At 41.1% G+C, this 72089-nt stretch overlaps 1 long non-coding RNA gene across 1 annotated transcript; it reads right to left on the reverse strand.

Annotated features, from left to right (window-relative positions):
- Window positions 1-22207: 22207 nt before the first annotated feature.
- LOC110208419 (uncharacterized) lies at window positions 22208-26158 on the reverse strand. The gene is made up of 2 exons (XR_002324493.2): window positions 26087-26158; window positions 22208-23099 (listed from the first exon to the last, which is right to left on the reverse strand). It is a non-coding gene; the product is annotated as an uncharacterized LOC110208419 (long non-coding RNA).
- Window positions 26159-72089: the final 45931 nt, after the last annotated feature.

Below are 72089 nucleotides of genomic sequence, written 5' to 3' on the forward strand. Positions count from 1 at the left end.
ATTGACTTTACTGGTGCCTCAGTTTCTCTATCTGTAAAATGAATGCAGGAGTTGGATGAGGTGATCTCTAAATTCCCTTCTGGCTCACTGATTCTTTGATCCTATGTTTCCAGGCAGCTCTACTCCCAAATCTGTGGTATTTGTGCCCCACATCTGCACTGCTGCATTGCCATTCAGCAATTGAAAAAAGCAGAAGCTATGGAAAATGTGATTCCTGACATCAATTTCTCTTGTGCTAAGTGAACCCAGGGATCCTGGGCCACTTAGGGAAGGGAGAACACCGAACCAAGAAATGCTCCCATGACAACACATTCTGTCCCTTTCTCAGACATAACACATCTTGTCTGGAGTTCTGTCCTTGACTTTCAAGTTCAAAGATAATCTTCACTATTTACTCACTGTCTCCTGACAGGGCTGTGGGTGTCACCACAGTGAAAGGAGCTCTGTAGGCTGTCTGGAAAAATCAACCAGGTTTCAGACATAACAATTTGGTTACTGAAAGAGAAAATCTTTGAATGCTACCTTTGCGGAAAGCAAGGGGACCCAGTCTTTGGAACTATTATTAGCGTTTACAGATGTTAAAGCTTGTATTAAAGAAATCTTTGGTTTTGAGTGGTTTCCCAGAAGGATCAATGTAGCCAGCAATGAAACTTTATAAAGTTCTCCTCTCTCCAAGAGAAGATGGTTTCTCTCCCTGATTCCATGAGAACCAGTGGGCCCAGGCAGAAATTGGGTTAGAGGTACAGCCAATTCAACAGATATTTATTAAGTAATGACTATATATGTACAATGCATTGTACTAGGCTCTGGGAATATAAAAAATCCATCCTTGCCCTCAAGGAGCTTACATTCAGGTAGGATGATATGACAGTTAAACAGATAAGTAAATAAAATAGAATTTGAGGAGAAAGGGAGTACTAAAAGCTGTTCAAGGCTTTCTGTAGGAGGTAGGACATGAGCTAATTGATTCTTGGAGGAAGCTAAAGATTCTAAGAAGTAGAGGTAAGGAAAGGAGGGAATGCATCCTGCAGATGAGGGGAGACCTGGGCAAAGACATGGAGTCAGGAGGTGGAACATGGAATTTGGGGCCCAGGAAGTCACTGGTTTGGCTTCAAAGGAGATTACTAGAGGGGGAATAATGTATGAGCATGAAAAGTGAGGCAGAATCAAGACTGTGAATGCTTTCAATGATGAGCAAAGGAAATCGTATTTTTTTTCCTAGAGGGAATGAGGAGTCCACTAAAGATTTTAGATGAAATAACGTGCTCAGATCAACGCTTTAGGAAAGCTATTTTGGCAGTTCTGTGGAGGATGGATAGAAGTGGGGAGAGAATAGAAAGGGCCAATCTAGTTGTGAAGCTCTTATGATAATCTAGGTGAGAAGTGATGAGGGTGAAGGCCATGTGAGTGGAGAGGAGGGGATTCATTTAAGACATGTGGCAGAGGCTGAGCCAACAAGATTTGGCAACTGATTGGATGTGGGGGTTGAGGACGAAGGAAGAGTTAAGGATGATGTTAAGATGGTGAATCTGGGTGACCAGGAAGATGTTGTTAGTCGTGAGGTGCCAGATAATTGTGTGTGTGTGTGTGTGTGTGTGTGTGTGTGTGTGTGTGTGTGTGTGTGTGGGGGGAGGGGAACAATACTTTAACAGTCTGATGGAGTATCTTTTAAGATGGAGTAAGCAAACCCACCAGCTTTCTGCAGTGGGAAGACAGGGCTGCTGGAATGCTGAATCCACCCTCTAAGCAGCAAATAATTAATAACAACAACAGCTAATAATAATAATAATAATAACAGCATGTATATGGTGTTTTAAGGTTTGCAAAGCACTTTACAAATATTAACTCATTTGATCCTCACAATAATCCTGGTGGTAGGTGGCATTGTTATCCCCATTCTGCTGATGGCAGAAACTGAGGCAGGCAGAGGGTAAGTAACTTGCCACAGTTAGGAAGTATCTGAGGCTGGATTTGTGCTCAGGTCCTCCTGACTCCAGGGCTGATGTTCTGTCCATTGCACCACCTAGCTGCTCCTTGAATACCGTCTTGAAATTATACTTAATTCTTTGGATCTCTGTAATTTCTTCTCCCTTTGCTACTTGCTTCCTAGGTGACCTTGGGAAAGTCACTTATGGGCCTCAGTTTCCCCATCTGTAAAACAGAAAGGAGCAGTCAGACTAAATGATCTCCATGGTTCTTTCCAGCTCTAAACCTGGATCCTGTGTTATCTTAATACACTATATTCTTACATGGGGAGAGCCTGGGAAGTGGCCACTTTTCTGAACTTGTAGTACAGAAGTTCTTAAACTGTTTTATGTAATGAGTCCCTCTGGCAGTGTTCTGGCGAAGCCTATGGACTCCTTAGAACACAGTCTTTAAATGCATGAAATAAAAACAGGACATTACAAAGGAAGCCAGTTGCATGGAAATATAGTTATCTATGATTGTGATAGAATGCCTTTGTTCTATAAGAAATAACAAGCAGGATGCTCTCAGAAAAACCTGGAAAGATTTACATGAACAGATGCAAAGTGAAGTGAGCAGAACCAGAACAGTGTACACAGTAACAACAATGTCATGTTTTGCATGACCACACATGTATAACCTATATCAAATTGCTTGCCTTCTTAATCAGGGTCAGGGCAGGGAGGAAGGAAGAGAATTTGGAACTCAAAATGAAAAAAAAGAATGTTAAAATTGTTTTTATGTGTAATTGGGGAAAAATTAAAAAGTAAAAAAAAAACAGTAGAAAAAGAGAAATATGGTCATCAACATTTTTTAAAAGGTTCTTGGACCCTAGGTTAGGAACTCCTGCATATAGAAGCCCTTCTAGCTCCCAGACTTATGATCCTATGATCCCTGGGTCTGATACCTGAGATACCTAATTTCATCCTAGAATGGCCTGGGCTGTGGATCTTTATTAGAGTCAATTACCCTATTATGAGTTTCTTCCAGTAATTCAGCAACTAAACTTCCTTGGGTTGAGTCCAAGATGGACTGGTCTTAGACCAAATTCTGCTCCATAAAGAACAATTATGGCAAGGTTCCATTATATAGTGTTTCACCTCAGCTAAGTGACTTGGAAACTAGGTTACTGGAAGTGTTTTCTCACCTCTTTAGGAGTGGACTCATAGAATCATAGATTTAGAGTTGGAAGGGGCTTTGAAGGTCAATGAATTCAATCCTGTCATTTTACATATGAGAAAACTGAGGCCCAGAGAGATTAAATTACTTGACCAGTGCTACAGAGCTGGCAATTGTCTGAGTCAGAATTTAAACTCAGCTCTTTCAGTCTACAAGTCTAGCACCCTATCCTCTATCATATTGCTTAATTATAAGAAAACCTATCTAACTTTCTTTTGATCAGTGCCAGTCCAAGAGACCTAGAACGTTAGAGGCAGGAACGACCTTAGTCCCAGTCCCCTCTTTCTGTAGAGAAGAGCAGTGTCTTGACAACGGTGGAACAATTAATTAGAGGCAAAGGTAAAACTGAAATTTACATCTCTTCACTGCTGTTCCAGTGTTCTTTCTGTATACCTCCACCAACTTTGTTTTAGCTTCAAGGAAACAACAGTGGTTTGGACCCCTAAATATAGCAGGACATCTGAAATATTGGCTCAAGTCTCAACTCTCCATCTGGATTTCAAGGAACTCCATAATATGATCACAGAGTCTCAGAGAGGTCTTCCAAACTGCCTGTGTTTATCATGGTCCTCTTCGAGAATGAAGGACAAATAACAACAACTGTTTTTACAGGCAGACCTTGGTGAGAATTGTTTTCAAGAGAGAATGGAGGGACACTAATGTAGTTGCATCCATTTTCAGACTGTGTCTAGGGAGGAAGCGAGAGGGTTTGCATGAGGGATCGTGATGGCAAAAAAAAAAAAAAGACATTCTGACCTCTCCAATCCTTCTGAGTTTGGACAAAGGATGGGAACTTCCACCATCTTTTAAACATCTGCTAATTTATGGGTGTTAAAGCATTGCAAATATTTGCTTTAACAAAAACAGAACCTGGGTTTGGGGAGTTGGGGTGAGTTTGCAAATATCCTAAAACAAATGTTACAGCTGAAACATTAACTTTAAGGTTAGAGTTACAGGCACAGCTGGGTTGTTGGAACAAGCCACGAGGGACATAGGGTGAGGCTCTTTAAAGATTCCCTTCCTCATAGGGCAGTGTGAGAGAGGGGGAGTCAGCTTCGCTGTCTGAACCTTGCCTCTAACCCTGGCCAGTATTTGTCCAATAGAAAGCAAGTTTCTTGAACTTGGAGACACACTTTTGTCTTTGTATTCTGACACCTATAGTGTAGTCACTGGCACATAGAAGGTGCTTAATAAGTACTTATTAATGGATTAATTGAATACCAGTATGAGTCATTCACACCGAATGAGAGAGTATGAATGGTTCATAAAAAATCCATCTCTCCTACTGACAAAACAATTCAAAGGATGTGGCTGTGTGACATATGTCACTATATGTGACATATGGGATTGTGTCAGTCCATATGGATGCGCCTCCTTCAGTTTACTCAACAGTAAAATAAGGAAGGGATTGTAAGCCTTTCCGAATCTAAATCTGTTGGTCTTATGATCTTGGTAAGCTGGTGGAGAAGGGAAGTGGGGTGGGGGGGAGGGAAAGGTAGGGAGAGCACCTGGGCGCTAGACAGCATGAGGTCACTAGGTGCCTGGATTCAGGGGATGTAGAGCTTCCAAAAGAGCACTGAAGGAGGCCCAGAAATGGGAAATCCACGGGCATCCGAGGCGAATTTTTCTTATTACACAATTTTATTCCAGTACAGCCCACAGTTCAGACTCTGTTTAAAGCAGTGCCAGAGTGTGCCTCACAGAATGTTTCTTTCCATATTATGCTTATCAGTGAAGCATTTTGAAAGTTGACCTTCTTTAAACAATTTCATTCCTTTGAAAAACTGGAAATCTCTTTCCAAGGTAAATCTCTTTATTGTCTCAATTTTTCATAGAATCTTTAAGTTCAGAGAAGTCAGGGGTTTTGTCCTCAGGGAGGTAAAAGGTCAGGGCTTAGCTCACCCAATCATAATTTTCTTGAGACAGAAGGGGCCCCAAGGAGCCCATGTTTCTGCTTTCAGGCAGAGCTATCCTTAAACCAGACTCGTAGAATATTTGATAGATCTAGGAGAGACCCTAGTCATCTAGTCCCAGGGATTCTTAACCTTGTGTGTGTCATAGACCCTTTTTGGACCTCTGCTCAGAATAATTTTTTTTTTAATTCATAATTGGAGAAAATGATAAATTTCAGTGAGAAGTTAGTAGAAACAATGACGAAATTTTTTTCCTCCATTCAAATTCATGGATGTTCTGAAATCTATCCACAATCCCCGTGTGTGTGTGTGTGTGTGTGTGTGTGTGTGTGTGTGTGTGTGTGTGTTTCTGTGAACCCCAGATTAAGAACTTCTGATCTAGTTGAGCCCTTCATTTTACTTATGAGAACAATGAAGTATGGGAAGGTGAAGCATGTTGGCTATTTCTACACAGCTAGAGAGAGGGGGAAACTGGTTCTTTTGGAAATGGAAAGATAATTTCAAAAATAACTCAAGGATTTCCACTCTGGTCTAGATCGCAGGCAGTTCTGGACCGTGTTCCAAAGAGGTGCCAATGACATAGGTGGACAAGCTTTGAATGGTGAGTTAGGAGACAAGAATTTGAGTTGATTCTGAAATTTAGAGGCAATGTGACCTAGGTGCTGGCTTTAAAGCAAGAATTCCACCCTCTGATACAACTACTTTTGTGACTATGAACATTCTACTTAACTTCTCTGAACCTCAGTTTCATCATCTGTAAAATGAGGTTAATAATACCTATAGTTTCTACCTTTCAAAGGACTCTTCATACATTCTCTTACTGAGAGGCTTAGAGGAGAATGTATGTAGAGCCCTTTGCAAACTTCCTTTTCCTTAAAAATGTTTGACTGTGCCCCCACCCCCCAATGTCATATTCCACTGACTCTTTTGTCCCACAGAGTTTTGCAACAAGTAAGTATAGTGAAGCAATACAAATTACTACATTTACCCCAACTGAAAAATGTATTCCTCATTCTGCACCTTTAGTCTACCATCTCTCGCTCTTTTTTTTTTTTTTTGGCAATTGGGGTTAAGTGACTTGCCCAGGGTTACACAGCTAGCAAGTGTCAAGTGTTTGGTCTGAGGCCAGATTTGAACTCAGGTCCTCCTGACTTCAGGGCTGGTGCTCTATCCACTGAGCCACCTAGCTGCCCCACAGTTTACCACCTCTTCCCCAGGAGATAGGACGCACTCTTCACCATCAGTCTCCTAAAATCGTGAGTGGTTACTGAAATGATCAGACTTCTGGAGTTTTCCTGGGTTGCTTGTGTTTACATTATAGTGGTCATTGTGTAAATTATTCTCTTGCTTCTGCTTACTTTGTTCTGCATCAGTTCATACAAGTCTGCCCAAATTTCTCTGACTTCTTCATGTTTGCCATTTTTAACAGTATAATAGTATTCCATTATGTTCACATGCCACAGCTTGTTGAACCATCCCTCGACTGATGGCCGCTTCCTTTCCAGTTCTTTGTTATATGAAAGTGTCACTCTAAATATTTTTGTATATATGGGACCTTTCACTGTCTTTGACCTCTATGAGATATATACCTAGTTAGTGGTATTCCAAGGGCAGCTAGGTGGCACAGTGGATAGAGTGCTGGGCCTGGAGTCAGGAAGACTCATCTTCTTGAGTCTTCTTGAGTTCAAATCTAGTCTTAGACACTTACTAGCTGTGTGATCCTGGGCAGGTCACATGACCCTATTTGCCTCAGTTCCTCATCTGCAAAAAAGAGCTGAAGAAAATGGCGAACTACTCTAGTATCTTTGCCAAGAGCACCCTAAATGGGAACACAAAGAGTCAGATATGACTGAAACAACTGAACAATACCAACAAGGTAATATTACAGGATGGCAAGATATTTTCTGTTTAGTGATGAATTTTTAATAATGATAGTGTTTATTTACATAGTGCTTTAAGGTTTGCAAAGAGCTTAATGAATATTATCTCATTTTATTCTCACAACAACCCTAGGATGAAGGTGCTATTCTTATTCCCATTTTACAGATGAGGAAGGTAGGCAGACAGAGACCAAGGGCCTTGCCCAGAGCTACACATGTATTAAATGTCTGAGACAGGTTTTGAACTCAGGTCTTCCTGACTCCAGGTGTAGCATCCTATCAATTGTACTGTCTAGCTGCCTTTTCGGTCAATTCCAAATTATCTTCCAGATGGGCTGGACGAACTCATAGTTCCACTAATGCTGGATTAGTGTTAATATATAGCCCCCCGCAACACTTGCCATTTTTGTCTTTTGTTATCTTTGCCAATTTGGTGGGTATGAGGTGAAATCTGAGTTGTTTTAATTTGCATTTCTTTTATTTTTTAACCACTTCTTTCAAATAGCTGCTGATAGTTTGCATTTTTTTAAATCTTTGCAAATTTCAAAGAGCTGTATATGTGTCAGCTTTTATTATTACACACGCTATGACCTTGGGTATCTTAAGTGACCTTATTTAACCACTATGAGCCTTAGTTTCTTTATCTGAGATCGAAGTAAGTAATACTTGTATTCCTTACCTGATAGTGTTGTTGTGAGGAAATCCTTGCCACGATCTATGCTATAGAAGTATCAACTATTGCTATTATTCTTAGCTCTCCCTTTGACTCACTTCACTGTCTTGGATAATTTAATTCAATTCATTTCAATTCCACAAAGACACCTTACCCCTGCAGGCCTCCCTCTGATATAGCTACATCTAATGCATTACTACCTCCCAGAGACGGCCTGTATCATATCAACATTTATAAAGTACATTGAGATTATAGGAAGAAAAGAAAGGCTAGATTTTTTTTTTTCCATTTTGTTTAAGAAAGGGTGGGATGGGACTTGGCCTGGTTTAGGTGCTTGTTAGATAATGAAGGTGTTGCTGCTTTTACTTTAGGTTGTACCATCTTTGTGTACATGAAGATGGTGTTAGGTCACTGGCAGGAAGATGGGTGGGCAGTTTGAGTTTGTCTTTTCCTAGTGGTGGAGATGAATCCCACTTCATTGTCCATGTTCTTTATGCTTTGTACCCCTGGTGACCTTTGGAATCCATTTGGAATCCATTTTGAGTTACCTGGCTGCAGCAAAGCGTGCAACCATGGGACAGAGTTTTTCTGCATACAAATCTGGCCAGAATAGAATTGAACTCATGCATTTTGGTAGGGAGCATCCCAAACTATAGCTCTGGCTTTCAACCTTATTGATACCACATTAAAAAAAAAATTAACCCTATTAACCCAGAGGGCATATTTGTTGTAGTCATTGGGTTTCCATGGCCGTACTTAGGTGTTTACCTTCTTTTTTATTTTTTCCCTTCCTCACCTAGCTCTTCTTATTTCCAAGTGGGTTAGACTGAAAAAACTTTCTGATTATAAAGTCAAGAGACACTGGCATAGGGTTAGGGGGAGGCAGTTTTGAATGACTCAAGTGTTGTCCTTCCTGGGGACAGAGAGGGACTTGATGACCTCCCAAAGTCTCCTGCTTCTATGACTCTGCAAGCACGTTTCTCTAAGTTGCTCATTCTTACATGGGAAAATATGCAGCTGTTTTGATTAAGGATCTCCCTTCAGGGGGAAAAGAAAGCCAGCTTTGTCCTTAGACCCAGACGTGAGCTCTGAGTCCAGATGCCTGCATTCCTAGACATTGTCCTGCTTTTCCCCGTAGAAGGACTACATGACTCACTCAAGCATTTGGGCTTTTGCTTTCCCCTGTGGCTTCTCCTTTTGGAAGCTCCACGGCCTCCTTACTGATCCTCCCTCTCCTTCCTTCTCAGGGATTGAGCAGTCAGGACAGGAGCAGGGTAGTCTCCATACAGCTGCGGGAATGGGTTTTCTTAGGTGTTGCCCTCAGCTCTAGCCTTGCCTCCTCCCACCCTGGCTCACGCTGGATTGCAAGCATTCTTGGCTTTCTTTCTCAGCTGCTGGAACCACTTCGGAGCAGCTTGGAGAGTTTCTTGTGCCCAGCTGGATTGCTCTTCTCTATTCCTATAGGCACCATTTTGCTCTCACTCTCTATTTTTCTGGGATGAGATGTTTGCTTTTGGCATCCCAAACCATATTTCTGGGCCAACTGAAGATGTAGCAGCCAATAACTCATTATTATGAGGAATGTTGTGGGGGAAGAGAAAGGGTGGAGAAATGGATTTGAAGAGAAAATGATGATAAAACAAATGACCTTTCTTTTTCTCCTTTTTCTTCCTTTCTCCTTTTATTCTATCCTTTAACTCCTGTCCTTCTTCCTTCTTCTACCTCTTCTTCCTCCTCTCCCCATCTACTCATTCCCTCTTGCCTTTTTTATCTATCCCTCATTTCCACTCCCTTCCAACCTACCCACCCCTATTCACCCATCATTCCCTCCCCAACCATCCTTTCCCTCCTTTCTTCCCATTTCTCTTTCTCACTTTCTCACTTGAATAGCTTCCAGTTTTATTGAGAATACATTTTATCCACTCCTTGCCTCTTTCTAGTGTAGTTAACAATACATCCCCTCCCTTCACTCCTCTTGGGCAGAGTTGCTTTACCATCATTGAATGATAAAGGATATACAAAAATTGTCTAGTCTAACATACTGCTTCTAGGCTACAATATGCTGAAGCCAACCCAGCAAATTCTTGATTGTGCTTTTAAATAGCTCCCTTGAATGTGGAAAGAACATTGGACTGAGAATTAGGAGAATTGGTGTCTAATTCTGGTCTCCAACTGGTCAGCTATACAACTTAAAAAATATAAAATAATGGATTTGGACTGCTTCCTTCCTGATAGTCTTTAAGTAAACCCTGGATGATCAGCTCTAAAATGGTGTTCTTCCCTGGCCCCCCCCCCCCCAACTTGGTCCTTCTTCTTGCCTCTTGACTCCATCCTAGTGGACTGGTGGAAAGATCAACATGGCTGCCCACACCACTAGTTTGAGCTGGGAGTCACCAATTCCAGTCCTCCTGGTGAGACCTCCCCAGGTCTGACTCTACATGCTAAAGTTCTCCAGGTCATTCCATTTGACCTGCCATTATACTCTGCCTTTATGACACTGCCATCTGACCTGCTGATGCACCTATAGATCCCTATGCATTGCCTTCCTCCCTGCCACTTAACCCTTAAGATTTCCTTCAGGCCTTTTCATCTACCCTGTAGCTGACCCCTCTTCCATTTGCTATTTCCCCCTTTAGAGTGTGAGTTTTTTGACAGCATGCTTTTTCTTTTTGTATCTTTAGCACTTAGCTTGGGGTGCTTGACAGATGGTAAGTGCTTAGTCAAGAGGGATAGCGGGAAATAGCGTTAGAGGGAGGTAACAATTTAGTAAGCACCTACTGTGTGTCGAGTACTGTGTTTTACAAATATTATCTCATTCGATCCTCAGAACAATCTTGTGAGATATTATTATCCTTATTTTACAGTTGAGGAAACTGAGGCAGAGAGAAGGGAAATGATTTACCCAGGGATACACAGCCAGTAAATGTCTGAGGCTAGATTTAAACTCAGGTCATTTTGATTCCAGGCCTGGGATAGGCCTATAATTTGTATGAGCCTGTAATTTCATTGGTATAGGGAACTCCCAAGTGAGGAAACTCTTCTTATTAATGCAGGAAGCACCTTGTCTCTAATTTATAATCTTAGAGAGTTGCCTAAAATACTGATGTGTTAAATGACTTGCCCAAGGTCATAGAGCCAGCATGTATTGATGAGACTAGAGGTTAGGGGTCCTGGAATCCCAAAATCACAACATGGGGGTCCTGTCTGAAAGAATTTGACCCAAGCCTTCTTTCACCCAAAAGCATGATTTATTGAAGATTTGCCATGTTAGCCAGACTCTTAAGGAATCTGAGCATCTATGGGCTATTGGCTAGATTGTGAAAATCTGAGCATCTTAATGGAGACAAGATGGACCTTATATACAGAAAGACTGTGGGAGGGATCTAGGAGTGGCCAAGTAGCCTATGAGGTAATAGAATTCCAGGGAAATGAAGCCTAGATAAGACCAAGAGTGGGAAGTGGCCTGGGGCCATAGGAGGCAAGACAATGGAGGGCCAGGCTAGGTCAAGGATAACAGAATTGGGGGATTGGGTATAGCCAAGGGACGGAATCATGGCCTCAGGGGAACACCAAAGATCTCCTTGATCAAGTGGGAGAATTCAAGGACAGTCCAAAGGTTTTCTAGGGCCCATAGACAAATGGGGCCCAAACTGGTACAAAGGTCCCACTTTGAGCCCATACCGCATCAGCAGGACTTAAACCCAAGTTTTCCTGGTTTCAAGATCACCTTTCTGTCCAGTACCCTACTGCATTCATTCATTTATGATTCTCCAGACTTTGGTTTCCCCATAAATAAAACAGGGTTGACTGGAACTGATAATTAGAATCATAATATCAGAGCTCAAAGGGAGCTTAGAGGTTGACTAGTCCAACGACCTCATTTTATGTGAACCAAATGGTCGATTAGAATTTTTAGAGTTGAAAAGTATCTTGGGAGGAAACCAAGGTCAAGTAACTTGTCCAGAGTCACATAACCAACCAGTCTCAGAGTCAAGCTAGAACATGAGGCTCTCAGATTCTTCTGGTTCTCTAGCTAAGACTTTCATCCTGAAGCCAGCAGGCACCTCTTCCTCAGCTCAGTGGGCTGTTACACATTCTACTGCCTCCTCACTCCAAAACTACTATGGTCTTCTACTAAACTGATGGTATCTTGGTCTCCCCAATGATAGGGATGGGTTCTGAACTGAAAATACCATGTCTTTGGGATCTGAACTCTAGAAAGGGTAAAACCCTGGACTTTCCCACATGGCCAAATCTCTGGTGTTCCCCCTGAGGCTATAATCCTATCAACTGGCCTTTCATTATGGCCTATGCTCAATCACCATATTTTTGTTACTCTTAACCTTGCCCAGCCCTCCATTGTCTATTACCTCCCAGGGCTCCTGGCTACTTTACCCTCTCTAGACTCTATTCTCAACCTCCCAGTAACTGCCATCAAGATCCTCCCTAGATCCCTCCCACAGTCTTTCTGTATATAAGGTCCATCTTGTCTTCATTAAAGGGCTCAGAGTCTTTAAGAGTCTAGCCTAGGCTTAGATTTTTATAATCTAGCCAATAGGTCACAAATATTCAGATTCCTTAAGAGTCTGGCCAATGTGGCGGATAATAAACCTTGCCTTTGGCTGAAATAAGGCTTGAGTCAAATTCATTTGAGCAGGACCCATGTGTTGTGATTTTGGGGTCCCAGCACCCTAAACCTCAGCACCAATATCCCACTACAGTGAATCCTGCAGGTTGTTACTAGATCGATCTTCCTCAAATTATTTCCAGCGTGTCATACCCCAGTTCAAAACTCTTAAAAGGTTACTCATCTTTTACAGGATTAAAGTTCAGGCTTCTCAGTCTGGAATTCTGGCCTTCTACAATCTTGAGGAATTTGTCATTCCTCCAAAAACACCTGTTCAAACTCAATCTAACAAGCATTTTATTAAATGGCATATAAGACAGCGTATTGGATTTGGAGTTTGGAAGACCTGAGTTCAAATTCTCCCTCAGATGCTGATTGGATGTATGACTTTGGATAAGCCACATCTCTCAGCCTCAGTTTCCTCATCTGTAAAATGGGGAAATTATAGTACTTATCTTGGGATTGTTGTGAAGATCAAATGAGAAAACAAAGTATTATAGAAATGATAGCTGTTATTATTATTATGACAATGAGTAAGGCACTGTGCTGGGTACTAGAGTTACAAAGACCACATGAAACAGTCCCTGCCTTCAAGGAGTTTATGTTCTAGCGAGGGATAAAAAATATACAAATGGGCAACACAAGTGTGTAGTGCTGAGGCTGTCAGGGCTGTCGCTCTTACCTCTGTCTATGTGGGTTGGGGCTATTTCTCCCCATTCTCAGCTCTCCCTGAGGGAGAGTTTTCTACTAGAATCAAGCCTAAGACTATGGGAAGGGAAAATGGTGGAAGGCCCCACCTTCAGCTTAACTGGTCATGGCCTATCCTATAGCTGGACTGCTGACTCATTCATGGCCAAGCTGAGGAATCGGCTCCAGCCAGACAGGTTTACTCAGGGTCGTTCAAATGTTCCCTGCCCCTTCCAGCCTCTGCATCTTTTTTTTTTTAACAATAAATTTATTTATTTTTAGTTTTCAACATTCACTTCCATAAGATTGTGAATTCCAAATTTTTTCCCCATCTCTCCCCTCCCCACACTACAAGACAGCATGTAAATTGATACAGGCTCAACATATACATTCATATTAAACCTATTTTCACATTAGTCATGTTGTAAAGAAGAATTAGAACCAATGGGAGGAACCACAAGAAAGAAGAAACAAAAAAAAAAGAGAAAGAGCAAATAATATGCTTCGATCTGCATTCAGACTCCATGGTTCTTTTTCTGGATGTGGACAGTATTTCCTATCATGAGTCTTTTGGAGTTGTCTTAAATCCTTGCATTGCTAAGAAGAATGGCCTCCCCCTTCCTCCCACCTAGAAGGCCCTCTCTGTCTTCTCCCCTTATTTAAATACATATTAGCCATAAGCCCTACTTCCACTTTGAAGCCTTCCCTCACCATTTCTGACCCACTGTGATCTCTCTTGTCTCAGATCACTCAGAGAACACTTAGTCTGTCACTCATAAGGCCTATATCACTGAATCAGGAAACTAATTAGGAAACATCTCATGAAACTTTACAGTTGGGAAAACTGAAGCTAGGAGAGGTGTGGAAGCATATTAACAACCTCCTTTTGTTATAATTGAAACTATTAAGAATTAGTATTTTCTCCAGACAAAAACCCTGAAAGTTCCCTAAGGGAAACTGTCAAAGAGAATATTGCTTTAGAGGGACTGTAGGAAGATGGTTGTGTGCTAAGAACTAGAGGAGCCCAGATCCTCTGTAAATATCCTTACAGCTTAGAACGCACTAATCTAAAAAGAAATAAGAATCACATGTAGATTTCTCCACTTAGCCAGGGATCCGTGAAAGATCCTCAGAATTGTGTAGATCCCATGGGACAGTCCTGTCTAAATGGAGAGCTTCATCTGCTTGCTGACTGATGTGGGAGCTAATGTAGCTTATGATCCCCACATCAACCCCCACCCAGTGGAATCCTTCCTGAAAAATTACTATGAATAACCCTGATCCAGGTCATTAAAATGTACTTATTTCCCTGTAACAGAGTCTGATTGAGGATGTGTGTAGTTGGTGTGTCACTGAAATTTTCAGCAGGATTGCCATTTGGATTCTTAGCGAACTGCTTGTCTTCAGTGTTCCAATTGTCTATGAAAAGTATGACACAGATTGGCTACCATGCTGGCACTGTTCACAATCAGACCAAGTCAGTGCAGAGAACCAAGCAAAACTCCCTGGCATCACAGAAGAAGATAGAATAATAGCCCAGAACATGCAAATCCAACAATTACTACAACACCCTTTAATAATTATAACCACTGTTACTTGGACCTATGAATGACTATGCTCCTTGTCAGCTTGAACCTTTATTCCAAGCCTTTTTATGTGGTTGGACTAAATGCCCTCCAAGGTTCCCTCCAATCTCTAGGAGTACATTGTTATAACTTTTAGCCAACCAGTCATTTTTCATGTTATTTTTAAACCAAAATCAGACTCTAAAAATGGGGATAACATTTTAGCTCAGCTTATTATTTTTGTAGATGGTAAAATAAAGACAATAAAAAGAATTTGAAATCTCAAAAACCTGTGTAAGAGATCAAGAACAAAGGCTGAGGTAGGAGAAATATCTCTTGCCTAGTTAAGATCATTGCCTTCCCCATCCTTTGACGCAACATAGATGCTATGATCCACAGTTAATAATTTGGAAAGAATTAAGATGTCAATCGTAGGGAGGAAGCCCTTTCAGCCCTTGAGGGGAGTGGTCAAAGAAGGAATCAAGCAGTTCTAGTTAAAGATTGGGGGCAGCTAAGTGGTACAGTGGGTAGAAAACAGGACCTAGAGCCAGAAAGACTCATGTTCCTGAGTTCAAATCTGGCCTCAGACACTTACTGTCTGTATGACCCTGGGCAAGTCACTTTGCTCATCTGTAAGATGAGTTGGAGAAGGAAATGGCAGACTGCTCTATTATCTTTGCCAAGAAAACCCCAAATAGTCACAAAGAGTTGGACACAACTGAAATAATTGAAGAACAATATAACAACAGTTGAAGATTGAGTGACTACTGTTGTTCTATAATGTTAACCCCAAATAATATTTTAACACATTATGACATTTCCCTTATTCAAGATTCTTATAAATATTGCCTTACCTCAAATTGTCTTGGGGCAGAGATATGTCAGAAGTCATGAAGGGACATGATACTATACCAGTTTGTATATATCTCTCTGATAGAAATGCCTGAATATAAAATAATGTTAAATTGATAAAAATTGTTTCTAATGGACGTATTTTAAACACAGAATATATAGTATTAATATTTTTTCCTTGACATAAATAAAGTCCAAGGCCACAGAGATAGTGAGCTAAAATGTGTCTAGAACCCATTCCAGTATTCCTTCAACTATTTAGAAGAGCAGTGAGATATAATGAAAAGAGGACTGGAGGTAGAGTTCAGAAAGGGATCTGGGTTTGAATACCTCCTATTTAACTCTCTGAGCTTCAGTTTGCTCATCTGTAAAATGGACATATAATGCTCATGATAATGTGTCTCAAAGAAGCATTGTGAGGGAGGTAATCTGTAAACTTTAAAGTTCTATAGAAATGGCAGGTATTATTATAATACCAGTTTTGTTTCTTTGCAGCTGAGTCCTTAGCATCTGATTGGCTGATAAAGTGAACTCCTAGTTGAAAAGTAAGCTCCTAAAAGGCAGAAGCTTTTATTTTTGTCTTTATAATTCTAGTAACTAGCTCAGTATTTTTTTGCAAGTAGATGCTTAATAAATGCTTATTGAGTTAATCTGAATGGAATTAAACCTGGTAATTGAAGCGAGCTAAGCATTGAAAATCTTGTCCTCAATTCCATCTCTACTCCAGTTTGGGGGGGGGGTCTAGCTTGGTGCTTCCATTCTCAATAAGTAGTCAATAAACATTTATTAAGTGCCTACTATTTGTCAAGCACTGTGCTCAGCACTGGGGATACAAATATGAAGGAAGACAGCCCTTGTCCTCAGCAAGCTTACAATCTAATGGGGAAAGATGACATACACAATGAACCGTAAGGAGGGGAAGGTCCCCAATGTGAGCATATGGTGGGGAAATCAGAGACGTCTCAGTCTTGAAGTAGTGAAGGTGGGGATTGAGGAGACAGATGTCTGCGCTGAGCTCTTCCTTAAATAGAGATTTTGAAATTCATGGCTTTGCTCTTTAATTAGAGGGGCAAAGTGTAGTGATGAGGTGTGAATACTGAGGCTGATGGGACCTTGCAGAATGATGAGCTTTTCCCAATGTTGAGCTTCCAAGGCTTGGTGGAATAGTTGTCATTGTTTGTCCTTTCTTGAAGAGGACCCATGACATCAAAGAGGTGATGCCATGACTTGCAAGTGAATTGGATTTAAGAGAGGGAGGGCTGTGCAAAGTCATCAGCCTTACTTTCTCCTCCAGAGCCGTCTGAGTCCAGTGGCCAGATATCGATCAAGATGACTGGAGAAGGCCCAGGATGCAGTGGGAGACCTTGGACTTTTCAAGCTAAGGTCTTTAACAGGTCTCAGTTTGACTGAGGCAACCTTAATTACTGAATGGATAGAAAGTAGTTTGGCCAGGTGGGGAATGAGGCAGCATGGTGTACGCAGAATGCTGACACTGGAATTAGGAAGACCTGTGTTCATTTCTTGCCTTTGACATTAGCTGTGTGGGCAAGTCATTTAAGCAATCAGAGCTTCATCTAGAAAATGGCAATAATAATGTCACTCAAAGGGTCATTGTGAGAATTGAGTGACTGCAAAGAAATAGATAAATTGGCTATTATTTTTATCTCCTAAATCAGAAGTGTCATAAGCATGGCCTGCATTGGCTAGCAGCATTCCTGAGTGTGACCCAAACCAGATTAAAATGAAACACAATTGGAAAATATTTAACAAAATAAATAAAAATACAATAGAACATAGATTGGGCCAGCTGGGTGGTACAGTGGATAGAGTACCAGGCTGGAATCAGGAAGACCTGAGTTCAAATCTGGCCTTGGACACTTGCTAGCTGTGTGACCCTGGAGAGGTCACTTACCCCTGTTTGGCCTAGTTTCTACATCTGTAAAATGAGCTGGAGAAGGAAATGGTAAACCACTCTGGTATTTTTTGCCGAGAAAACTCCAAATGTGGTCACAAAGAGTCAGACATGACTAAAATGACTGAACAACAAAGAACATAGATAATATTAATATATTTTTCTAAGTCAATATGTGACTTGCAGGGAGCCTTGTATATGGTTTAGACGTCTTATTAGCCTGTTTCCATATTCAAATAGACCAAACAGTTCCAAGTACATCTCTTTGCATCAGTCCCATGCTCTTCACTCACATGGCCTCTAGTCTAGTTCAGGCCTTTATTGCCTCTCACAGGGATTATTTCAATAGCCTCTGAATTGTTCTCTTGGCTTTTAGTCTGTCCCCTCCATAGATCTCCCAAATGATGTTCCTAAAACACAATTGTGACTATGTCAATCCTCTTCTTGAAAAACCTTCATTGGCTTCCGGTTACCTTTATGATCAAATACAAAATTCTTGATCTAGCATATGAAGCCCTACATAATTTGACTTTCACCTACCATTGCTATCTTATTTGCATTACTCCCCTTCGCACTCTCTCTAATCCAGTCAAACTGGCCCTGTAGGCGGCATTCCATTTCCTCCCCTTTATACAAATGGTTGCCCCCAAGCCTAGAATACACCCACCTCTTACAATTCCTAGTTTTCTTCTAGACAGCTCAGGTGCTACTTCCTATACAAAGCCTTTACTGATTTTTCCTGATTATCTCTCTCTCTCTCTCTCTTTCAAGGTTTACAAACTGCTTTATAAACATTAACTAATTTTCTTTACAACAACCCTGGGAAGGGTAGGTGTTATTTTTATTCCCGTTTTATAGGGGAGGAAACTGAAATAGATACCCAGCTTCACATAGCTAATAAGTGACTGAGGCCAGATTTGAACTCAGGTCTTCCTGACTCTTAAATACAGCATTCTATCCACTGTACCACCTAGCTGCCTCATATATATGTATGTGTGTGTATGTGTGTGTGTGTGTGTGTTGATATATATGTATACATATATGTACATAGATTTATATCTATTGTGTACGGATAGGGAGGTGGAACTGTGCTAGTGAAAAGGGGGGAATAGTTACTCCTCTCTAGCTGCACCTTAGTGTGAGTGGCACTAATCTCCCTCAGTTACTCCCTCTGGCCTCCCTTTGGGTGTGATCCCTTGAGGAAGGGTTTCTTTTCAAACCTGACTTGGGAAAAAACCGTGGAAAAGGGGAAATGACTGAACTAAATCATCTCAGTGAAGCTAATTATCAGCTTAACACTTAGAAACCTTTCCCCACCAATACTGATAAGCTCATTTTGTCTAACTGGTCTAGAGCTCTCTTTGGGAAGCTATAAAAATATGAATCAATCATTTTCTCTTCTGTATAATTCCCATGCTGGGAAGGTCCTAGAAATTATTTAAAAAAACAACCCAAAAACCAAAAACCTCTCTCCTGGGTACTTTACTACTATTACCTCTCCCTTGGCCAACATTTAGCAAACACACAGAGAAATCAGCAATTCAGTGGCTGACCATTTTATCCCAGAGAAACCTCAAAATTGAAAGCAAAACAGACTCTTAAGAAAAAGCAATTGGGAAACGAGCTCATTCCCCACCCCCTCCACCCCCCACCCCCATGCAGATTCATCAGTTCTGTTCACGGTCAGCACAAACAGTTCCAGCCACGTTGTATCTGTTCACGTGGCTTACTTACATTTTGTGTTAGTGACCCAGGTTTTGCTCCCCTGACAATTTTCTCCCAATGGTTGTCCTAGTGGCTGGGGTGGCAGCCGTCCCTTGACCGGGCACCATCTTGCTTATAACCCATCTCTTAGCCTCACTCCTGTCTCACGTAGTTGTCACCTCTGATATGATCATCTCTATTCTACTCTATCAGGTCATGTTCCTGCCTAAAGATTATTTTTTCATCTATCCTTGCGACAGCCTAGAAGCTAATCTTTCAGTCACAATTTCAAGACTCTTTAAGGGTTTGAGCAGAGAGTAACACATTGGGGATTGTGTCTGCCAGCAGACAGTAATATCTTTATCCTTTATAACCTGGCCCTTTCCCACCTTCCATCTTAAAGTAATTCTTACACTTACTCTTACATAGCGACCATTCCTTCTTACACCTACTCTGTGATACAATGACCTTGTCTTCCTTGCTGCTCCTCACACAAGACACTCCCTCTTTTGACTCTATGCATTTTCACTGGCTGTCCAGTCTCCCATGCCTGGAATTCTCTCCCTCCTCATCTCTGCCTTCCTTGGTTTCAGTTAAAGTCCCACTTTCTGCAAGAAGCCTTTCTCAGTCCTCCTTAATCTTGGTGCCTTCCCTCTGAGATAGCCCCCAATTTATCCTGTATGCATCTTGTATAAGTATTCTTGTTTGCATGTTACCTCCCCCCATTAGACTGTGAGCTCCTTGAGAGGAGGAATTGTTTCTTTCTTTTTTGGTTGCCTTTCTTGGTGCTTAGCATAGTGCCTGGAACATGGGAGGTGCTCAATAAATATTTGTTGATTGACATTCATCTGTATTTACTTATGTTATACTGGTTGTATCCTCTTATTAAAAGGAGAGCACCTTGAGGAACTATTTCATTTTTGTCCCTTTTTTGTTTCTACATATCCACTGCTTAGCAGAGGAAGTGTTTGTTGAATTTTATTGAGTTAAAAGAGGAATTCCAAAGGGATTTTGAAGGTCAAATGCAGGGCTCCAAACAGCTATTTATTGGTGACAGCTGGGGAAGAGCAAAGGAATTTAATTCAATAAATATTTGCCAAGTTCTTATAATGCACAAAGCACATTTTTATGGACACACAACTGGCTGAGGATAGGGAATAGAAGATCCCAATGTGTCTTTTTTTGTTGAGTTTTTAAGGAACAATTTGGCTCAATAGAACTAACTGCTGCTTTGAAGGCTCTCCTTAGACAAAATGTTTCCCACTTGCACGTTAAAATTGTGCCAGACTCTGACTCTATTACTGAACGGACTATAGAGATGACTTTGTTCAACAATTTGGAGCATCAGGTGAGGTATAGACATGGCGCGAATGCTGGACTAAGGTGTTTGTCAGTGGCATAGAACTGGGCCTAGAGAAGGCCCCAAAGAAGGATTCTTTATTGATGGAAAGGTTTAGCACATACCTCCATTTACAACTGACATTGTATTGAATACACTGAGCCTCAGGAAAGTCTCTTCTGTATAATCCACAGCAATGCAAAAGAGATTGTACTAACTATTGTAGAAAAACAAAGTGGACGAAAAATATACATTACTCAGACTATGATGTGCAGTTTGATGGATGGCTGCTTGAGTTAGTCCATGAGATACAAATATCTTGTGCAGACATAGGACACAGACCATGAGCTAGTGCCAGAAATGAGTAGTAGGAGAACATCAGGCTGAATTGTTTTTGTGTAGAGCTTTCAATTATCCCTTCATAAAAGCCTATCTCTTTAACAACAAAATTTTCTTAGAAATGGTATGTGGTTATGAATTATGGAACACTACAATCCTGGAAGAATCAAAATTACAGGTGACTGAAATGGCAAATGAAATATGCATGATGAGATCAAATGAGATAATACATGTAAAGTGTTTTGAAAATCATAGAACTCTATATAAATGTCAACTATAATAATAATTATTATTATGGTGGGTATAAATAGTCTGAAGCATATTACCAATCACCATTTGTGTATAAGAAATAAAGTAAAATATAAACTATTTGAGAATGGGAATTGTTTTTGTATCCCCATGACCTTTCACATAGTAAGCACTTAAGCAATGTTTGTTGAATAAAACTAAGCAGTATAAAAGACATCATTAAAGATACATTGACAATAAAGCAAAAAGAACAATAGATAGATAGTCCAGGTACTACATTAGTAGCCCCACCTTTCTGCCATTTTTTATTTATTGTTATTGATATCTTTTATATCACCTTCAAATCCAAATAAATCTCTCTCCTTCCCCCTACCCACAAGTCATACTTTGTAATAAAGATTTAAAAAGAAAGAATTGAACAAACTAGCTGACAGTTCAACAAAACTAACCAACAAATTAGCCATGTTTATTAGTGTATGCAATATTTCAAGACTCATATTCCTCTCTATCTGTGTAGAATTAGTAAAAGGACTAGAGGAAGGAACGAGTTTGTTGTATTGATCCTCTAATGAAATGGTATCAGACTAAAATAGAAACAGAGCCACTAAACCATACATGAGGATTACTGCAGTCTTTATGTTGACTTAGCAAACCACATATTAACATTATCTATATTCTGTTATATTTGGATTTATTTTGTTAAATATTTCCCCTTTATATTTTGATCTGGTTCAGGCCATACTCTGGAGGGTTGTGGGTGGTATTTTTGACACCACTGTTCTAATGCATTTATAAAGCATTTTATGGTTTATAAAGTACTTTTCCTCACAACCACACAGTGAAATAAGTAGTATAGGTATTACTATTTCAGTTTTACAAATGGAGAAACTGAGGCTGGAAGAGAACTTGGATATCATTAAGCCCACATCCCCTCATTTTACACTGGCTTTTTTTTTTTTTTACAGATAACAAATCTGAGGCCAGAGACATTAAGAGACTTGCACAGGGTCACACAGTAAGTGTCTGAAGTCAGATTCTAACCCCTAGGTCTTCCTGATATGAAATCAGGTACTCTGTCCACATTGCTTCTAAGTTACTTTTCTGTAATCACATAGGAAATAAACATTTCAGGCAGGATCTTTCTTGGCTCTGAGTACAACATCTATCTGTTATGTCATTGCTGTCTATGGAGGAATTTTTAAATGGAATGGATAACAACAGCCTAGAACAGGATGTGTGTGTGTGTGTGTGTGTGTGTGTGTGTGTGTAGATAGTGTGTGATAGATAGACTTAGAGCTAGAGGGGAACTTAGAGGCCATCAAGTCCAACTCTCTCATTTTATTTTCCTTTTTCGCATAAGTAGGTTTTTATTGTAGGTCCTTATAAAACATTCACTTGATTTGATTTTTCTTTCAACAATTAAACTTTCATCTGACTACATGCTTCTTTCTGTACACAGAGGAGAGGCCTATATAGTTTTAAAATATAGAGATGTTTCTAAGAGGGACTATTACAAGATCTCCTCTCATTTTTAGTGGAAGTTGCCAGGTCTTGTGTGATCCTGACTATAGTGTCTTGGTACTTGAACTGCCTCTTTCTGGATGCTTGTAGTGTTTTTTTCTTTCATGTGGGAGCTCTGGATTTTGGCTAAGACATTCCTAGGACTTTTCCTTTGGGGATTCCTTTTAGAAGGTGATGATTAGATTCTTTAGGTTCTTTCTATCTTTGCTTTGCCCTGTTGTTCATTTTTGATTTCTTGAAATGTGGTGTCCAGCCTTATTTTTTTAAAAATCATACTTTTTCAGGAGGTCTAATTATTCTTAAATTAGCTCTCTTTGACTTGTTTTGCAGATCGTTGTTTTTGATAACATATAGCTTACATTTTCTTCTACTTCTTCAATGTTTTGATTTTGTTCTAATATGAAATTGCTCTTACTGTCTCATGGAGTCATTGATTTGTGTTTGGTCTATTCTAGTTTTTAGGCAGTCCATTTGTGAGAAAGGTTTGCTACTTTTTCTTATGAATGTCATTTTCCTTCCAATTCTTTCCTCAAAAGCTTTTATTTCTTTTTTTTTCCCTTTTTCATTCATTCATTCTTTTTTCTTTCTTTTTTAGCTGTCTTTTCATTTCTTCTAGGTATTCATGTAGTCCTTATGGAGAATCCATTTTTTTTTCCTCTTTGAGTCTCTGCCTGTAGTTGTTACAGAGTTAGATCTGAAAAAAAAAATTGATCCCGGTCAGTGTTTTCTATATTTATTTGTCCTTCCAGCTTTAGCTCCTGAACTGCGGCTTTGTTCCAGGGCCAGTTTCCATCCCCTGCAGTACTTTTGGGTCAAGCAATCAACCCTGCTAGGGGATGCTCTTGCATCTGGGCTCTTGCACTGATTTCTACCTCCTGGGTTAGGTCCCACTTGATCACTGAGGTTCAGAGTAGTGCATTAGCAAGGCCTATGCTGGCATCTCAGGATACATTGTTAGGGACCTCAGATCCCCTTTGCCTGACATGATCTGAGCTCTGTGGTACACATTGGCTGCTGCCCACTGCTGCTCCCCATGGCTTCCAAGGTCCCCACCCTCAGGCTTTCTGAATGCCCTGGGAATTTCTCAGGGGACTCTTCCATTCTTGCTGCCCCCAGACACTAAGAGTTGCAGATTATACAGGTGTGCCACATCTGATCATTCTGGTGTTCCCTTTGCTGGAAGGGGCTTCATTTCCTATTTCCTATGGACTTCTTTGCTGACTTTTAAAACAATTCTGGGGCAAGAAGAAACTTACTGTAATTTCTTATTGCATTTCTTATTATTTGGGTTGGCGCAAACTTCAGGGGTTTGGGGGAGATGGCCAGTTTGCCTCTGTTCGGATAGCCATTTTGACAGAAAGTCCAACTTCTTCATTTAACAGATGAGAAAATTCAGCCTGAGAAGGATTAAGAGACTTGTCTAGGGTTACACAGTCATTAAGTGTCTGAGGCAAGATTTGGACTTAGGTCTTCCTGACTCTAAACTCAGGAGTCTTATCTACTTGTTAGACCTAGCTATAGAGTGGAGGCAGAGGAGTTGGGGTGGGAGAGGGATATGTGATTTGCATCAAGGAAGAACCACTTGTATGGATGAAGTGTATAATCCTTTGAAGTATAAAAAAATACATGCAGAGCACTGTGCTCAGCACTGGGTGGTGGTGATGATGGCAGAGAGATAGACAGGTATCTTTGTTGACTGAGTTCACCATCTACTAGAAGGAAGGAAAAAAGCCGGAGTAGAAAGAAACACAAGTAATTCTAAACCAAGATAGAGCGTGGTAAGAGCCTAAGAAAGGATTGGGAGTTTCCTATGTGAGGTGTAAGGAAGGAAATTGAAGGAGGTTTCATGGAGAAGAGAACATTTGTACTGGGTCTTGAAGAGGACCAGGCAGGAATTCGAAAGACAAAGTATGATGGTGGCAGGGAGCATTCCAAGAATGGACTGAGCCAACTTTCTTTGCCTTGTTGACCTTCCCCCTTGTTCCTTTGAGATCTGTTGTGATGCCAAGTGAAACTGTGGCATTCTGAACAGTTATCAGCTGGTGGTGGCAGCCCAGTGATTAAAAAGGAGATTTAGAAAACAAAAATATGGCCAAATCTATTTTTTTTCTTTGTAGAGGTGTGGAATCTATGGGTGTGGAATATTGTATGTGCTTTCAATTCTGGAAGATATACTGGTTGGCTTTAATGAACTGTTGTTATTCTCTTTTTTAAAAAAAAAATCCTTATTAAAAGGGATGACTCACTGGGTTGGGTAGGGAAAGGGATATATTCTGAAATGAAAGTGACGTAAAAAAGCTATTAATAAAAATAAGGTTGAAAATAGAGAAGACAAGGGATGAGAGGAATCATAGGGCATTTTTGTGGTGCAGGGCAGGGCAGGGGAAGATAAAAATTTATGAAATACAGATCTAGGTATGAGAGGCCATATTCTGACAACCTAGAATAGTAGTAAGTAACACTGAATTAAATTCAAGACATCGGGATTCCAGTCCCACTTCTGTCACTTACTGGTTACTTGACCTTGGATAAATCAATTAACCTTGCTCAGTTTTCTCATCTATAAAATCAGGGTGATAATACCTGCCCTGACTACTTCAGAAGGTTGCTGAGAAGACCCTGGAAATGAGTTTTCTATGAGTCATCTATTACTGTATATATTATTTGAGGCCCCTTTTCTCTCACTGAGCCCAAACCACCAAGATCAGGCTGAGGCCAAGTTTGTGGATAAGGAGAGGCAGAGGAAATATGCTCAGTTCCCTTTCACCTGGGCTAGAATCCTGCAGCCCCTGTCTGAGCCCCAGTCTCCAGCACCTTCAATCCTCCCTAAGATGCTTTAGGAGGAATGGAATAATTTTCTGTTGGCACTGGGAAGGCTGTTCATTTTCAGGATGGCTGAGGTTGCCAAGATGGGGAATAAAAAAATAAAGAGCTGAGCTTTATAACGGCCGGCCGCTCAGGAAATAACAAGGGATCCAGCAGATAAGCCCAGTCCGGTCTGGATATTTGTCCCTTCTGAAACTTCCTGCCTGGCTATAGATGCCAGCTCTCCCCATGCCTGCAAGAGGCTGGCCTGGCCAGGGACTCAAGCTCTGAGTGTTGACTCTGGTGTCCTGGAAAGGATGAATTCACAAGTAAATTGGCAGAGGTAGAAATCAACAGGAACCAATAACAGCCCTGATGGCTGGAAGCATGCTTTGTCTTGCCTGTGTCTGTGATTCTGTGTGCACTAGCATCCTAAGGCCTCTATAGCTCTGCTGACTCCTCTCTCTCCCTCCCTCCCTCCCTCCCTCCCTCCCTCTCTCTGTCTCTCTGTCTCTCTGTCTCTCTCTCCTCTCTCTCTTCTCTCTCACTCTGTCTCTCTCTGTCTCTCTGTCTGTCTCTGTCTCTGTCTCTCTCTGTCTCTGTCTCTCTGTCTCTGTCTCTCTCTGTCTCTCTCTCCTCTCTCTCTCTCTGTCTCTCTCTGTCTCTCTCTCTCTCTCTTTCTCTCCGTCTCAGTCTCTCTCTCTCTCTCTCTCTGTCTCTCTCTCTCTCTCTCTCTTTCTCTCCCTCTCTGTCTCTGTCTCTTTCTCTTTCTCTTTCTCTCCCCCTCTCCTTCTCCCAGATAACTATCCCAGTTATGAGAGGCAGAAAGTAGGGATAGTGGAAATAGAGCACTGGACTTAGAGTTAAAAGACTCACGCGTCAGCTGTGTGACTATGGACAAGCCACATTACCCCCTCTTGGTCCTGGTTTCTTCATCTGTAAAATGAGGGAAAGGAATAAAATTTGTACTACCTGACTTGGGTTCTGAGGCAAGTAATTAATAAACTATATTAAATGCTATGAAGTCATGAATTATTGTTACTAGATAGCCAAGCAAATGGTCCGCTTGGAGTTTGGAAGACCAAGGTTCAAATCTCTACCTGTCTCAGCAAGTCTTTTCTCTGTACCTTAGGCACCAACCTTGGACCCATCTCTTAAGTCATCACAGTCAAGTGGAAAGAACACTTACTTTGGATTCATTCACAGGACCTAGGTTGAAGTCCCAGCTCTGACACTTGCTCCCTATGTGATCTTGGGCACATCACTGAGACACACTGGCTCTGCTTCCTTGCCTAAAAAGTGAGGGGCTTAGACAAAATGGTTGCTGGAATTCTTTCCAACTCTAGATCTAAGGTCATAACTGGCGCTGCTATCTGTTGGTGAAGGGAGTTTCCCCTATGCTAAGGGATTGGTTGAAAGTTCTTGCCCATACTGATGGATGCATCTAGTCACCTACTTTGTTGAATGACTATAACTATGTCTTATGTGTATGAGGGGATAGGTATGAGTCTTTGTGTGTCTAGGTCCAGCTCAACAGGTTACAATCAAATGCTTATGAAACCAAGTTTCTGGGCTCTGTTACTACTTTGAATCATTTGCTTCACAAAGTAAAACAAGCTGTTCTCTGAGCAAACACTGAATGCCTAGTTCCAAACTAGCTGTTTCATTATTATCTGCTTGTGGCTCTAGGAAGAACCAAACTAGAGCGCAGGGATGGCTCCATGAAGCCCAGCACCACTACTGGAAAACCAACAACTCAAGGCATTTGCCCTATTAATTCACACAATATCTTCTTTTGTTAAGGGCACTATGTTTCCCATGTATGTGTATGTCGAGTAGGACAAGTGAGAGAGAATAGCTGTACTTAATAGAATCACAAAACGAGCCTTGCTCGATTAGTCCAGGGCCTAGAAGAAATCAAGAGTGGAATGAGAATCATTCAGGCATCTAAACAGCATGGGAGAAACACTGCCTCTCTTTTCTAAGTCCATTTTGGTTTGGTTTTCACAGACAATTCTGTTGGTGCTCACACTGGATTTTTGTTATTAAGCTCATTCAGTAGGGAAGAGGCAGTGTGGTATCATAGGTGACACCGGAGACAGGAAGGACAATTCTTGCCCCTGGCTCAAATAGCTAGGTGGCCCTCTGAGCAAGCATCTAATTCTTCAAGCCTCAATTTTCTCGTTTGTTAAATGGGGATAATAATATCTCCAACTTTGACTTAACGTGGTTGTTACGAGGCTGAAATGGCATGATGCTTATAAAGTGTACTGGAAACTTTAAAGTGCTATATAAATGTCATTACTATTATTGTTATTATTATTTTTATTTAATGGAAAGTCAAGAGTGTCAGAGACATCGTTCATAAATGTGGGTGGGGCCAGTGCAGATTTTTTAGAAAACTGTGCAGAGCTTCAGCCTAGGCTTCCATTCTGAAGTAAGCTTCACAGCTTAGGGTTCAGTCCCTACGGTAAGAATGAATTTGTGTCCAAATTAATTTTTAAGCCCTGAAGAATGTTAGGCTAGGAGTCAAGAGACCCTGGCTTCGGTGTTTGCTCTGATACTGTCTGGATGTGTGGCTGAACAATTGATTACCATCTCCAAGCCTCAATTTCCTCACCTGTAAAGTGAGGGTAGGATCCTAGTTTTGGAGCTTGAAGGGACCTTAGAAGCCTTCCAGCTTCCCTAAGTAATTGTTCCTTGGGCTAATGAGTTCTTAAATTGCCATTGGGTTTGACAAAGGTTTTGTTTTGCTTTTCTTTTTGTTTTTCCACCTGGGATTATTTGTTTTCTATGCTTATCCCTTTTTCTGTCTGGGATTGTAAACCAGAAACTAGAGGTGTGTTGAAGCTGACTCTTACCTGCTATTAAGAGCTGGTTTTTGAATTTTCAGCGTAAGCACCTACATCTTTGAAACTGGCAAATATTATACATTAGGGCTTGAATTATTGAATTGTTTTGCTGATTGTCTAGACTTAATAGAGTGATGGAGAAAATGTTAATAATGTAGATTAAGTGTAAGAGTGTGTGACGTCATTTCTGGAGAGCAAGTTGTTAGACATTTACCAGGACACCCCTGCTAAAACCCTGAGTACATCCTAGAGCAGAGCTTTTAAATGGATCTTCCCTTAGTGCAGCCAGTCAGTCAATACCATGAATTATAAACTATTAAATCTTGAAGGGGCACTCGGGCTTTTGGGATACCTTGCATGGCGTCTGGGGAGCCTTAGGCTGCAGATCTTTGTTACAATGACGACATTTTTAGCTGGGAGCGGGGGTGGGGGGGGTACTTTTCCAGCCTGTGATCCACCGGCTGACCCCTCCGGACTCCTTCAGCCTTCGGTTCTCTAAGACTTACCCGGGCTGTCTTAGGTGGTAGCTACCTTGCTTATAGCGACGAGGGCTGATGAACTTTTGTTGCTTTTGGACTGGAACCCGACTCACAGAGGTGGAGTAGAACTGAGGGGTCATGTTGTTGAACACCCTCGCTTCTGCCTGAGGCGAAACTGTGAACCTGTTAAAAACCTCGTGTCTCCATTCTGAACCCTCATTCTCTCTCCTCTGTTTCCCTGATGGAATCTGACCCCCTTCTCCCCATCCCCCACTCCCAAGATCTGATAAACTAATTCACTCCAAGTTGTGGATGACTGGCAGTACCTTAAGATTTTATGTTTCCAATTCAATTAAATTCAACAAACATTTAACCTTTATTTGGGAAGGGAGCCTTAAGCCCAAGGGCTGAAGCTGGGCATTTTAGTGAACAGCCAGATGGCAGAGGAGGATTTGGGAGATGTATCTGGGCCTGCCCCAGACCTTGAAATCACACCCCATAGACTGCCTGCTCTACTCATCATATGTATGACCAGCCCCGCTAAGGCACCACTGTGAGTAATGTAGGTTGTGTTTTAAGACCTCAGCTGAGCTATAGTTTTCCCAGTCATCATCATTGTGTAAAGGATTTTCATAGCATCCTGGTGTTCGGTGGGAATGACTGGCACCAGATTCTTACTGTCTTGGAACTTAGTCACTACAGCAAGGTAGAAGAGGAAAACGGTGGCAGAAATAACCAGTTAGGGCTACTATCCCTATGCCTGGATTGCACTCTTTCCTCAATCCATCTCTACTTCCTTGCTCCAAGGCTCATCTCAGGTACCACCTCCTCCAGGAAGCTTTCTCTGATATTCATGGGTGTTAATGTTTCTCCACCCTCAAATCACCTTCTCTGTCCACATGTCACATCCCCTAAGAGAATATAAGCTCTCTAAGGACAATTCTCTTTTTCTTCTTGCATTCCCCAGAATCTAGCACAATGCCTTACACATAGTAGGGACTTGATAACTGTTTATTAATTGACTGAATGAATGAGCACTAACTGGGGACACCAAGTCAGGAACTCGTCCAACTGAGGAGCAGTGCATTTTGCTCAGGGATCAACTAGTTCCCTGAGTTCAAATTTTAGTTTTCTCATGTGTAAAATGGGAGCAAGGCCAACCTAGTTTTCAGGGTCATTGTGAAAATGAACAAATTGAAAACCACAGAGCTTCTCGACAAGTGAACCATGTATTTAATTAAATAAACAGTTATGGAATATCTACCATATATCAGACATAGTGCTAGGAGCTAGGGATACAAAAATTTTTAAAAAAACACAAAAATCGACCCTATTCCTTCCCTTAAGGAATTTGAAATCTAATGGGGAGGGAGGAGAGATGAATAAAATAATAAAATATATAAATAATAATAAATAATGAAATAATAAAAAAATATACAGAAATAAACATGGCACAAGGTTTTGTGTGAGAAGTACTATACAAACTTAAGGAGAGAGAAATCCCTTTTAGCTGCAGGGTAGGGGGAAATGGGGAAAGGAGTGTCAGGGAAGGTTGTATGGAAAGTCATGCCTGAGTCAGGTCCTGAGGGAAGAGGAGGAGTTCAGTGGGCAGGGATATGGAAGGAGTACATCCTAACTCTGGGTGACAGTTATTTGGGATGCAAAGGGAAGGAAAAGTTAAGAGAGGGCAGAAAGAGATTGGGCAGAGTTTCAGTTGGGATGGAACATGGAATGCATGAATGGGAGAAATCTGAAAAAATGCTGGACACTGAAGTTGCAACTAGAATGAATAAATGAATGAATTAAAAACATTCATTGAGGGCTATGTGCCAGGCATTGCACTACCGTGCTGGGGGGTGGGGAGTGGGGAGGTGCAAAATACAAAAAGGAACGCAGTTCCTACCATGAAGCTTTCTTTGTAATAGAGACAACACATAGGGTGATCAATTGATGGGAGTATCTACTAGATTACTGGGCTCAGAGAGAAGTTGAAAGGAGTGTGTATGCACATACAGTGTGGTAGGGCACATGGCAGAATGACCTAAGTATGTGTAGATGGCTAGATGGGATGTGAAGCATGATTTGGTGGCCCAGAATTGTCTATGTTGGAAATAACCTCTGGTGCCCAAATAGGCAGAGTAAGTTAGACAGACTCAGGATGAGTGAAGTAATGAAATCTTTAATAGCTTCCCACAGGAAGTGGGTGTGGAACTTGAGATGAGTACACACACATCCTACAGAAGTGAGAACAAACTTTATATCCCTATTCCCAGCTGCAAGTCCCTCCTAGCTGACTTTCATTGGTAGAAGTCAGCACAGGTCACAGACTTCCCGAAAGGCCCACTACATGTTCCCCTAGGTAAGTTTCAAGCATGTAAAGCTTAAACTTTGTCCTTCTTTTAGCCTCTTTAATCAAACAGCCAGTTTCAGCTGGTTTCTGACCCAAAGCTACTTTCCTCTCAATTTCCTTATATGGAAATATAATAGTTTCTTACTTCTCACTGCTATAATATTGCAGGTCTAGTTAAGTTTGCACTTACTTTACTGCCAATTAGGACAGCTCAGCCCCAGAGCAGGAGTTCTAAAGCCGAGTGGGTTAAATACAAAGCTAAAAAGATCTGGAGGTCTTAGTGGATCACAAGCCCTAGGAGTCTCAATGATGGGGTTGGGATCTGGAGCCCAGAAAGGAAAAATCCTGGACTTTGCCACAGAGCCAAATCTCTGGTTTTCCTGGGGTCATAATCCCATCAACTGGCCCTTCACTGAGGCTAAAACCAATCTCACAATTCTCTGTTACCCTTAACCTAGCCTAGCCCTGCATTTTCTTACCTCCCTGTGGCCCCTGGCCATTTCCCACCCTTAATCCTAGCTAGGCTTCATTCTCCCTTGGCTGTGTGGTCCAGGTCCTAAGTGTTCTGTTCATCCCAGTTTACTGGCCACTCCCACCCAAATCCTCCTTAGACCCCTCCTCGAGTCACCCCAAACTACTTGGCCACTCCTAGATCCCTCCCACAGTCTTTCTGTATATAAGGTCCATCTTGTCTCTATTAAGGTGCTCAAATTCTTACAATCTAGACAATAGCTCACTAATGTTCAGACTCCTTAAGAGTCTGCCCAATATGACAGATGTTCTGATAAACCTCGTTTTTGGCTGAAAGAAGGCTTGGGTCAAATTCTTTCGGACAGGACCCGCATGCTGTGATTTTGGGGTCCCAGCACCCCTAAAACACCTAAACCTCAACATCAACAGTGTAATATGGTTGCCCCCCAAAGCTGATTTGATCTTAGACATGTTTGAGAGAGGCATAGGATCCCAGACTAGAAAGGAAGCTGGCCATTAGCATCTTTCTTATGGTTTGCAGATGCCTATACCCCTAATGAAAATGGATCCAAAGGGCTTCCTGCTACGTCTAAGTGGAACATCGTCCTGGTCTGTGTTTCTAACACAGGCAACCTTTACACAATTGTACTATTGTTTATGCGGTTGTTAGGGCCAGCCCAAACCACACTGGTGAAGTAGTTGGAGTTTTTTTTTTTTTTATCGACTCCCACACTGCTTATCTCCCTCATTTCTTTCTTTTGCCTCTGGACTCAGGGCAGCCTCCTATCTGGGGGTGGGGAGCTGATAATTCATTGACAGCTAGGTATTGGTTGGAGTGTTTCCCTTTGAAAAGAGAGCAGAGGAGAGGAACCCTAAGGAAAATGTGTTGTCAAACAGTTAAAAGAGCCTTAGTGACTTCTGGAGGGAAATGACAGTGGAGACTTTGGCAATAAAGATGACATTTCCTACCTTGGAGCACTATGGGTGGGAAGATACTAAAATGTGTGTGGGGGGGTAGGGAGTGTGTGTGTGGAAGTGTTGTTAGCATCCTTCAAATCCCCTCAGAGTGAGCCAGCTGGGGCCATACCTGATCACTACAAATGTATGGAAAGATGGGGGAAAATGGACAAGAGTTCATTAGCCTCTGCCCGGCCCCATGGCCCTCCACCATTGTTGAAACCATGTGAAAAACTCCTTATTCTCCCAAATGTTCCCTCTTTGAAGTTCCATTCAGTTGCTTGAATTTGCCTGATTTTGTGGGCAGTTGTTATCTGACCTTGCCACCGTATTGCCCCAAAAGTTGTTTCTTTCTAGCCTCACCCCACTTCCCCACACTACCAAGTTGAGGCCACCATGCCTGATTGTCCTTTGTGCTGGTTTCACTCTTTTGTTATTCTGTCAGGTGAAATAGAAACCATCCAGTGGAGGAAGTCACGGAATGAGTCATTCGAGGGCCAGCAGGTGTTCCAGTGTCCAGGGAGTGACAAATAATATACTTACCTGTTTGACTTTATGTAGGGCCACTCCCCCTCCTCCCCAGTGCTAATGCACAGGCCTGTATTCCTAGTAATATTGCCTCTAGAAAGGAGGCTTAATCAGGGTCACATATGGAAATCAGTGGTCCAGACCAGAACACAGGTCTCTCAATACTTCTCTTCCCTCCAGTCTCCCTTTCTGCTTGATTGCTTCTCTGTCATGGTTTACCAGATAAGAGGTCAAAGCTTACTGTGGATGTTGATACAAGTGTCTTACTCCCTGTGAGGTTTCAGACACCACTCCCTGCAAATAGGGAGGGTGGGGAATTGGAGGATTTCTCCTCTGGCCAGAACAGTAAATAATGGAGGTAGAGGAAAGGCCAGAATGCAGACCTACCAATGGATTGTGCATCTATTATCTGAGGACTAGCATGCCTCTCTAAGTCTGGAGAAGTTCATCATAAGAAAGTCGGACCAGCTGCTTCAGAAATGTGGTAGGGCATCATTAAGAGATGAATAAAAGGACTGAACAAAGGATGAATAAAAATAAATAAAACAGCAATATTATTTTAAGAACAACTTTGAACAAATAAGTAATTTTGACTATTATAAATACCCAAATTAGCTACAAAGGACGTATGAAGGAAGACACTATCTGAGAAAGAACTGATAAATAAAAGTACGTGTAGAGTGATTTATGTGTAATGGTAGCCATCTCTAGGGCAGGGGAGAGGGAGGGAACAAAAGAAAGAAAAAAAATGTACATGATAACATTATTATATATTTAAAAGGAACAGCAAGTTGTATATAATAGATTTACAGTTTCATGTACAATAATATTTTTTTAAATTATACTATGTTATGGAAGTGCTTTTCCATAAATTAAAAATAAAATAAACAAAAATTTAAAAAAATAAAAAGACTGGGTAAGGAGAGATCCTAGTCAAAGCTAGATGGTGTAAATTTATTGCGTAATTAACTAGTTAGCATAGTTCTTTCATTTCCTTCAGGGGCTCCAGTGGAGGAACAGAGATTGGCAAACGGCAGCACTTACTCAGGGTTGGGGTTTAACAACAGTTTCTAACTCACATTTATATAGTTTTATAGAGCATTTTCTTCACAAACACCCTGTAAGGCAAGTAACATAGTTACTTTAGCGTCACCTTTTTCTAGATAAAGAAACACAGGTAGAGAGAGCACAAGTGATTTGCCTGGGGACACCCAGCTAGCAAGTCCTGTGGCTGGGATTTGAACCTGTGTCTCCTACTTCAAAATCCAGCACTCTTTACCCTACACCAGGCTGCCTCCCGCTAGAGCCACTGCATGGCGTGGCTACTTATGGCGTTTCCTCGTACTTAAGGAAATAGATACCAAAGTTTAAAAAAAAAATGCCTGAGCTGGATGCTGTAAAAATGTGATCCCTGCTAAAGATTATTTTGAGCTCTGCCAGAGGAGTGAGAAGTATCCCCAGTGACAGTCCCAAAGCACTTCCTGTTGAAAGGAACATGAATGGAGCGCCTTAATAGCGAGAATATAAACCAGACACTTCCAGGAAGGCTGAGAGGCAGGGCTCCCTGTGAACCAGACTCCCAGTTTTTAGACTTAACACAAATATGATGTTTGTTTTTGGGATTGAAGGACAGACCCAAGCCAGGAAAGTGGCATTTCCCAGAAATCAAGGGACTGGCTGTGCTGCCAGGCTGTGTCACTGCTTTTAATAAACTAGTCCCAGGAATGGTTGTACATGGATGCTGTTTAGGAGGGACTTCCCTACATGGTGTGATAGAGGAGGAAATGGGCATCAATTTAGCTTTCTTGATTTGCCCTCTAGTTAGTTCTGTTAAAGAAAAAATTGTTTGTAAGTTCCCCTGTGTGACCTTGGCCTACCTCTCTGAGCCTCAGTTTAACTAATCTGTAAAGTAAGGGGGTTAACCTAGATGGTTTTGGCTTTGAAGATGCCATGAGTGTGTTGAACTGGATTTGAATTGGAACTCCAAAACTTATTAACTGTATGACCATGGCCAAATCATCTCACGTCTCTGAATACCAGCTTCTTTGTTTGTAAAGCAGAACTAGTTATACCTGCATTATTAAGTACTAAAAGATTGTTGTAAGGAAAGTGCTTTGTAAACCTTAAAGCACCATCCAGATGAGATCTCTTCTTCTCCTTCTCCTCCTTCTCCATCTCCTCCTCTTCCTTCATCTCTTCCTGCTCCTTTTCCTTTCACTCCTGTATTTCCTCCTCCTTCTCTTCCTCCTTCTCTTCCTTTTCTTCCTCCTCTTCCTTCTCCTCTGTCTCCTTCTCCTCCTTCTCTATGTCCTCCTCCTCCTTCTCATCACCATCATCACTCATATGGGGAAAAAAGCATTAGCTTGGGTGGCAGGAGATGTGGGTTCTAAATTCTTGCTCTTTAACTTGCTGGCTTATCTGGGACAAGTCACCTAACTTCTCTGAGGGCCAGTTTCCTCTTCTGTTAAATCAGGATTTCCGAACCTTTTTTTGTACCTGGACCCATTCAACAGTCTACTGAAGCCCATGGACCCTTTCTCAGAATAATGTTTTTAAATGTATAACATAAAATATGTGGGATTACAAAAGAAACCAAATATGTTGAAATATATTTAACAATTTTTTTTCAAACCAAGTTCATGGATCCCCTAGAATCAATCCATAGACCTGGACCCCAGGTTAAGAGCCCTTGTGTTATATGAATGGGTAACTCCCATCTGTAGATTTCTCCCCAGAGTTTTAGCCCTCTTATTCCAGCTGCCCTGTGGATACATCCTCTTGGATGTCCTGCCAGAACCTCAGATTCAAAATGTCCCTAACTGCGCTTTCCCTAGCTAAGTGATTATTATTCTCAGTTCTAAAGATCCTTTGATTCCCAGAGTGCCCCTGGGTGCTGCTAAAACAGCTAAGTCATAGAAAGGAAGAAGGAAAAAATGGAGAGAAAAAAGTGGAGGATGGAAGAGCATGGGATCATAGATTTGGAACTAGAAGGGACCTTCAGGGCCATCCTCCTAATTGTATAGATGAGGAAAGTGAGGCTCAGAGAGTGAAGGCAACTTGCCTGTGACTAAGTATCAGAAGCTGAACCCAGACCTTTCAGACTTCAAGTCCAGCGCTGCCTCCCATATAAGAGAAAAATAAGGGAAGGGAGAAGTAAAAGGAGGGGGCGAAAAAAAGGCAAAAGGATGAGGAATGGCACTGGCAGGGTGACCCAAACCATTGCCTCAGGGGCCATTCAAAGGCTCCTGTTGCATATACCCCTCCCCTGTCCTGGGAACTTGCATGCACAAGTCCATAGTGCATCTACCCTGGTGTCAATGGGGCAACACCCAATGAATCAGAGACCCTGGCTCTTCTACTCACCACCTGTGTTCCTCTCTCTGGGCCTCAGTTGACTCATCTGTCAAGTGAGGGGGTGGTCAATTCTAGCTCTAAATCTTGTGATCCTATCATTCTACCCTTCCTCAGACTGTCTGCATTCCCAGACAGGCATCCAGAATAGACGCTGTGCCACCTTTCCTTAGCTTGATGCTGCATGGTCTGGAAGTTTTGCTCTGTTCCATGGCAAGATACCTATTGCCTCCAAACGCTAGGTTACAGCTACTAATGATCCAGAAAAGAAAATTCTTGGCACCGAAGCCTTTGGCCCTATGAAATAATTCAACATCAGAAACTGATATTTTATCAGTGGAAATGACATTGAAGAAGATGCACTGCCATCTGCCATGGGGCCTTTCCAGCTGACTTGGAACTGAAATCTTCCATATGTGTTATCTCCCCCGTTAGAATGTGAGCTCCGTGAGAGCAAGGGCTGTCTGACTTTTCTATCTGTATCTCCAGTGCTTTGTACATAGTAACCACTTAATAAATGGTTTAGTCGTTCATTCATTCATTCATAAGCTGCAGATGACTTGCCAATCTGCATTGGTAGAAGGAGTTCCCTACACTGATTAAATCATTGACATAAGAAAAATCACTAGATTGACTTGGAAATGAGCCACCCCTTGTAAGGCAACAGACCTACATTTAATTTTGCACAAATCTCCTGGCAGGGCTGGCTTTGGACAAAACAGTGAAGGAGTTGATGGCACCGAACCAGGCCTTTTTGTGACTGCCTTCTTTTCCCAGATGCATCAGATGCAAGACTATCGTTTGCTGAGCCCTAACATGAGTTTGCTTTCCCTGGGCAGATCCTCTATCACAACACAGAAGACTCTAATGGGTTGTTGAGTTTCTTTCTCCTCAGGGCTTTTGCAGGAGGCAGGTAGATAAATGTGTCCAGAAAGAGGGAGCAGAGCCTAGAGAAAAACTAGGATTTGGAGTCAGAAGACCTGGGTCCAAATTCGGATTCTGATATTTTTACTACCTATGTGGCTATGCATAGGTCACTTAGTTTCCCTTCCCTTCAGGTTCCTTATCTAGGGCCTATTGGAGGAGCTGCAGGAATACAGGCACACTAATGCTCTATTGGTGGAACTGGGAAGTAGTTCAACCATCCTGAGAAAGAATTTGAAATTTTACTCCCCAAAATCACTAAATTGAATGTGCCCTTTGACCCAATGTTACTACTCCTAGACATATGCCCCAGGGAGGTTAAAGACAGAGGGAAAGTTCCCATGTATACAAAAATATTTTTTGTAGTAGCAAAGAACTGGGAAAAATCTGGATGCCCATCAGTTGGGGAATGGCTAAATAAATTATGCTATATTAATGTAATGGAATATTATGTGGAATGTAAGAAATGATGAACATAAAGGATTCAGAGAAATTTGGAAAGCTTTCATGAATTCATGCAGAGTAAAGAACAGGACCAAAAGAACAATTCACATGATAACCAAAATAATGTAAAGGAAAACAACATTGAAAGACTTTAGAATTCTCATCAATGCAATGGCGTGATTTTAAGGCTAATGGTAAAACTCATGTTTTACCTCTTATTGGGAGAGAAGTGGTTGCCTAGAGGTATAGGATGAGATGCAAATTTTCAGATATGAACAATGTGTTGATTTGTTTTACTTGATTGTACTTATAATAAGAGACATATTTATGGTAGAAATAGGGAAGAGTGTCAGTCAATGGAAGATAAGAACACATAAAAAGAGAGTATCAATGAGATATTTTAAAAGAAAATTATTTATATATTTGATACAAAATATCCCTACTATAGTCCATGTATATTTTAATTCTGTATGAATAAAATATTTGCACTCCTGTTTTCTAAGGAAAAAACATCAAATCAATAAGCATTTATTAAATGTTTACTATGTTCCAGGCACTGTGCTAAGAGGTGGTTATGTAAATACAAGCAAAAAGAAAGACAATTCCCCTCTCCAGGAGCTCACATTCAAATGGGGGAAGACAAAACATAAAAGGGAGCTGAAAAGCCAGGGGAGACAGGAGGAAGGTATCTACGTGGGGGCAAGGTGAAAGAGTCCAGAGAGCCACATTATTGTTGTTGTTTGTCCTTCGTTCTCAAAGAGGACGGTGACATCAGGGAGGTGATGCTGTGACATGCAAGTGAATTGGATTTAAGTGAGGGAGGGCTCTGCAAAGTCACCAGCCTCACTTTTATCTCTGGAGCCATCTGGGTCCAGCGGCAAGATATAGATCAGAGCTAGAAGAAGAAAGAAGGACCCTTTCATAAAACAGAGGTTCAAGGCGGAATTCATGGAGACAGTGATTACAGGAATAGAAGGATCTTCAGGGTGAAAAGGTCACCAGAGAAGAGGGAGATTCCAGGGGAGAAGGCAGCTAAAGCATATGGTGAAGTACAGGCCATGTTAAGAGTCTGGGAGTAAGTTAAAAAAAAAAACCCAACAACAACAAACACTGGGGAGGCAGAGTTTAGTGCTAGATGGAACATAGTAGTCCAAGACCCTCATTTTAGAAATGAGCAGACTGGGGCCAGAAAATTGAAGCAGTTTGCTCGGGGTTACACAGCTAGTAAAGCCTCAGAGTGAAGGTGAGAACCCCAGGCTTTTGTGGCTAGTCCTGTATTCTTTGTAATTAAGAGTGAAATAAAAGAATGATATACACATCCCATGATCAAAACATAGCCCATCACCTTTCCTCCCAAACCTGATCTCCTACCCTCTCTTGTCCTATTGATGGCAAAAGACATCCTTTCAAAAAGATGTCCTAGCAAAAGACAGCATGGCATGGAGGGAAAGAATGTTGGCCCCAGAGATTTGCTGTCAAATTCTGACTCTAATGCTTACTCTTTGTATAATCTTGTTTCATTCAGCTTTCTCGTCTGTAAAATGTGAATAATAATACTTGTAATATTTCACATGATTGTTGTAAGGAAAGTGTTTTGTAAACCTTAAAGTACTGCACATTTATGGGATTTGCTATTTCTCTCATACCAGGCTTGACCCTCTAGGTTGCATTTAGCTCACCTTCATGTCCAAACAGTGTCCAAGTCCTCCCATTTCTATTACCTAAACATTTCTGGAATTTTTGCTTTATGCTCACACTGCCCTTACATCAGCTATTACTTCTCACCAGCACCACAGAAGTTGTCTGACTGGTCTGCCTAACACTTTTGTTGTTGTTCAGTCATTTTCAGTTGTGTCTGACTCTGTGACCCCATTTGGGGTTTTCTTGGGAGGGCTCTGCAATTTCCTTCTCCAGCTCATTTTACAGATTAGGAAACTGAGGTAAACAGGGTTAAGTGACTTGCCCAGGGTCACATAGCTACTGTCAGAGGCCAGATTTGAACTCGATGAGATGAGTCTTCCTGACTCCAGGCCCAATACTCTATCTGCTGAACCACCTAGCTACCTAACACTTTTATCTCCTGTCTAACCCATCCTTCACTGAATTACTAAAGTAATCTTTCCAATAGGAAGCTTTCATCAGGCTACTCTCATAAAAAACTTCTACTAGATCCCTACTAATTACAAAAGACAATAGAAAACTCCTTAGGATCTCCATAACTTGAGGTCTCCTTTTCTAGCCTCATTTCATTCATTCTATTCTCTATTCACAATAGAGAATGAAATTAACCAATTAATTAACCAATCAGTAAGTACACCTCTAAGTTGGAGGTCAGGAGGAAGTGAATTCTAGGCACATGGAATAGCCAGAGAAGAGGAATGGAGGCAGGAAATGAAATGTTATAAGTGAAAAACAGAGAGAAGGCTAAATTGGCTGGATCACAGAGTGCCAGTGATGTCTAGTGAGGACGGAATGACAGGTTGGGGTCATGTTGCTTAGGGCTTTAAAAGCCAGACAAAAGAGTTAATATTTGATTCTATAGGCATTGATGGAGTGATTTGTGGCCTAATTTGTGTTTAGGGGAAATTATTTAGGCAGCAGTATGGATGATGAACAGGAGTGAGGCGGGGAGACCAATTAGGAGGTTGTTGCAATAATAAATGAGAAGTAATGGCATCAGCTAAATTGGTAGTTGTGTGAGTAGAGATAAGGGGCCTGAAGCAAGAGATGCTGCATGCAAAGGTCAGAATAGCATGATTTGGCAATTGGTTGGAAATGTGAAATGAGAGAGGGGAAGGAGTCCAGTATAATCCCAAGGTTACAAACATGGGAGATCAGAAGGATGGTTTCACCTTTGACAGAAGTGGGGAAAGTTGGAAGAGGGGAGGGGCTGGGGAGGAAGAGAATGAGTTTAATTTGGAACAAATCACTTTGTATCTTATAGTTACCTGTATATGTGTGTATTATCTCCCACAATACCTTGAGGGTAGGCATACTTTGTATTTTTTATTTTTGTTTTTGTTTTTCTATTTTTGTATCCTCAGAGCCTCACACAGGACGTGGCCCATAACAGGCATTTAATAAATGCTCCTTGATGAACTGATGCTATTCCCCTTCATGTACCCATCTCCAGACAAGCGGCATTACTCTCTATTCTCTGACCTTGTCCTGCTGTTTTCAGCTGCTATGCATGGTCCCCTATGGCTGCAATGTCAATTGCAGGCATGGGAAGGAGGAACAGGACCAAGACGCAAGAGTCTTTACATCATCTTGTCTTATACCAGAGGGGGACTCCCCTCTTCAATATCTTTAAAGGTGGATTCGGCTAAAGTCTTTTTGCAAAAAGACTTTTAAGAGGGAACCCATTATTTTCTGAAGCAACCCCTTGCATTTTTGGACAGAATCTCAGTTAGATGGAAACTAAGAGCCCATCCCATCCAACCTATACCTGAATAAGAATTAGCTGCCATGGAAAGGGAGCTGAACTTGGAGTCAGAGGACCTTCAAATTCACCTCTGATGTTTATTACCTGTGTGACCTTGGGCAAGTCACTAAACTTCTCTGGGCCTCAATTTCCTTAACTGTAAAATGAGGGAGTTGGAGTAGGGGGACCCTGAGCTCCTTTTCAGCTCTAGAGCTAGGATCCTAGCATCTTTTGCCCTAAGGCCACCAATAAGAAGAATCCATCACCTCCTCATTGGCAGTTAGGTGGCATTGTGGGTAGAATGCTGGACCTGGAGTCAGAAAGACCTGAATTCAGATCTCGCCTCACACACTTACTAGTTATGTGACCATGGGCAAGTCACTTAAATTCTCTTAGCTTCCTCATCTGTAAAATAGGGATAATAATAGCACCTACCTCTCAGGGTTTTTCTGAGGAAAAATGAAAGGTTTGTAAAGTGCTTTGCAAACCTTAAAGCACTATAAAAATGCTAGCTGCTATATCTTTATTATTGTTACGATTATATTACTTCTCGATGCTGCCTATTCCACTTTGGATGGTTCTAATTGTTAGAGCAGCTAGGTGACACAGTGGATAGAGTGCTGGGCCTGGAGTCAGGAAGACTCATCTTCCTGACTTCAAATCTGGCCTCAGATACTTACTAGCTGTGTGACCCTGGGCAAGTCACTTAACCCTGGTTGCCTTAGTTTCCTCATCTGTAAAATGAGCTGGAGAAGGACATGGCAAACCACTCCAGTACCTTTGCCAAGAAAACTCCTAATGGGGTCACGAAGGGTTGGACACAACTGAAAAATGACTGAACAAAAATCATTAGAAAGTTTTTTCTTTCATATTATCTAAATTTGCTTCTTTATGTCTTCCACTTACTGTTCCTAGTTTTGTTCTGAGGCCCACAGACCAAGTATAATCTCTCTTCCACACAAGAACCCTTGAAATCTTTGAAGACAGCTATTGTCTCCCCATGCTAAGTTTTTTCTTTTTTTTTTCCCAGCTTAAATATTCCTTTATCTGGTCCTCAGTTGGCTGGCTAGAGAATGCCCTCGCCATCTTGGTCATTCCCTTCCTCCATTTTATTAATGCCCTTCCTAAAATATGATGCTCAGAACTGAACATACTCCTTCAGATATGGTCAGGCAGAGAGATTGTCACTTTTTTTTTTTGGCTAAGCAATGGGGTTAAATCAATTGCCCAGGGTCACACATCTAGTAGTGTCAAGTGTCTGAGGTGGGATTTGAACTCAAGTCCTCCTGACTCCAGAGCTGGTGCTCTATCCACTATGCCACCTAGCTGCCCTGAGATCGTCACTTCTTTGATCTTAGACAGTACAGCTCTTTTCAGGCAGTTTAAGTTTATATTTGCACTTTTGCTTGCTGTATCACATTGTTGACTTATGTTCAACTTATATGGCATGAAGTTCACTAAAACCCCCAGATCTTTTTCTTGTGATCTGCTATCTAGCCACATTTCTGACATCTCGTATCTGAAAAATTGATTTTTTTGAACCCAAGCATAAGAATTTACACTTAACCCTATTAAATTGCATCTTTTGTGATTCAGTCCAATGTTACATACCCTGTTGAGATCTTTTTAGATCCCGATTCTGTCATATGTTCACTATCACTCTTAGCGTTATGGCAGGAGGAAAAAGATGAGTCAACAAAAGATATAGAGAAGAATTGGTCTTGGAGGTAGAAAAAGCTCTATGGCAATGGAAGCCAAGGAAGGTGAGAATATATAGAGAAAAGGGGGTATGCCCCACAGAGATCGAGGATGACAGGTGACACAGTGGATAGAATGCTGGGCCTGGAAATAGGAAGACCAGAGTTTGAATCCAGCCTGAGATCCTAATTAGCTATGTGACCTTAAGGAAGTCACTTAACCTGTTTGCCCTCAGATTCCTTACCTGAAAAATGGGGATAATAACAACACCTGCTTCCGAGGGTTGGTGTGAGGACTGTATGAGGTAGTATCTGTAATGTGCTTAGCACAGTACCTGGCACCGTAGTAGGCACTATATAAATGCTAGCTAGCTATTGTTATCTCTTGGTTGCTCCACCAAAGAAAGGAAAGGAAAGCGGATGAAACAGGCAAGTGAAAATGGTTGGGGAAAAGAGTGGTTAGGATGGGTTTTTAGCACAAGACCATAGTGACTAGACAGTGACCGCCTGGTATGGGGCACAGTAATATAATGGGAGGCAAGTGTACCTTGTACACAGCTGTACCTTGACATTCTCTCATTGGGAAATCTGGACAGTCTTTCTCTAATGTGACCATTCTTCAAGAATGCAGGGTGTGGCTAAGACAATGTAAATGTTGAACTGTCTAAAGTTCCAAAAATGCATCACTGGACAAATATTTTTGGCCCCTAAAAAATGCCTCGAAGCAGCATAGGATCACAAAATTTAGAATTGGAAGAGACCTCGGAAGTCAACAGACAAAGAAATCGAGGCCTCTCAGATTAAGTGACGCAGGTTGTAAAATGAACATCATAATCCTTTGCTTACTCACTTAACACAGTTGTGAGGAAAGCACTTTGCAAACCTGAAAACACTATACAAGTAAGAATACTTTTGTTAGTAATTAGCATGGCAAAGGTTTTACGACCCCTCTTCCCACTCAGACTGAGGGGCTAATGGCTTCCCTGATTCAAAATCCCTTTTCCCATTTCTGTGTCTTTGTACCAGCGATCCCAGGCCTGGAATGCATTCCCTCCTCACCTCCGCCTCTTGGAATCTCCTCACTTCCTTCCAGGCTCAGCTCAAATGCTACCTCCTGCAGGAAGCCTTTCTTGATCCCCTCCGGTCATGAGCCAAATCGCCTTTCCCCCTGAAATACCTTCATACGCACTTAGCTGTAAAGGCGGCGCTTCCTCCCAGCCGATAGGAGGTGAGCTCCTCCTGAGCAGGCACTTTTTCTTTTTATGTACCTGGCACGTAGTAGGCATTGAACAAATGTGTTGAATTTGATCGTTATTGAATCTATTGCCTTCCCTGCTCCCCCCTCCCCCCTTCCTTTGGCTCTCCTCTGGCTGATTGGATTTCCAGCTGTGCTGGAAGGAATGTTTCCCAGATGTTTCATTCCTCTCTGGTTTTTCCTCATTTGTCTTAAAGGCAGAACCTGCAGCCCAAATAACCACCTCTGTCTGTGAAAGCCCCGCAGAGCGGACTCTCTAAATGAGACAGCCCACATCAACTCCCAGCTTTCCCTTCGTTTCTCACTGGCCCTCCTCCACCTCAATTTGCTCCCAGGGCCTTACCTTACTTAACCTTCTTCAACAAAGTCAGACGGATCTTCGAAATCTCAACTCCCAGCTGCTCACCCTGGCAACTCTACTATTCTATGCCTACCCCCCCACACACCACCCCCCCTTTTTTTTTTTCACCCTTTGCCCTTTATCTTCAGACATCACTTCAGCTGCGCCCCTCCCTTTGTTCCTTTTTGTAAGTGATTGTGTTCTCATTATCCCCCTAGCATCTCCTCTCCGGAAGCTTGGCCCCCAGACTTTGGGATTGTTCTATAATTAAGCGGCCTGGTCGGTGGCAGCAGGACTGATTAGAAGAGCCAAGGAAATGAAGTGATTTCTGTCCTAACAGGAAGACTCAGGCCTCTCTCAACCCCACTCCCACCCCACAAGGCAGGACTTCATATTCTTGTCAGACTGGGATCCGATTTAACAGTGTGCAGGGTTAGAGGTAATATAGGGTAGTAGCTAGAGAACCAGCCTTTAATTAGAAAGACTTGAGTTCAAGTCTCACTTCTGACACATACAGACTGTGTGACCCTGGGCAATTCGCTTAACCCATCAGTGCTCCAAGTATCTTTCAAAGACTGTGCATTGCAATAATAATAATAATAGCTAGCATTTATGTAGTACTGCTATGGGCCAGGTACTGTGCTAATTGCTTTACAATTACTGTCTCATTTGGTCCTCACTGCAATCTTGAGGAGTAGGTGCTGTTATTATTTCCATTTTATAGGTGAGGAAACAGGCTAACAGAGGTTAAGTGACTTGCCCAGGGTCATACAACTAGGAAGTATCTAAGGCAGGATTTGAACTCAGGTCCGGAACTTTCTGTATTATGCCACCTGTTTTGTCTCACATGACCAATGCAGGTAGCACAGTGGATAGAAAGTCAGGCTTGGAGTCAGGAAGACCTGAGTTCAAAACTGCCTTCAGACACTTCCTAGTTGTGTGACCCTGGGCAAGTAACTTAACTTCTTAGCCTTAGTTTCTTCATCTATAAATTGGGAATACTAATAGTATGTACCTCATAGGGTTGTTATGTGTATCACATGATAATATATATTTAAAGAGCTTTGTAAATCTTAAAGTGCTACATAAATGTTAACTATTATTATGGGGAGAGGGAGTTTCCTCACAAGGGAGCTCCCTAGATGAAAGAAATCCTATTTTAAGCTGGATTCTGGGTATTCAAGGGTAAAAAAGCCAGAACCAGTCCCAGTCCTCAAAGAGCACATGGGAAATAAAAATCTATATACAAGCAAATAAACAGAAAGATAGAAAAAAGAAAAATAGAATAAATTCAAGAAGGGGAGAGTGCTAATAACTGGAGGAGACCAGGAAAGGTCTCTTAGAGCAAGTGATGCTTGAGCTGTATTTTAATTTATTATTTATTCTTTTAACATTCTTTTCTTTTTAAATTTTGAGTTCCAAATTCCCTCCCACCCCTCCCCCACTCACTGAGAAGTCAAGCACTTCTGATATCAGTTATACATGTGAACTCATGCAAAACATATTTCCATATTAGTTATATCACCAAAAAGGCAAAATAAAAAGAGAGAGAGAAAATTATACTTTGATTTGTACTCAGAGTTTATCACTTCTCTCTCTGGAGGTAGATAGCATTTTTTCATCATGAGTCCTTTGGAATTGTCTTAGATTATTATATGATCAGAGTAGCAAGTCTGTCACAGTTGATCACTGCTACAATATTGCTGTCACTGTCACAATGACCTCCTGATTCTTCACACTTCCCTTTGTATCAGTTCATGCATGTCTTGCCATATTTTTTCTGAAACTACTTCCCTCATCATTTCTTACAGCACAATAGTATTTCATCACGATCACATGCCACAATTTGTTCAGCCATTCCCCGGTTGATGGACATCCCCTCAATTTCATATTCTTTGCCACCGCTCCATTTGTAGCACCAGTGCTATAAATATTTTTGTGCATGTGGGTCCTTTTCCTTTTTTTGGGGGGGGTGATCTCTTTGAAGTATAGACCCAGTACTGATATTGCTGGGTCAAAGGTTGCATAGTTTACAGCCCTTTGGACATAGTTCCAAATTGTTCTCCAAATGTTTGGCAAGTTCACAACTCTGCCAATAGTTTATTAGTATACCTATTTCCCCTTATCCCTTCCAGCATTTGTCATTTCTAATAGGTGTGAGGTGGTACCTCAGAGTTATTTTAATTTGCATTTTTCTAATCAATGGTGATTTAGAGCGTTTTTCGTTTGACTATAGATAACTTTGATTTTCTCTTCTGAAAACTACCTGTTCATATCCTTTGACTATTAATTGGAGAATGGCTCTTATTTTCATAAATTTAACTCAGTTCCCTATGTGTTTGGGAAATGAGGCCTTTATCAGAGAAACTTGCTGTAAAATTTTTTGATATTACTTCACTGTCTATGATTTTTTTTAGTAAAATGTAGTTTCCCTGGTTATCTCTTTTAATTAGGTTTATTTTTGCTTTAGCTTTGTCTGAGATCATGATGATTGCTATCCCTGCCTTTTTTTTTTGGCTGAAGTATAATAGATTCTGCTCCAGCCCTTTTGTTTTAACTCTGTGTGTGTGTCTTCCTGTTTCAAGTGTGTCTCATACAGCATGTGGTTGGATTCTGGTTTCTAATCCATTCTGCTCTTTGCTTCCATTTTATGGAAGCTCATGTGTGAGCTCATCCTATTCACATTCACAGTTATGATTACTGTGTATTTCCCTCCATCCTGTTTTCCTCTGTTTTTCCTTCTCTCTTTCTTTTTATCCTGTCCCTCTTTAAAAGTCTCTTTTGCTTCTAACCACTTCCTTCCTTATCTGCCCTCCCTGCCATCTCTCTTATCACCTTCTCTTCCTATTTCCATACTGGGTAAGATAGCTTTCCATACTCTCTTTGAACCAATTCATATGAGGGTGAGGTTCAAACATTGCACTGCCATCCCACCCCCATTTCCCTCTCCACAATAAAAGTTCTTCCTTGCATACTTTTATGTGAGAAAATTTTTCCCATTCTACCTCTCCCTTCCCTGTTTCCCCTTCTCCCAACACATCTCTCTTTCTCACCTCTTCATTTTTTTTAGAGCATCTCAACATAATTGACCTACATTCATGCCCTCTGTCTACGTAGAATCCTTCTAACTGCCCTAATAATGGTAAAACTTCTTAGGAGTTACACATATCATTTTCCCATATAGGAATGTAAACAGTTTAACTTTATTGAGTCCCTATGATTTCTCTTTCATGTTTACCTTTTAATGCTTCTTTTGAGTCTTGTGTGTTTGAATGTCAAAATTTCCATTTAGCTCTGGTCTTTTCATCAGGAATGCTTGAAAGTCTTCTGTTTCATGAAATATTCATTCCCCACCCCCACCCCCCAAAGGATTATATTTGGTTTTGCTGGGTAGGTTATTCTTGGTTATGATCCTAGCTCCTTTGCTTTTTGGAATATCATATTCCGAGCCCTCTACTCCTGCAAGGTGGAAGCTGCTAAATCTTGTGTGATCTTGACTGTGGCTCCATGATATTTGAATTGTTTCTTTCTTCAGTGCCAGCAAAGGATACCCTGTGATCTCTTTTTGACCAGTTATCTGACCTCTTCTGTCAGACTGTTTCTGGACTGAGAGCTCCCAAAGCTGCTGTGGCTGGTGCAGCTGCCTCCAAGGCCCACCACTACTGTTACTGCCCTCAGTCAAGCCCCTACTTGGGTGTCACAGACCTCCCTCCCTCTCTCTCTCTCTCTCTCTTTCTCTCTCTCTCTCTCTCTCTCTCTCTCTCTCTCTCTCTGGCAGTTGGGGTTAAGTGACTTGCCCAGGGTCACACAGCTAGTAAGTGTGAAGTGTTTGGTCTGAGGCCAGATTTGAATTCAGGTCCTCCTGACTTCAGGGCCAGTGCTCTATCCACTGCACCACCTAGCTGCCCCATCACAGGCCTCTCTTGCTGACCTACTAAGTTGTCTTTGGCAGGAAAAATGTCTCACTCTGACCTTTTGTTGGCTCTGCTTGTCAAAAATTTGATTTGAGGAATTATTTTAAAATTGTTTGAAGGGGAATATTGGGAGAGTTCAGTTGGGTTGCTGCTTGTACTCTGCATCTTGGCTCCCCCCCTACCCCTAGCTGCGCTTTGAGAAAAGCTAGGGATTCTATGAAGTAGAGGTGAGGAGGGAGTGCATACCATAGGTGAGCACTTGTACAAAGGCACCGGGGTGGGAGATGAGAGACTTATCTGAGCCCAATAAACATTTTAGGATCATTGGATTTCAGACTAGAGGGGACCTTATAGATCAAGTTCACTTCCTTCATTTTCACAAATGAATCTGATTCAGAGACTTGCTCCATATCACACATGTAGAAAGTAGCAAAAGTGGGATTCAAATAAGACCGTCTGACACCAGGGCTTGCATGATTTTCATTATACCACAGCTATCTCTTTGATTATCTAAAATTATGGGTAAGATAATGATTTCCTTGTTAATAATTCATAAACACACTGTCCCCCATCCTCTTGTTCTCCTGACAGTCTGGAAGAAGTCCCAGACTTTGAAGATTCATGAAGGTGGGGAGGGGAGGGGAGGAGGAGAGGTAAATAAGTAAAGGATTAAAAGAAATGATGATCTTGGTGTCATATACTCTGGAGAGGCACAACCTGTGTTTCTGGGAAAAGCAGGAGAAAAAAATGGAACAGACAGCTGGTGAATGTGGACAAATTTTTTGTTACTAATCGTCTCGGTCCACTGCTTGTCCAGAAATGCTTGTCCAGAAAAAAATCATTTGACTCTTCAAAGCTGGGCCAAAAACCACTGAACAATTTAATCCCTTTATCAAAACTCTCCTTCTTCCCTCAAACACTGAGTTAAGAAAGTTCTATATCTGGGGAAAATAAATACATAAAAAATTGAAGCAAAAATAGCCCTGCCTCCCTGGCCCTTGCCAGTTTCTCATTTCCTCCTTTGAGAGGCCTTCTCTACTACAGCTGCCCCTGGAGAATGTGGAGGGCAGTTAGAACAATGTGAGCAGAGCAGGCAGCCGGAGGTTCCCGGGGAAGCACAGCTGGGCACATATTTTTGGCCCCCAAAGAAGTGCCTGGAGGCGGAATAATTTTCCAAGTTTCAGAAACGTGTCAACAAAAGTTTTGTTGCTCCCTCACTTGGAGACATTCAGGAAAGCTGTTGCAAATTCAGAACACATACGTACCTCCAGGCCAACATTTTCAGACGATGGGAGCATTAGACACACCCGCCCGACCCATTTTCAGACCCCACCTCCCTCAGACCAGCCCTAATTCTTTATGCTTTCATTGCAGGATCTACTAACACTCTGAGAACGTGGAAGACAAGCATCCAACTTGTTACTCTCATCTTTCCACTCCTTGCTTAGCGTCCTTGTCTCACTTGGATTGGAATTTCTGATGGGGAGGGAGAGACCTGTCTGCTTATTTTTGTGTTACTAATAGAACTCAGTACACTGTCTGCATTTCATAGCAGTGAATGTTGTTAAATACCAAAGTCATCACCTTCCTCATAAAACTGGCTTCCCTTTCTGACTTCCTTATTCCATCTGAAGTTCCACCATTTTCCTAGACACCTCAGTTCTTAACTCTGACGCATCCTTGTTTCCTTCATCTCCCATAGTCCCCACATCCAATCAATTGCCATGTCCTGGTGACTCTTCTTATGCAATGTCTACTTCATTTTCATTCCAGTGGTCATTGCCTTTAAGAGCTCTCATCTATATTAGCAATGTATCCTATTAAGTGGCTTTCCTGCCTTGAAGCCATTCATTAAACAGGTCAATATTGGACTCATCTGATGAAAATGTCCCAAATGCTTATTTCCATCTTTGTACATTTCTTTGCTCACACAGCTCATTGCTTTTCACCATGGCTCATTCCCTCTACTTACCCAAACTCCAATGTGTAATATTGTGATGGAGGCTGAAAGGTGATACAAAAGCAACTTGCTCTCTAGGATCTTAAAATCCAGTTGCGGAGGAGATTATATATAATGTATACACACAGATACATGCATATATGTATATACACATATAATTTATATATACATATATACATACATGTATATAGATATTATGTATATGATTTTTTTTTGTTCCGTCATTTTTCAGTTGTATCTGTGTCTGTGACCCTATTTAGGGTTTTCTTGGCAAAGATACTGAATGGTTTGCCATTTCCTTCTCTAGCTCATTTTACAGATGAGGAAACTGAGGCAAACAGGTTTAAGTCACTTGCTGAGGGTCACACAGCTATTAAGTGTCTGAGGCTGGATTTGAACTCATAAAAATATGTCTTCCTGATTCCAAGCCCAGGGCTCTCTCCACTGTACCATCTAGCTGCCTACATTATACACATTACATTTACATATACATACACATGCACATATACGTATGGTATGTATGTACATAGGTATATATGTATAGAGGTGCATAGATATACAGAGATACCTATACTTGTACACGTGTGTACATACATATGCACACAATAGCACATGTGACAGTATGTTTCAGTGAAGAGAGCTGAACTTGGAGTTAGAGAACCTGGGCTGAGTCCTGGTTCTACCACTACCAGTCGTGTGACCTTGGGTCAATTACTTAACTTCCCTGACACTCAGTTTCTCTATTTAAAATACAGGACACATACTACTTTATATCATCTACCTCTTGGGATATTGGTAAGAAAAAATTTTTTTTCGAACTGAAAAGTGCTATCTAAATATGGGATTGTATTAACATAATATAATACTGGATGAATGTGATTTGAATGTGAGCTATTGGTAGTATTATTATTAGGAATAGGACCTATGATTGTGTTGATACAAGGGACTCTCAGATGAGGAAATTCCCTCTATCAGTTGGTACAGGTTGACACCTTTGCAACTTAATGGTTTAGAGAATTGCCTGGAGAATTGAGAGAGAAGTGGCTTCCCCAGAGTCACAAAGCTACTGTGCCTGAATCAGGTCTTCTTGATCTGAAGCCAGCTCTCCAGCCACAGGCCACACTCTTTCTGCTGTTATTATATGAGAATAAGGAGGTATGTGTGACCTAGTGAAAAATGAATGGTGATAATAATAGCTGATATTTAGGTAGCGTTTTAAGGCTTGCAGAGCACTGCATTCTCAGAAAACTCATTCATCTAAGATCAAGAAGCAATCAAAATAAATGAAACATAAGTGACATTTGCTTGAGAATACATGGATATGGGGTGAGAGATAAGGCAGCTGCCCTTCTGCCCATCAGGTGGCTCACAGCAGTCTTTTTATTCATAAGATACCGGAGATGTGAAGGGTGGAGAGATCACCTCCATAATAATAACGATAATAGTAATAATAATGATAGCTACCACTTATATAGCTCTTTACAAATATTACCTCATTTAATCCTCACATTAGCCTTGGAAGGGAGGTGCTAATATTATCCCCATTTGACAGATGAGCATACTGAGACAAACAGAGGTTAAGTGGCTTGTCAAGAATCATATAACTAATATCCTAAAATACAGACTTTTAAAATATTATCATACTATCCAGGGTTAAGCAAAAGGCAAGCATATATTGTGTAATATTTTCCTATAACCTAACACAATGACATAGACGGTTTTATTTTTCCTGCTTACTTCAAATAAAATAAATACTTTAAAAAAATCAGAGGGACAGCTGGGTGGCACAGTGGATAGAGTACCAGCCCTGGAGTCAGGAGGACCTGAGTTCAAATCCGGCCTCAGACCAAACACTTGACACTTACTAGCCATGTGACCCTGGGCAAGTCACTTAATCCCAGCTGCCTCACCAAAAAACAAACAAACAAACAAAATCACATAGCTAGTAAGTGTCTGAGGAAGAATTTGAGCTCAAGTCTTCCTGACTCCAGTTCCAATGCTCTACCCACTACACCACTTAGTTGTTTCTTTAGTGTATCTCTGTACTTATGGCTCAGCAGCCATTTAAAAGAATTTTCATCAATTATACAATAGGAATCCCTGAGTCACTCTGAGTGACAGGAAACAGTCTGAGGATATCTTTGCATGTTCTGAAGAGGAGGAAGAGTGGGAAGGAACCCTAATCTGAAATTTTCAAACAGTCTTCATTACATAGGATGTAAAACGAATGCTTTTTCAGGACCATTGAGATCTCTTCTGACTCTGAAGTTCTGCAAGTTAGGATTCAGCTGACTTGAATTTGTACTGAGACAGGTCTACACCATTCTTTGTTTTTCTCCAGCAGCACCCTGAGACCTGAGGGTAGGAGTCGAGAGTGTGTGGAAAGGGGATGATCAAGGGTTGAGGAAAGGTATGGTGTAGGTAGTGAAAATGCCAAAAAGTGAAGGAGATTAATATGTCAGTGAGGGCAGTGTTGAAGTAGCTGACCACGGAGTCAAGTGTAATTAGAGGAATCAGAAGAAAGCCAGTAGGAAGGATTGGGTGATTGGCAGTCTCCTCGAGAGCCGAGAGCATATGGAATGGGTGAGAGAACATGAAGAAGTTGTAATCAGAGAGTGAGAGCACCAAGTTCACAATTTACAGAATCATAGGGTCATAGATTTGGAAGTGGGAGTAACCTTAGACATAATTTATTCTAGCCTCCTAATTCTATAAATAAGGAGACTGGGGAAGTAAGGTAGCACAGTGGATAGAGCACCGGCCCTGAGGAGGACTTGAGTTCAAATCCGGTCTCAGACCAAACACTTGACACTTACTAGCCATGTGACCCTGGGCAAGTCACTTAATCCCAACTGCCTAAAAATTAAAAAAAAAGTACCATATTATATACTGGGGGAGATGCAAAAGTTAGATAAGATACATCCTGGTGGAGCTTACAATCAATCAGGAGATGTGATGCATAGATAAATAAACATAATATCTCTTGCAATCAGGTTTCCATTTACACCATTCTTCTGAAACAGCTCTCTCAAAAGTTACTTATTACCTTATTATCTTCAAATCCAATGTCTTTTCACCAACTTTATACTCCTTAATCTCTCTACAACTTTTGACATCTCTTTCTTCTTAATAAGCTCATTTAGCTTTTGTGTTACTATGTTATTGTAGCTTGACTCCTACTTTTCCAATCACTCCTTCTCTATCTCTTTCATTGAATCCTCACCCCCTCCTTCCTCTTAGATGAAGGTATTCTGTCCTGGGCCTTCTTTTCTTTCTGTATTCTTTTTCTCAGTGATATCCACTACCAGAGGTTCAATTATTTCAATTATTCAATCTTTTTTTTTTGCAGTTGACTTTCATATATATATTTCTCAACTCTTCCTCAACGTCCTCAACTACTCCCAGAATTCTAGATTTCTATTTTCTTTTAATTTTTTTAAATGAATTTAACAAACACAAACATTTCAATATACAAAGAACAAAAAAAGAAGATTGCATATGGACTTGGAACTATTTTGGTTGTGTCAATCAAATTGAACATAATAGTAACAAAACTGTCCTGCTTATCTATGTCTCTTCCTCTACTTCTCTCTGCTTTCTTCCCTGTATTTTTATTTTTTCTAGGTAATTAATCGTTAGTGAATAATTAATAAAAGAATAGTTATTTGGCTATCTATTATAAACCAAAAATCCCTCTTGGAGGCCTTTTGATGCATATATACCCTTCTTCCCTGTATTTTTAAGTTTTGCTGATTATCTTTTTTTTCTTTTTTGCTATCATTATTACTACCCACCAAGATCTCCCTCTAAATAGAAGCCCTCCCTTGTGTAACAACACCTCCTTAGGTGTACCCTGAAATATAACCTTGTTCTGAATGCTATGTCCACAGAGGGAGCCATGATTCCTGATTGGCTGAAAGAATGATGAATACTGATGTAAAGGACATACATGAGTTTGTGGAGGCAGGCATATTTTAAAAGAGTCAGGAGAATCTCTTGGGAGAGACACCAGGGAGTCAGGAAAGAGAGACAGATTCAGAGAGACACAGAGATTTTTGAATGGCATGAACTTTTGAACTGTGGACTGTATCTTGAGGGCCATGGACTAGTACCTCAAGGTAATCTACTCTAACCCATAACTGAAGAAACACTGTTCTGTAACATACCAGCCAAGTGCTCATCCAGGCTTAGCTGAAAACTTTCAACAAGCATTCACTTTTGGATAACTCTAATTGTTAGGGAGTTTTCCCTTACATCAGGCCTTCTGGAGTCGAGCAGAATAAGTCTAATCCCTTTTCTATGTGGAAACTCTTTAAATACTTTAAGCCATCTTAACTGACATTTCATACAGTTGACCCAGAATGCACTTGTAGTTTGATAAAACTCCCTAATCTTTTTCAGGCACACTGATGTACATCCAGGCCTCCCCTTTTTTTCTTTGTGAAGTTGATTTTTTTTAACTGAAGTGTAAAACCTTACATTTATGCTTATTAAATTTCATCTCCTTATACAGAGTATCCCCAAAGCCTCAGCGTAGTTCTAAGCTATTAAAACTGAAAACAGCATGAAATGCTTTTGGGACACCTTGGGTTTGGTCCAATTTTCTAACTGGTTGAGATCTTCCTGAGGCCTAAGTCTGTTCTTCAGTGTGTTACTCTAGCCCACATTTATGCAATCTCAGCACCCTACAAATAAGCATTTTTATAAATATTAAATTGTTATAAATTTATAAATTATGTTGTTCTCATTGATTAGCCAACAATAAGTCCCAGGCCAAGCCCCACTGGTCATTGTTTGGGCCCTGATTGGCTCAGAGTGAATGTAAATAGCAATGGTTTCTATTTTGGCCAGAAACCCTGAGGGTCTTCCCCTACTAGATTGATTTTTTTTTAAAAAATTACATAAAAGAGACCATTCTCTGCCTCATTTCTTAACTAGCCTTAATCACTGATTGGGTCTTGCCTCAGTAAAACTGAGACCTGTTAAAGACCTTAGCTCAAAAAGGCCAAGACGTCCCACTGCATCCAGGGCCATCTCCAGTCATCCTGATTTATATCTTGCCACTGGACCCAGATGGCTCTGGAGGAGAAAGTGAGGCTGGTGACTACATAGCCCTCCTTCACTTCAATTCACTTACATATCATGGCATCATCTCCCTGATGTGTGGTCTTTTGTGATAATGAAGGACAAACAACGACAAAATACATTACTCTTCCTTCTCTAATTAGGTTGTTGGGGCAAGTAATTTGCCTTATCCTTCTGAATCCTCCAGTTGGCCAATCACAATGCTGAACACACAGAGTACTGGTTGGGTGGGCGGGTGGATGGATGGATGAATGGATGGGTAGATGGAACAGATATTCAACTGTAGCACAGTGTAGTAAAAAGAGCTCTGAAAAGTCAGAAGACCTCAATCTAATAGTCCTCTCTCTGTTTACTAGTCATGTGACCTCAGGCAAGTCACTTAACCCTTCTGAACCTCCCTTTCTTTATCTACCTCATGAGAGGGAACATGGTGAATAGGATGTTGGATTTGGGATGAAGAAGACACTTACAGCTGTGTGACATCTTTGAATAACTTAACTACCCTGAGCCTCAGGCAACTTTCAGACTCAGAGTGATAAACTGGTTGCAGTCTGAGAGCTCTCCCATTAAGGAAGTCACAGGCCTTCCACCTATGATACCTCTGCTTCACAGATTGTTGTGAGGATCTAATGGCATAATATATGCAAAGTACTTTGTAAATATGTAGACAAGATACAACTATGAGAATTTTGTCACCAGTCTGAAGCAATGGAGAGAGTGGCTCTTGGCCTTTATGGAAGTGTGTAGGGAAGCGATCTCCCCCCCCCCCAGGGTGATTTTTTTACAACACTTTTGGGAGATGGAGAGAAGCAGATACACTGACAAACTTTCACAGCAGCTGAGGCAAAGAGTATGGAGAGCAGTGACCTCAAAGTGTCTTATCCAAATCATGCCAACACAGGGGACCAGAGGCCAGGTTTACTGACCTCAGAGCTGTTACTTTCCCTGCATGGCACAATGGGGAATTGGAGTGGGAGTGAAAGGCACAAAGAAGAGGTGATGGTCCCAACCTCTAGGAAGAGACAAGGCAGACTCCAGCTTGGATTTGGGAGTAAGGGATGAATGGGAGCCTAATCATAAGCTGCTCATTTAGCATCTTGGAAAGGAAGGCATGGAAGCTCTTCTCATTTTCAAAATTATATTGTGCTGGTTTCATCCCAGAAAGCAGGAGAAATTAACATGCGGCCTTTAGGTCAGCTCCTAAGGATTGAGATGACTGCTGGGTTGGGAATCACCATTATTAAGCATGTACAGAATAGTTCATAATAATTCCTATCTCTAGGTCACTTGAAGTTTGATAAAATGCTTCCGTCATGGCAACCCCTTGAGGCAGAACAAATAGAACTCTAAGACTCTGATGAATCTGTATTTCATTCATATGAGTATTCCTTCTAGCAATTCAGGCCTTAGGCCTCATTCACACATGCCCATTCATTGCCCCTCTTATCTACATCTTTCCATGGGGGAAGGGCACAGGGACAAAGTTCCACAGAGAAAACGAGTTAGAAATAAGCAGAACCTTGCCTGACTGGAGGCTATGATTGAGTCCATCCCTTTGCTTCCAGGAAGGTTGCCCTCCCCCAGCTCTCTACTCTCCTCAGTACCCAAGGTTTATACCAGTCATATTTATTTTTCCCTGTTGATAAGGTTACTTGGTAAATGTTCTCTATTAATCACTCGGCTTGGGTTCCAGCTCCTTAACTACACCCATTTTCTTTTTTTTTTTTTAAATCTGAGTACAGGATGGTGTTCATAGTATGTGTCCTGAAATGTCATAATATATTAAAATATGATTTGAGGTTAACATTGTAGAACAATTGTCACTCAATCTTCAACTGTTGTTCTTCAGTTGTCTCAGTCATGCCCCACTCTTCATGACTCCATTTGGGGTGTTCTTGGCAAAGATAGTGGAGTGGTTTTCCATTTCCTTCTCCAGCTCATTTTACAGATGAGGAAACTGAGGCAAACAGGGTTAAGTGACTTGCCCAGAGTCACATAGCTAGTAAGTCTCTGAGGCTGGATTTGAACTCAGTTCTTCCTGACTCCAGGCCTGGCACTCTATCCACTGTGCCACCTCAAAATGTTAGCTATAGATCATTTCAGATGTTCACTTTTAGACAGCTGTGAGGTAAGTGGAAAAAACTGAGGTAAAGAGAAATGAAGTGATTTGCCCAGTTAGCCAAAAAGTCTGTGATGAAGCCAGGCATAACACCTGAAAAACCAAATCCAGGTTATTTCTGTTTCTCTGCCTTGGTGTGTCTCAGTACCTGGAAGAAGAAGGAATCTGGTAATCAGCATCTGCAAGGCTTCAGAAAGTTTCTCCTTGGCTCCTTTCAGGAAAGTGGGGGAATCAATCAATCAATCAATCAGTCAATAAGTATTTATTAAGCACCTTCTGTGTGCTAAGCACTAAGGATGCAAAGAAAGGTAAAAATAGCTCCTGCCCTCAAAGAGCTTACATTCTAATGGTAGAGACAGTATGTAAAAAAATGGTAGAAACAGCAAAAAAAAATTACATATATTTTATATCTGTATATAACAAATACACACACATACATACATATAAGATACATACAAGCATAATGAGGAAACCTCAGTTCCTTTCCAATCCTACAGGGAACTAACCTGTTGATGTTGTGAAGCCACCTGTACTCAGCTGTACAGCTGGCGTATCAGCAGCAAGTGGTGAAATCTCCCTTAACAGGCTCTGTCCACCAGGTGCAAACACAGCCCTGTTGCCTACAGTCTCATGCGAGGTAAAAGCAGCAGGTCCCAAAAGACAAATCTGTGGAGACAAAGCTGCTATCTGGTAATTGCAGAGAGGCATAGAACTGGTGAACAGGGTCCTATTAACAAGTGTTCTATAGAGTTCATCCATGGCCTACGGCCCATTTCAATTGTGGCGTTTATGGGAGCAGAGAAAGCTAAAGCAACTCCTTCTTGCCTGTAAGTCCTCTCTCTGACCCTGACCCTGTTTGAATTGCAACTCCTACCCTGTCTGCTACCATTCTTACTGCTGAAATAGCAAGGACAGTCCTGTCTATTAGATAGAGTTTACAAGAGATAGTTAACCTGAAGAAGAGCCTTTCCAGTTACTAGCCTCCAGCAACAGGCCCGTCCAATGAAAGGCTACCATATTCCCTATTCCTACCTGTGAGTTCCCCAGCAACAGCACTGTCCATTTCTGAGGTATCTGATACCCAATTCACCTCCTGCCTAAATTGAAACCTATAAAAGCTTTGTCCTTTTTCCCCCTTCAGGGAATCCCTGCCAATGCAGGTAGGGCTCTGAATAAACCTCATTGGTTCCTAAAATTTATGGTAAAAGGTTTCGTTTGTTTGGGGAGTGTGATTCTGGTTCTGATTCTGGTCTGTGGTGGCACCAACAATTTCACCCTCAGGCTTCACTGAAGAGCATTTAGAGGATGGAAAAGGAGGGGAGGGGAAAGGAGGGAACCAAAAGGGATGTAATGGAGGAAAGGTTTCCCTTGTTTTCCAAGTTCAGCAGCTGGTCTTGCCCATTGAACATCTGGTATCATAAGGTAACTGAACTCAGACTGAATTTATATGTGATTTTATTTATTTACCTTGGCACATGTTCTTATGTTACAGTATCCTTGAAGTTGGGATGAAAACATATTGCTATAATTTAATATTTTAATGGCATTTGACTTCTGTTAACTTTTCAGGACATGCTTCACAATAATAATAAAAATAATAATAGATTTTTACATGACATGAATGCATGAAAGAAAAGCATTTATTGAACACTTACTATATACAAGTACTGCAACTACAATACGAAAGAGGGATAATCTTTTCCTTCAAAGAACTTACATTCAAATGGGAGAGATGACATAGAGGACTGGGGACTGGGGAAGGGAGTCATGATCTGGAAAGTCACAGATGGTGAATGGAACAATAGGGAGATCCATTGACATGTTCTTTGCAGAGGCAGTGGTAATGTTGATTTGATTACACTTCCCAGGGTGAGAGGTTTTAAGTGGGGAAGTTAAGGGGGATGAGTTTTGATCTGAACACATTGAGTCCAAGATGACTTTGGAACATACATTTGGAAATGCATAATAGGTAGAAGCGATATGGGACTAGAACTCAGAAAAGAGACTAAGTCTGAATGTGTAGATCTGGAAGTCATAGACTCATAATGGATCCAGAGCTGGAAGGGACCTCAGAGGCCATCTAACCCAACCTTCTCTCTTTCTCTCTTTTTTTATTTTTACAAAAGACTAAAAAACCTGAGGACCAAGGAAATTATAGGAGTTGCCCAAGGTCACACAAATAAGCATCAGATGCAATTTTTGAACCTAGGTTCTATTAAAGCTAGAGTCAATCTTTCCCCAGTCATCCATATTGCCTAGCCCACAGTGACATTGTCTGTAGTAGGTGTTCGATAAATATTTGTTAGGTGAATGAGTGAAGAAACATGGACCCTGTCATTCCATGCTTTCTTGTGGTACTTGTGTGCAATACTAGTCTCATAGTTTGGAAAAGAGATGAAACTGTGGAAAGAGCAATGGATTTGGAGTTAGAGAACCTGAGTTCAAATTTTGGCTCAGCACTTTATTACCTACATTATCTTGAGTAAGTCACTTTAACCCTCTGGGTCTGTTTCCTCATCTGTTCATTTTTAATGTCCTTTCCAACTCTAAGAGTCTTGGGGAGCCAGTGGTTCGTGGTGGCATGAGTGGATCAACACTCCAAGGGACAGGTTATATCTCATTTGGAAGTGATGTAGTTAATTATTTCTCCTAGGGTCCTGAGCATTGGCTAAATCTCCAGTTTGTCTAAATACATACTTTTCTGGTCCAAAGTCCAAGGAGGGGGCAGAGGGAGGCTGCTTCACTGTGACCGTCTTCAGATTCCTAGGGTGTTCAGAGCAGGAGAAGGAAAGTTGAGCTCAGTGTTTGTTTCTGTGCTTGGAAAGCCCAGGGTGAAAGTAGCTGTAGAGAACACAAGCTATAATTAGAGATTTTCTTAGAACTTTATAGCAATAAGGGACTTTCAAAATTATCTAGTCCAGCCCTGTCATTTTATAGATGAGAGAGGGAGATATTACAGTGTAATTGGTGGTTAGGTAGAACACTGGCTCAGGAGTGAAACATTCCTCACTCTTGCAATCCGATCATTCCCCCAAACACCCACCTAAATCTCACACAGGATCGAAGATCTGGAACCCTAGAAGACCTCAGAAGTCATCTAGTCCAACATCCTCATTTTGCAGTTCTTTTCATTTATCTGTTTGCTTTTTCATTCATTCATTCATTCATCCATTTATTTAACCATCTGTCCATTTATTTATCTATTTGCTTGTTTGTTTACTTGTTCGTTCATTCATTCATTCATTCATTCATTCATTCATTCATTCATTCATTCATTTTGCTTTTCTTTGTATCCCCAGTGTTTAGCACAGTGTCTGGCATATGGTAGGCATTGAATACATGCTTGTTGCCTTGACTTGGTGAGTTCCTCCCAGAACTTCTATTTTGAAGAAGGTCCCAAGCCAGCCTCGCTCACTTCTCTTCTGGCTTTGCTTCTCCCCCTGGATCATGTTCCCTCTCTATGGCCCATTGGAAATTCTCCCACTTTTGAGAAAAGGCCCAGGTTAGCCATTCTTGGTTGACAAGAAACTAAGGACAAAAGAGGTTGTGCAAGTTGTCCAAGGTCACACAGCTGGGGCATGACAGAAAAGGTATCCAAACCCACGTCCTCTGGCTGAGAACTAAGCACTCTTTCCATTACATCATTTGCTTTCCTCAAGCTGTAAGGTGTTTTCAGATACTTCTTTTGCTGGAAGTTGATGTGGATCTTTTCAATAAAGGTGTAGGGATCCCCTGCACAGGTAGAGGATGGAGGCAGAAAAGGGATAAAGTGTTTAGTCCTCAATGTCAGGAAGTCCTTCCTCATTCCTTTTCCTTTTTTCTCCAACCCCTCCCCTCTGATCCCTTGGCACAGTTACAATTTTTCAGGGAGCTCCCACTCAGAGGCAGTATGTCATCAGCATGCTGGCAGTGCCTTGAAGAGCTGAGAACAGATGAATGCAAGAAAAATCGAGAGAAAGTGATGTCATGGTGGTTAACGAAGCATTCTCTCCCACTACAGCTGGGTGAGGAGACCTGCATTCTCTCTGCAACCGACTGCCTGGGAAATGGAGCTGCCTCTTTGGCCCTCCCCTAGCCTGGCTGACACACGTAGAGAACATTGCATTTATTCCGTGTCCGGGATCATGATCATTTCATTTTGCTCAGGTCCCACTGCTCGGATCAGAAGGTAAGCAGCCAGTGCAACTAACATTACCTAGCTCCTGGCCCTTCAGAAGGAGGTTTCCACTGCAGGCTTCTCTGCTCTTCTTCTTGGCCAGCAACTGTCTGGTTAATAGAAAATGTCTGGTAAGAGGTTACTCTGCTCTTACTGGAATAAATAATTAATAACTGCACTGAGAGATTTAATATATGGAGGTATCATTCTTCAGGAAAGCTCAGGGACTATCAGTTCATGTTCTGTTGCATGGATGGGAAATTTGCCTGAATTCAGACTCTGCCTTTCCTTCCTAGGAAATATTCTGTCAATAATAATAATGATGATGATTACATAAATTGTTTCTATTATATTATACATAATTATATATAAATGATTCAATAAAAGTAGCATTTATGTAGCACTTTAAGTTTTATAAAGCACTTTCCAAGTCATATCTCATTTGATCCTCACAAGAACCCTGGGAGTTAGGCTCTATTATTATCCCCATTTGACCAATAAGGAAACTGAGGCAGAGATTAAACTGAGAGGTAGGAAGTATTTGAGGCAGGATTTTAACTCGGATATTCCTGATTTCAGGTCCATGGTTCCATTCACTATGCCACTCCCTACCCAATGCCAATAATTAACATGAAACTGCACTAGCTTCTTTTTTCAACATAGGACCCCGGAAACCTAAAACAAACACAAGCTCTCTCAATAAGAACCCAGACCCAGAGAAACATGGAAATAACAATCTAGCTTCTATTACCAGTCATTCCAAGGAGGTGAATAAACCTTCCTTTCCCCACTCTTCTAGGGTTCTTCTCTTTACTCTCTTGCCTACTTAATCTGAATCCATTTGCTTACATTGAGTGATGTACCTTTCATACTTGACTAGTGACTATCCTAAATTATATAGGCCCAGTCTTACTACTCACTAAGATGCCCTGACTCTTCCTGTGAGCCTACCTTTTTGTTGGGAAAAAAAAAAACCAAACCTGAACTTTCCAGATTGAGAGAGATTTCGATCACAGGAAACTTACAGATTATTTAGGTCAGAGGTGTCAAACATGCCAACACTATGGCCCCCAAACATTTCCAAGTGTGGCTCAATCAGATTAAAACATAATTGAGAAATATTTAACAAAAGATAAAAATACAAAAAAACTTAGATAATGTTAATAAGCAATTTTCTAAATCACTTTGTGGACACAGGGACCCTTATGTATGATGATCTGGGTCAACCCATTTGTTTTACAATTAATAGGGTCCAAAGAGGTAAATAATGTAAGCTTATAGTTTTAGAATTGGAAAAGACCTTAGAGAGCATGTATTCCAATCCCTTATTGTACATTTGAAGGAACTGAAGACAAGAGAACTGAAGTGATATACATTTTAGTGCTTTACATCTGTAAGGGACGTTAGGAGTCCTCATCTCCAGCCCCTTCCTTTTACACATAAGGAAACTGAGGCCAAGTTGGACAATGTCTTGTCCAAAGTCATGCAGCTAAAGTGAGGTGGAGATAGGATTCAAGCTGATCTTGAATAGGTCTTCTTACTCTGAATCTAAGCTATTCCATGGCACCATGCTGCCTTAAACTCTTGCTGCAATGTTTACCTAGCTTAAGTCATTTGGGCAAATTGCTGGCTGACTGTTCTCCAGTGTTTGCTTGTAGGGAGCCTGTGGGCATAGATTTAGAATGTGTTACAGAGGTATTAATTTTGTTCAGTGTAAATGATACAAATATAAGAAGCAGCAGAAGGAAAACCCCCAACAGACTTTGGTCACCTATCTGAATGACTGTTTTATGCCCACTTACTCCTTCTACATATTCATAGCCCTTGTTGTATGTGGTGAATAGAGCAAAGACAAGAAAGAGTTAATGAAACTGGGCAAATTAACCCTGGCCAGCTTCCAGACCCAAAGCTATACAAGGCCTTAAATCACCAAGAGAGGAGCTAATACACTGGACTAACCACATATTTCCTCAAGCAGCTGTAGCTCGATGCCACCTAGGGGCATTGCCACTCTGACCCTGAACCGTGAACCTCTTGTCTACCACTTTGGGAAAGGTTGTGATGGATCAGGCAGAGGGGTTTAGGATTCAAATAACTCACAGCCAGGGTCACTCAGCAAATGAAAGATCAATTAAGACTGTGTACCTTCCTTCTCCCCACCCTCCCCAGCTCTCCTCAGTTCTAGTTCCGGGGCCTGGCCTGTCAATATAGAAAAGAAGGACCTTACTTTCCTTTTGTCAGAATTTAAGTTGCCACATGTCTGATTTCCAAATGTCACAGTGACTTGGAGTCCCTTTTCCTAGTTTCTCTTTAATTCACATCTCTCTATTCACAGGATCTGCTTCTATTAAGAATATTCCTCATTTAAGAATACCCCCCTCAGAGTATTCCAAAGCCAAAAAGTCATCTTTAATTAGAATTCCAGACATGCAAATCCAAAACTGCTAAGATCTCTGGCCTTTGAAACCCAAATCCAGGGAATATCCCCAGTATGAGGCAGCTAGAGCACTGGGCCGGGAGTCAGGAAGACATGAGTTCCAATCCAGCCTCAGACACTTACTAGCTGTATGACCCTGGGCAATTCACTTACCCCAGTTTGCTTCAGTTTCCTCAGCTGTAAAATGAGTTGGAGAAAGGAAATGGCAAACCACTTCAATGTCTTTGCCAAGAAAACCCCAGATGGGGTCAGATATGATTAAAACAACTGAACAACAACAAAAGTCCCCAGAATGCCAGAGATTCTGTTGCAATAGCCAGGGTGGCCAGAGAATGTGCTTTATATAGTCAGATTTAGTCTGATCCACCCCACCTCCCCTTCCCTCCACCTTGGCCAAACCAAATGGTTACATGGGGTGATCTTCAAGTCTACTAAATTTCTTTATCTTTCATCTGTATAAAATAGGACTTGGAACTTGTCAAAGACAACAACAAAGCCTCTGTACTCCCGATTTCTGCTAGTTTTATGAATATATATTACTAATCTGGTTAGGGTCAATGGTAACAGGCACTGTTGGGCAGCTAGAAATTCACCCAATCTTGTCTGAGAAGACTGGAGGTCCCTGCCACACAGGTTAGTTTTTCACTAAAAAGATAATGCAACTATCCTCTAAGACCTAATTAGGCAAATGGACTAAGGCTCCAATCACAGAATTAAAAGGAATCAATATAACTAGTTGTAGTTTCTCTCCTGTACTCCAGTCCTCATCAACTACTGGACATCCTGTAGGCATCTAAAATTCTACAGATCCAAAATGGAGCCTATTATCTTCCTTCTCCCAAACTCCTCCTCTTATTCAAATCCCATATTTCTTTTAAGGGAATTGTTGTTGTTCAGGAGTTTCAGTCATGTCCAAGTCTTCTTGACCCCATTTGGCAAAGATACTAGAGTGGTTTGCCATTTCCTTCTCCAGCTCATTTTACAGATGAGGGAACTGAGGCACACAGGGTTAAGTGACTTGCCCAGAGTTGTACAACTAGTTAAGTGTCTGAGGCCAGACTTGAACTTGGGAAGATGAGTCTGATTTCAGGCCCGGTGCTCTATCCACTGTGCCACCGAGCTGCCCCTTTAAGGGAGTTAGGATCCCTCTAGTTATCCACTTTGAAAATCTCGGTAGCATCCTTGATTCTTCCTTCTCCTACCAGCCAAATATCCATCAATTGGTGAGTTCTATCTAGTTGATTTACACATCATTTCTCAATCTGATCCCTACTTCCTACTCTCATGACTCCCACCTTAGTTCAGGCTGTCATCATTTCTTGCTAGGACTGTTGCAACGGTCTACTCATTAGATTCCCAGCTTTCAGTCTCTTCCCTCTTCAAATTCCTTCTCTAGATACCTACTAAAATTATCTTCCTAAAGCATAGATCACATGACTCCCTTAATCAAGACCTTCATTGGCTCCCTGTTAGGGACAATAGGTTAAAATACAAACTCCTCTGGCACTGGAAGACCTCCAAAAACTGGCTTTGGCTTACTTTCCCAGACTTATTCCCCTTCACACACTCTACATTCCAGTCAAACTAGCCTGCTTGCTCTTAACCAAATTCAGCTTTCTATCTCCAGCCTCCATATATTTACACAGGCTAATTGCCTTGCCTGGAATGCAATTCCTCATCATCTCTGCCTCTTTGAATTTCCAGCTTCCTTCAAGATTCAGCTCATGTGTCAGCTCCTACTGTAACCCTTTCCTGATTCTTACTAGTTGTTAGTGCTCTCTCCTCTCCAATTATCTTACATTTACTTGTCTGTTTATCTTCCCACTAAAACATAAGCTCCTTGAGGGCAGAGGCTGCTTTTTATTTTGGCCTTTTTATCCCCAGTGCTTAGCATACTGCCTTACACATAACATAGTAGATATAAACTCCTCTCAAAGTTGGAAGCCATATGCACCAGGATCTCTCCTCTAGTGATTTCTCAATAATTCCTCCCTTCATGCAGTCATGGACAACCAAGTAATAATTCTCCACCAATAAGGAAGTTCTTATGCAAATGGACTTGATTCCTGAGTTAAATAAGTATTTAATAAATGCTTATTGAGTAGAATTCAACCTTACCGAGGACTACATTCCACTTGAACAAGGCTCCCCTTTCCAAAATCTTCAAGTGGTCATTCAGCTTTTACTTCAAGACTTCCAGTTCATAGGAACTCAATATTTCTGGAAGCAGCCCATTGCATTTTTAGATAACCCTAATAGATAAAGAGTTTTTCCTTACATTAAATCTAAATCTGCCTCACTGTAACTTGTATCCTTTATTTTTAGATTTTTCTCTATGAAGCCAGGCAAAATGAGTTGAATCTCTCTTCCAAATGGCTGCCTGTTGAATACCTGCAGAAAATCAAGTCAGCAAGCATATTAAGCTCCTACTATGTGCCAGGCACTGTGGTAATATGTCTGTGACCTCCTGTCTCCCAGATTCTCTTCTCCAGGTTAAATATTTCCACTTCCTTCAAATAATCTTTGTATGACCTCAAAACTTCTCACCATTGGCCTAGCCATTCCAGATCTAAAACTGCATAATAAAGTAGCAGTCATCAAAACTACTTGGTACTGGTTAAGAAATAGAGTGGTGGATCAGTGGAATAGGTTAGGTATGCAAGACACAGTAGTCAATAACTATAGTAATCTACTGTTTGATAAACCCAAAGACTCCAGCTTCTGGGGATAAGAACCCACTATTTGACAAAAACTGCTAGGAAAACTGAAAAAGATTAGGGCAGAAACTAGGCTTAGACCAAAATCTTACACCATATACCAAAATAAAGTCAAAATGGGTACATGATTTAAATAGAAAGGCTGATACTTTAAGCAAACTGGGACAGCAAGGAATAATTCACCTGTCAGATTCATGGAGAACAGAAGAATTTATGACCAAACAGGAGATAGAGAACATTATGAAATATAAAATGGATAATTTTGATTACATTAAATTGGAAAGTTTTTGCACAAACAAAGCCACTGCAACCAAGATTAGGAGGAAAGCAGAAAACTGGGAAAGAATTTTTACAACCAGTGTCTCTGATAAGGACCTCATTTCTGAAATATATAGAGAACTAAGTCAAATTTATAAGAATACAAGTCATTCCCCAATTGATAAATGGTCAAAGGATATGAACAGGCAGTTCTCAGATGAAGAAATTAAAGCCATCTATAGTCATATGAAAAAATGCTCTAAATCACTATTGCTTAGAGAAATGCAAATCAAAACGACTCTGAGGTACCACATCACACGTATCAGATTAGTCAACATGACAAAACAGTAAAATGAAAAATGTTGGAGAAGATGTGGGAAAATTGGAACACTAATGCATTGTTGGTGAAGTTGTGAAATGATCCAACCATTTTGGAGAGCAATTTGGAACTATGCTCAAAAATGTGCATACCCTTTGACCCAGCAATAGCACTTCTAGGGCTATATCCCAAAGAGATCATAAAAATGGGAAAAGGACCCACATGTACAAAAATATTCATAGCAGCTCTTTTTGTGGTGGCAAAGAATTGGAAATTAAGAGGATACCCATCAATTGGGGGAATGGCTGAACAAGTTGTGATATGTGAATGTAATGGAATACTATTGTGCTGTAGGAAATGATGAACAGGCTGACTTCAGAAAAACCTGGAAAGACTTGTATGGACTGATGCTGAGTGAAGTGAGCAGAACTAGGAGAACATTGTATGCGGTAAAAGCCACATTGTGAGATGACTAACTTTGATAGACTTAGCCCTTCTCAGCAATGCAAGGATCTAAGACAACTCCGAAAGTCTCATGATGGAAAATGCTATCCATCTCCAAAGAAAACTATGGAGTTTGAATGCAGATCAAAGCATACTATTTGCTATTTTTTTTTCTTCTTTTTTGTTTTGTTTCTTCTTTCTTGTGGTTCCTCCTATTGGTTCTAATTCTTCCTTACAACATGACTAATGTGAATATATGTTTAATAGGAATGTATATGTAGAGCCTATTATCAGATTGTATGCCATCTTGGGGAGGGAGGTAGGGAGGAAGGGGGAGAAAAATTTAAAACTCAAAAGCTTATGGGAGTGATTGTTGAAAACTAAAAATAAATTAATTAAAAAGCAAGCAAACAAACAAACAAACAAACTCCTCACCATCCTGGCTACTTTCCTACAGATTGTCTTTCTAAAATGTTGAGCTCCCCAATAAGTACAATACTCCAAATGTAGCCTAACCAGGGCCAACTGCAGCAGAGCTATCATTTGGATACCATGCCTCTCTTGATGTAGTCAAAGGTCACATTAGCTTTTTGGTTGTCATATTGCTCTACTGGGGCAGCCAGGTGGAACAGTAAATAGAATGTTGGATCTAAAGGCAGGAAGACCCATCTTCCCAAGTTCAAATCAAACCTCAGATACTTACTAGCTGTGTGACCCTGGGCAAATCACTTAACCTTGTTTGCCTCAGTTTCCTCATCTGTAAAGTAAACTTGAGAAGGAAATGGCAAACTACACTAGTATCTTTGCTAAAAAAAAATCCAAATGGGGTCACAAAGAGAGTCACACATGAGTGGAACGATTGAATAATAACATTGTTGTTGAAGCTTGAAGTCTGCTATAAGAGCTCGAAAGACTGATGCCTAGTCCCAAATCCTTCATCTTGTTTTTGAGAGGTCAATTTTTAAAACCCAAATGAAAGACTCTATTTTCTCCATTAAATTTTATCTTTTTGGGTTTGGCCCAACCTTCAGGCCTGTAAGGAGCTTTTTAAATCCTGACTCTGTCACCTAGTGTGTTACCCCTCCTAACTTAATTTCATCTGCAAATTTTATAAGTTGAACCATTATATCTTAATTTAAGATCCTGATAAAAATGTTAGCTAGAAAAGATCACTAGGGCCATCCCCTGTAGCCTTAATTCCATGATGAAATCAGTCAATTGATAACTATACTTTTGTATGTCTTACAAACCAATTTTGAATCCACCTAACTGTATTATTTGTCTAACTCTCCATCTTAACATGAGAGATTTTATTAAATGCTTTACTGGAAACATTTTGTTTAGATCTGTATAAAAACCAAGTGGAAAGCATTAGTATTGGCATTAGTATGCCAATTAGTATTGCATTAGTATGCAGTCTCTCTTTTTCAAAAATAGAATTTCTTTGAAAAAAAATTGTAAGTTTGATAGTAATCAAACATGAACCACCAAGCAATTTGCTCTTGTGGCAGGCAATGACTGCCACTGCTTTCCTTTCTAAAATAGTAGGTTATTCCTATAGGCCCCTGGGAATGGTTATTTCTTCTGCAGATCAGCTTGGCCCCTGACCTTTGGCAGACTAGCCTGGAGCGAGAGTATGTGTGTGTGAGAGAGGTCTGCATATAGGAGTACACTTATCAGTGGGTTATCTGGTTACTGTGTTGGTATAGTTGAACCAGAGGTGTGCTAGTAAATGTTTAACAACCAACTCTCTGAAAAAAAAAGTACCCATGACACACTTTAAAGTTTAATTTGCATTATTAACATGTTCCCTATCACTTTCTTAAGTTTAGACAATCAAAAAGACATCACATTTAACAACTGATTAAAGTTGGTTAGAGTTCGTTCCAGCACAGCCCTGGTTGCAGCTCGTTTTAGAATCTTCCTAACAGTGTGACTTGTTACATGATCATATAAGCTTCTTTCATACTGAGTGATAATATACTACATAATTTGGCAAACACTTTGTTACTATTTTTCTTCAAAAAAAGGGTATGGACAGTTTAAGGGTGTTGAGTGACTTAAGTTTCTTGCCTTTGAAAATATGAGCTATGATCTCACCAGGCTTTCTCTCCCCCTGGAAATTCCTTGTATCCTTTTCTACAGGGATCAGGGAAAAGGGAAGAAAGGAGAGAAGAAATATCTTTTGTGTTTGTGTGTAAGCTGCTTGTTGCATTTGTTACTGGAAGAAGCTGGACCTGCTGACAGAAGAGTTAGAGTCTCTCACAGAAATATGTATTGCAGCAGCCCTGGTGCTTTGAGTTCGCCATGATAAATTTAGAATGCTCCCATCAGCGGTGTGCTAGGCCACTGAGTAAATAGCTACTTATGCAGTCATTTCAAACTCAACATGGAAAGAGGCTATAATTGCATATATCAGGAAATGATATACTGGAGCACTTTTCTGAAATAACATGCTATTTGACCCAATATTTTCCAGAATGCAAAAGCCTCTTTGATCTCTGAGGCGAGCAGTCCTGACACAATTGTGAGTTCAAAATCAGATAAAGATGCCCAGCCAGAGGGAAGGGCTGATTAATACATAGGCACAGACCTACAGATCCTTGGAGCCAGGCCTGGGTGAGGCCAATAAGTCAGGGCTGGGATGGCAATTTAGAAACATGGATGAAGGCATCAGGATAAAGGCTTCTCCACCCTCTGTAGGGATTTGGAAGAGCTTTGCAGACAGGTTCAAAATCTATAGACCCATGAGCTGGATTTTTCTTTTGTGGGTTTTTAATTTAATTTAATTAATTTTTGTTTGCCTCTTCTAATTTAAACCTAATCTCTCATTCCTCCCGTAGTCAGCCCATCTCTTGCGCAACACTCATTCGTCACAATGCTAGGCAGATAGTAACTTCTCAATAAAAATTTAAATATATATTCTTGTAACTGTCAGAGTCAACAGTAACTCCTGAGGTCCTTGAAACATTAAGATTTTAAATTACACTGTTTTGCTAATAACCCCTGACTATGACTTACTATCTGTACCTCCCTCCTCCTACTGCTCATCACATCACTGCAGCCTCCAGGCCGCTCTGGGTCCTCAAGTGCAGTGCTTTGAATCCAAACTTCACAGAACAAATCTCCTTGATAAAAGGACTTGGATTCAGCCTAAAGGCCCCACGCAAGGACCTAGAAGGCCACAGGTCCCTCACCCCCAGCTGACAACATACAATACATGTAAATTAGATTACATTAAATTGTGATTTCCTGGAGGGCAAGGACTGTCTTTTGCCTTTCTTTGGATCCCCAGTGCTTAGCATAGTGCCTAACACATAGTAGGCACTTAATAAATGTTTATTGACTGACTGACTACATGTACTCAGCATCCCTCCTGAAACAGAATTTCCCTTGGAATTCCACAGGAAAAACAAAACATTTCACAGAAAAGAAGGCAGAGTTTATTTCATATCTTTTATATCTGATGTTCAAGGCCTTCCACAATATGACCCCAACCTAATGATCAAGCTTTACTTCTTCCCGCCCCCCAGTGTCTCTCCACTCCCACCTAGGCCTTTAGTGTTCCCTGCACACACCACCACCCCTGTACCAGGAGCTTTTAACATCTTTGCACTGAGGACCTCTTTGGTAGTCAGATGTAGCCTTAAGCACTCCTACTGAGATTCATATAGTTTTAAAATTTTTAAAGTTTTAAAATTCATGAAGTAAAAACATAATATTATGAAGGAACTAATTACATTGAAACACAGTTATTAAGACGCTAAAAAAAAAGGTCACAGATCCCAGGTTAAGAAGCCTTCATATATTTTTGCTCAGGCTTGTCTCCCCACCCTAAATACCCTCCTTTCTTGTCTCTGCTTATCTAAATGTTATAGTTTTTTTGAGGCTCAGTTCAACCATGTCTGCCAATGAAGAATTACTTGACAATTCTGGTCCAAACCAACTTTCTTTCTAGGACATTCCATGGTACACATATATTTTGACACTCTTTTCCTTACCTCCACTTCTTGTGGTCCCTGTTTTCCTCCAAGACTCAGCTCAAGGATTGCCTTCAGAAGGATGTCTTTCCTGGTCCCCTCAGCGGCTGGTTCCTTGATACCCAGGGTCACCTTGTGTCTCCTCTGTATCTCATATATTTACATGTTGTCTTTTCTGATAGGATGTAAACTCCTTAAAGTGGGAACTGTTCCATTGTTGCCATGGAATCCCTGGTACCTAGCACATTATCTGACACACAGTAGGTGCTTAACCAATGCCTGTTGATTGATTTCTAATATTTTGAATTGCCCATTGTTGTTTCAGGTAAATTTTATTTTTCCAATGTGTTAACTAAGAAATAGGGGACCCAGTTACTCCTTCTGCCTTCCTGCTATACCTTTCTTCCTCCTCTCTGCC

This window comes from Phascolarctos cinereus, unplaced genomic scaffold (assembly GCF_003287225.1).
Source record: "Phascolarctos cinereus isolate Bilbo 61053 unplaced genomic scaffold, phaCin_HiC Scaffold_2;HRSCAF=192, whole genome shotgun sequence".
In the NCBI taxonomy this organism is placed as follows: Eukaryota; Metazoa; Chordata; class Mammalia; order Diprotodontia; family Phascolarctidae; genus Phascolarctos; species Phascolarctos cinereus.